The sequence below is a fragment of the Eurytemora carolleeae genome, unplaced genomic scaffold, assembly GCF_000591075.1.
Source record: "Eurytemora carolleeae unplaced genomic scaffold, Eaff_2.0 scaffold35, whole genome shotgun sequence".
NCBI lineage: Eukaryota > Metazoa > Arthropoda > Copepoda > Calanoida > Temoridae > Eurytemora > Eurytemora carolleeae.
The window spans coordinates 446,446-508,167 of NW_019396166.1; the positions used below are offsets into that span (position 1 = coordinate 446,446).

The 61,722-nt window shown below is 31.9% G+C and overlaps 1 protein-coding gene across 1 annotated transcript; it reads right to left on the reverse strand.

Annotated features, from left to right (window-relative positions):
- Positions 1-14,125: 14,125 nt before the first annotated feature.
- LOC111696969 (uncharacterized protein C05D11.1) lies at positions 14,126-47,516 on the reverse strand. The gene is made up of 42 exons (XM_023466794.1): positions 47,321-47,516; positions 47,037-47,088; positions 45,060-45,124; positions 44,199-44,934; positions 43,881-43,916; positions 43,629-43,704; positions 43,173-43,269; positions 43,044-43,092; positions 41,594-41,670; positions 41,367-41,428; positions 40,807-40,878; positions 40,438-40,485; positions 39,797-39,877; positions 36,832-36,874; positions 36,333-36,375; positions 34,689-34,767; positions 33,753-33,828; positions 31,430-31,530; positions 30,381-30,433; positions 29,499-29,575; positions 28,605-28,701; positions 28,403-28,458; positions 27,995-28,082; positions 27,316-27,426; positions 26,789-26,903; positions 26,289-26,387; positions 25,333-25,357; positions 25,080-25,143; positions 24,052-24,185; positions 23,811-23,866; positions 23,513-23,596; positions 21,729-21,799; positions 21,006-21,068; positions 20,868-20,930; positions 20,636-20,777; positions 20,311-20,384; positions 19,451-19,538; positions 19,112-19,178; positions 18,319-18,412; positions 17,542-17,616; positions 15,537-15,597; positions 14,126-14,546 (listed from the first exon to the last, which is right to left on the reverse strand). The coding sequence occupies exons 1-42, from the start codon at positions 47,373-47,375 to the stop codon at positions 14,289-14,291; spliced, it is 3,963 nt and encodes a 1,320-aa protein (XP_023322562.1). The 5' UTR covers positions 47,376-47,516; the 3' UTR covers positions 14,126-14,288.
- Positions 47,517-61,722: the final 14,206 nt, after the last annotated feature.

Below are 61,722 nucleotides of genomic sequence, written 5' to 3' on the forward strand. Positions count from 1 at the left end.
TTAATCTATTTACTTGTCTCTGATATATTGTAGATCAGACCAATTATGTTAATCTATTTACTTGTCTCTGATATATTGTCGATCAGACCAATTATGTCAATCTATTAACTTGTCTCTGCTGCATTTTGTTTTTTTAAAGGAAAATAAAAAAAGTATTTTTGACATTTTTGCTCTGAAAATGGTTACCGGGGGAAATCTAGCATGCAACTCTTTAAATGTAGGGTCACTTGAAATTAAGTCAACAGACCCTTTAATTTTCATTTATCGAAAGAAAGTTATTTAAGTTTGTATTTCAAAATTCTGAAAATGAATTCTTGTTTTCTCTCCAAATCCCCGACGTTACTTTTAATGGGCCCGTTAAAACCTTTTGTTTAAGTAAAATTCCTCTTTCTAACTTTGTTTAAAAACCTTTCATTTTTCTTCTAAACTTCTGAACTTTAAATACCTTTACTTTAATTTACCCCTCTCTGCATACTCTGGAAATTACATGTTAGCTTATTTGTTAAATCTTCTAAAAAAACAAGATTAAAAAATATGGAGGCTTCTGATCAAGCATGTGTACTAAGGTGTCCACGAATTATAACTAATTAAAAAAAGGAGCACGTACTCGATGAGCGCAGTAATTAATCCAATTGCCCTAAACATACTATGAAATATTCTTGATAAACTAGGTCTAAAGTTTTTTAATTCTAGTAGATAATCACATCCAAAGTTTTAAAAACTACTGAAGAAAGTAAAAAAAAAACTTGAAGTTATAAGTTCCATTTATCCGTTGAAATTTAAAAAAAATATATTAAAAATAAATCAGTCAGGTCCAAAAAACCATCATAAATACTCTTTTTTTTTAGAAAAGTACACGTTTTGGAGTTTTTTTTAACTTAACTCATAATTTTGTTAAGCTCTGTAGGGCTTTTTCTAACTTTCTCTAACTTATATTTTAGAGTTTTAGAGATATTGAGCTAAAAATGGTCCTCCGTAGACACCTTTATGTGCACCAAGAACGTATACAGGGGGGGGGGGCAGGGAGGAACGCCCCACTACTGATTTCTTATTTGGAATTCGAAATCTTTTATTTGATCTCCCCTGACTGCTATAAATACAGGATAAATCTACAGTACAGATTAGGAACTGAAGACGATTATTTTACCTATATCAGTTTAAAATATAAATTCACTTTATTTGCAAATTCTCAGTTGTTGGAAAGATCCCCCTGTATTCCCCATTCTTCTGTATATTTGTAATGTTGGCAGTTTGCAATCGTAACCATTTAGTTTCAATTTAACATACCCCCCCCCCTCAAAGGAAACTGTACTTAGGCTCGGGGGAAACTGTAGTAAGGCTAGGAAGAAAGTGTAAGGCTCGGAGGAAATGTAGTAAGGCTCGGAGGAAACTGTAGTAAGGCTCGGAGGAAACTAAAGTAAGGCCCAGAAGAAACTGTAGTAAGGCTAGGAAGAAAGTGTAAGGCTTGGAGGAAATGTAGTAAGGCTCGGAGGAAACTGTAGTAAGGCTCGGAGGAAACTAAAGTAAGGCCCAGAAGAAACTGTAGTAAGGCTCGGAAGAAACTTTAGTAAGACTCGGAGGAAACTATAGTAAGGCTCGGAGGAAACTATAGTTAGACTCGGAGGAAACTGCAGTAAGGCTCGGAAGAAACTTTAGTAAGACTCGGAGGAAACTATAGTAAGGCTCGGAGGAAACTATAGTTAGGCTCGGAGGAAACTGTAGTAACGCTCGGAGGAAACTGTAATAAGGCTCGGAAGAAACTGTAGTAAGGCTCGGAAGAAAATTTAGTAAGGCTCGGAAGAAACTTTAGTAAGGCTCGGAGGAAACTGCAGTAAGCCTCGGAGGAAATGTAGTAAGGCTCGGAGGAAACTAAAGTAAGGCTCGGAGGATACTATAGTAAGGCTCGGAGGATACTAAAGTAAGGCTCGGAGGATACTATAGTAAGGCTCGGAGGATACCATAGTAAGGCTCGGAGGATACTATAGTAAGGCTCGGAGGATACTATAGTAAGGCTCGGAGGATACTATAGTAAGGCTCGGAGGATACTATAGTAAAGCTCGGAGGATACTATAGTAAGGCTCGGAGGAAAGGACGATTGTTTCTATTGTTTCTATTGGATATAAAAGGGAAATTGACATTGCATTTAAAAAAGGTCTGTTTACGCAAACTGTAAATGTAATTTCAAGTGACCCTCATCTTCAAGAAAAGTATAGATATGCCCAATTCACAACGGTACCCTTAAAGCTTTGTCTGATCAAGCATGAATTAGATATCAATTTTTGTTTGTGGTTTGCGCTTATCTCTTGCAGAAAAACATCTTATAATTATCAGAATGAAATACGTTAAATCTAATAAACGACAATATCTTCCTCATTGTTGATCAGGTTTTAAGGGTACCGTTGTGAATTCAACATTTCCATCTTTGCATGGAGTATCACTTGAAACTAAGATGAAATTATAAAAAAAAAAACATTAATTCAGAAACATGTGATAATGTGTTAAAATAATTTTAGAGTCACTCGTTTGTAAAACTTTCATTTTTTAACTACACGCCTTATTGTTAGAACAGGGAATGCTTACTCTCTCGTAGTAAACAATATGGAGTTACTCTATTAACTAATGTATAATTCTTTAGTTTAGATTAGGATTAGGTCCCTACAGCGTAATAACAAGTTCTGCACTGTTATATATGTCGTAGTTAATCTATATATGAATTTGGGTTGTCTGTTTGTTTGTTTGTATCCAATAAACGTCAAAACGGCTGAACCGATCGGGCCCAAATTTTTTGTGGGACATCTAGGGACCCCAGGGAAGGTTTATAAATGATTGAAATTTTAAATATTTGTCTCCATCAAAATTCGATCTTCATTAAATTTTTTAAAATTTTGAAAATCCACGAAATTTTTTGTGAAAATCCGCGAATTATTTTTGTTTTGTTTTACGATGTACACAAAGAGAACATGTTCACAATTAATTTAGAAGATGGGCGCGAAGCGCCCTCTACGGCTAGTATAACATATTCAACAAATCGCAATATAGATATGACGGAGTTTTATATATATCTATGTATACATAGAATGGGTTAATCGCAATACATTATTTACATATTTGCTAATGGCACATTTAGGTTTATGAACAACAACATAATTTACTATGGGCCTCTATATATATTTGCATTGCCATATTTGAAACAATTTGAGATATTTACAAGCAATATTTGTGCAAAATGTTAACCTTATACTTTTTTAATAAACAGCTATAGATTTAAATGCATGATCATTGCAGCCATGAAAATATAAATAAATTATTTGATGCTGGTTTTAATAAGATATATTAGAGAATAATAGAAATAATAATATTAATAATAAGATATCATGAAAGGAGGATATTATTAAATTATTCCTAGATTCTAGACCTCATGTCAGCGAATACAGAGAACCATTTCAGCATGTGATTTATAAATTAATTTAGCATTTATTTTATGATAAGATAGAGGGTGTGTATATATTAAATTTTAAAATAGTATTCCCCCCCTTCCTCCCTTTTTGGGAAATGAAACCCTGGAACATATTATGTATATTAATACAATCAATATTTCCCCTCAATATCCAGCTTATTTCTGACCAGTTATATTATAATGGAAGGGCAGGGCTTCATAATAATAATAAACATGATTGTGCATGCTATATACTTTGCTTACTGTGTGTCTGTTGACATGTTTGTATCCAATAAACGTCAAAAATGTTGAAACAATCAGGCCCAAATTTTGTGTGACACATTACCTCACCCCAGGGATGGTTTATGAGTGCTTAAAATTACAAAAGTTGTGTTCAAAAGTTTTTGATTTTTGTTAAATTTTTTAAAGGCACAAAAAAATATGGTGAAATCAGCGTTTTATATTGTTCAAAGAGAAAAAAAACTAAATAAAAAGGGTATAGACTATAGAAGCTGTATAGTAGAGCCCATATCGTCTCTTTCTTGTCAAGGAAGAAATCCTCCAACAAGATTAGATAAAAACGCAAGTAAGTTTTTTCAGAGGCAAGGAATTAATTGAGAGAACTTCTCATCCTTCTCCTACATAAACTTTCATTTCATATGTGATGTTAATAAAATATATACTTTTGAATGACGATAATTTTCGGCCCAAAAAAATGTACATCTGTTTTTGTTTGTAGGGTTTGGAGAGGTTTTAGAGAATGGGATACTTCTTAAAATTCCCTCTCAAGGGAATATTAAATGCAGAACCATGAAGCCAGCAAAAGAAGATTTACAATAGATGTTTAGAAGTACTGTGGATTTATTTTCTATACCGACATATTGATAATATTTGATATTTTCTTTTTTTAGATATTTAACTTATTTGTGTTTTTATTACGATTTTATCTATGAACGAACAAATCTGGAATTTTATCTCTAACAAAATTGACATTATTTTGTTCATACTCTAATTTGATTTTTATTTGATGTTTTTTGAAGAAACGTTTTTGAAAAATGTATGTTTTAGTTTTTGATATTCTCTGATATAAATTTTGTCATTTCATCTTTAGTTATGGTTAACGTCGATTAATTTTCATGTTTTTAACAGTTAAAAATCCTTTTTTTGTTATAATCCTTTATCTGGTGTCATTTTCTCTTGAATTTGAAAGGTTTTAAAGAAATGAATTCCAATCTTTAAATTGGATTTAAGCCAGAGGATTTCTATAGAACCTAGTTTACACTTTTATATTCAAGTCATTTAGCAGAAGATAGAGGACTCTTATAGGGAGTTACAGGGTCTTAATAGAGGGATCAACAAAATATAATGGAATAAGAAGATCTTGAGTAAATTGTGCGGTTCATTAAGATATTCACTTTCCATTTAATCTTTTTAAATGGAAGGAAGCTCTGAAAAGCGTTTCGTCACACCTCAGGGTTATACACAAAAGCGATGGTATATGTGAGCACTTTTAATTTGAAGATTAATGCATGATCCTTCAATTATCTTGATCTCTGCAGGGTTTGACCATCACGAAATATCGAGGAAGGAGGAAGTAAACTAATCCGTAGATTTGCTTTATGCTTAATTCCGAGATTTACAACAAAAAAGTTTTGGCTTGAGGTTGTTTTATTAATCTGTTTTTTATTGTTGCTGAGCATTCCTTAAGCTCTGTGAAAATTTCAAAATAATAGCTGTTTAACATTTGGCAGATTTTCCTGTTTAAATTGTTTTATTTTATTTTAAATCTTTTAATTCTGGCTGGCCATAAAGCTTATTGGACTTTTATTGGACACAAGCAAGCCAAATATATTTGTATTAAAAATAAAATTGTCCCCAAAACACTGTTGTAATTTTAATGTTTTAATAATACAAGATTTCCTTAAGAGTAGTTATAGAAAGATAAATATCTCCTAAGAAGATTAAACAAACTTCTTTTTACTCTTTATTATACACAATCCTACCCTTCTCCTTAGACACTCATTTCCTCTTTAACAAACAGTAGAGATGTGTGTTAAAGTACCCTATATTTGCAGAATAGCATGTCCGATTACAACTGAGCCCTTCAAACTCTTAAAAAATGATAATTTTCAATCAGAATCTAAAATTAAGCGACATGCGTACTTTCATATATTTTCCGACAGAAAAAATGACGATATCTTTCTTGTAGTTAATCCAATAAAGGGCTAGGGTACCGTTGTGAATCGGCCATGTGACGCTTTTAAACATATGTCACTTTAGAGTACGTCTGCACTCCTACCAACTCTTTTAAACACACTTTTATTATGTCTTAAATATTTTATACTCCTAAATTTTCCTCAGAATTCACATGAATTTTTGACAACCTTTCCGTTTTCCTTTAATATATATTTTCTTTGAACCTATCTGATCAGTATGTCGGCGCCCAAATTCCCCCTCTTCCAAATGGGTTTCCCCCAACTTTACTCATGGTTCCCCCACATTCCCCATCCATCTACACATCATTCCCCCCATCTCCATATTCCCCACTAGTTTCCCCATAATGCCAGCCATGGAATATACACACATATACAAATATATTTATATTGCGGAGATGCAATAATTTATTTTATAGGAAATTTTTTTTTAACCTTTATAATCAGTCGAAAGATCAGTTTTAGAGTACTTTTTTTAAAGTAGCTTTGCTAAAACTCTTTTATGTTTTCTCTTAATTACAACTATTGACTCTTATAACTCCTTTATTTATATAATCTAGCTGAAGTTATTGGCGTTGCCCGTGTAATTTAATAAAATGTCCATCACTGAAACGTCGAAGGCATTGCAACACGTTTAATCTGAGGAATTTCCTATGTTAGCCATGGTGAGGCATAGGAATTGAGTTTTTGCCACAAACTCTGATTTTCTAATTTCAATATTATTGCAATCCAATTTCGAAGACCTTTAATATTTCAAACTATGAATTCTGTTAGATCAAATAATGTAAGTTTAAAATATCAAAGGTTTTCATCTTAAGTTTGCAAAGATATAGGTTTTACAAAAACTGAATTTGTGGCAAAGACTCAACTCCTTTGACATGTTTTACCTTTCTTTCGTCGTTGTACATTGTACAATGTACATATAATTAGATCCAGGCTACTATAAAACATTTCACCAATTATTAAGACTGGGTCGAATAAGCTTTCGTTGTGTACCGCAGTAATCTGTAAACTACTCCTCACCAACTCATTTATGCTTTTTTAAAGTCGATTTCAAAAACAATCGAAAAAACTATCGTTTTAAATTTTTTCTAAAAACGATCGTTTCGTTTTAAGAAAAAAACGTTCGTTTTTGTAAACGAACCATTCATGTTGAACTTTCCTAAAACAAAAAACGATAGATTTTTAAAAATGATAGGTTTTTTTTCGCTAATATATCTAGTTTAGTTTTATGACAATTAATTTCAATTTTTTTAGGAAGATAATTTTTGAGAATGTTGTCTTAAATTTTTTTTTTATCGAGACAAATAACCTGAATGTTTTCTGACCTTGAATTTTCCGAAATTCTCCGATCTTTCTGAGGTCGTTAACGTTCTTAACGAAGGGTCATCGTTAATGTTCGTTAACAAAGGGTCGTTTTAAAAACGACCATTTTTAAGAATACAATATTTTTAGATAATGATCGTTTTCAAAAACGATCGTTTCTTTTTTCGTTTTTTCTTTGTCGTTTTTAAAACGAAACGATCGTTTTTCAAAATAGTGGAAACGATCCATTCCTATAACACATACACACACTCACATATATCGCTCTTGATATTCCCTTTTTATAAATAAATATATAGAATTGATTTTATCCCTGGGTATCCCGTATCCCCCTCCTGTGCTCAGTATCAATATAATTATATTAAATATTATATCTGGACTGAACCATGAGGATGAAAAAGGATTAGGGGGGAGTAATTTTTTTCATGACAAATATTTACTTCTCCAACCACCCTTCCTCCTCTCCGAAATGTGTCACAAATTGTGAATGTGTATTGTATAAACATAGGAAGACGATGTTACCCTATTTACCCTGACGTCTGGTTTCCGGGCCTTTCTCTATTTTCTAATTGTGATACAAATCTATAACATTTGATACAATTTTGGAAAGACCTTGGGCTCTACTTAAATAATCCGCCAAAAAAAATGGCAAATTTTAACAAGTTCAAATATTCATTGCGAAATCTAGATATCAAGCAAAAAATGTGCAAAGCAAAATTGCTCAAATTGCAACAAATTTAAAAATTTTGAAAAGCCCTTGACCCAGCAAATTCAAATGTACAAAAACATTTGCAATATTTTTAAATATGTGTATTCAAGAAAAACTGAAAATGTGCAAATTCTTTTTATTAAGGTGTCTTTGCAAAAATCTGTGCAAAATTTGTATGCAACAATTGTGCAATCTGGTTGCTTTTTTATGGCTTTCCAAAGTGCTATAAAATATTGAAATATAATGACTGAAAGTAGGCCTAAATATAGATTTAGTCTGGTATAGGTAAAATAAGGCATAAAGGCAATATGCCTGAGGACTAAATCAGTAGGTATAAAACCCCAGCTTTTAGCCTATAATTAAATTATTGTTTTTTAACATTTTTTTTAGAAAGTTTTAGACGTCATATTCTCAATGTGTAAAAGGACTGCATACGTAATTTAAAGTAAGCCCAATTTTCCAGAAAAATTACTTCAATACGAAAGCGCACGTAATTCTTGATAACTTTGTTTGCAAGCTGTTCTATATTTTTAAGTTTTAAAATTTAGGTAGACGCTGAACTCAACCTTCGAGTGTGCGATTTTACTTTTGTACATGACCACTTTTTCAACAAGTTTCAATTAAATTAGTATTTATTTAGGGATAGGTTAGGTAAAGACACTTTCTGGGGCGAGCGCTGAGGCTAGGACAGGCTAGGGGACCGAGCGCTGCAGTCACGGGTTAGGTTAAGTTATGACACTTTCTTTTATTTAGGGTAGGTTAAGACACTTTTTAGGCTGAGCGCTGCGGTTATGACAGGCTAGGGGGCCGAGCGCTGCGGCCACGGGTAAGGTTAAGTTATGACACTTTCTGGGCCGAGCGCTGCGGCTATAGATTCAATCTCGATCTACAAATGTCATCCCCCCTTAATCATGTTTTAAATTATGCGCGGCAGTGAAGTCTTCCCCACCTCGCACACTCAAAGGTTGGAGTTCAGCGTCTGCCTAAAATTTACTTTCTAGAAGTGGTAGAAAATATTTGCATTTTATTTTGTGTGTTTTAGAGGTAAACACGCGGATTTCGACGCTGCCGATATGATCAGTCCAATTTTTAAAGGGTACAGTTGTAAATGGAACTTTCCCCTTTTTGTACAAAGGTTCATTTGAAATTACGCTTGCAGTCCTTTTCAGGTGCTGGACGGGTCAAAAGGCAAAATTACGTAGGAAAAATATAAGACTTAAATTTTAAATTGCAACTGTGTTTTCTAAACGGACAATTGAATAGTCAAAGTGAAAACTAAAGTTTTCAATATTAGGATGTGAAGAAAGAAAGGAGGCCAACCACATCATTTCGAAATCCGAACCACGTTCACCTCATTTTCTCATCTGAACCACATCAGAAAAGGAAATAAAATAGTGCAGATAAAGTATAACTCAGAAACTGCTTTACTGTGGAATCTTAATCAAAACTTTCTTAGAGAGATCATCATTGGTATCATGGGTGTTCCTTTCCTAGGGAGTACATCTAATTCACCTTGAACCTACCAGAAGGGCTAGGAGGTCTTTTAGAAGATTGGAAAAATGATAACCTGCATTCTGCATTAAAAACATGTATCAATAAATTTATTTAAAAAAAAATAAGGGGGAAAAACATAAAAAAATTGTTAAAAAATATAAGAAGAAGAAAAACAATTTAAGGATATAAAGGAAAACCTTTGGTAACTTAAAGACCATGAAACGATGTAAAAATTTCATTTTCAGTCTTTGGCAAAAATTATTCCCATTATCTAAAGGTATGAAGCCTCGATGAAAAAATCTTTTGTTGAAAGCTAAGCAATCCATCCTTATTATAATAACTATATATTATATTATGTTATAACTAGTATGGATGGTCCCATGAGATGTAATCAATAGTCTAGTGTTTCTTTTGTTATTCTTCCTTTAGTCTCATGATCAATTATCATAGATATAAGGAGGGAGAGAGGTCCATAGAGAGATCACTACAGGACTGGGGGGAGGTAATGGGTGCTCCAATAAAAATGAAAATCGAGAGACAACTTGAAAACCGTTCTTCATTTCCGATATTTGATAAATGACAGAAATGTTTCATAAAAAGAAAGCTCTCCAAAATGTGGTCTGCATTCTTCATATTTTTTAAGTTGACGGAGATTGCAAACATTTTAATGAAATAAAAGGGAATCTGGGCCGATTTCTCGTTTGAAGGTTTGAAAATTGTAGACCACATTTTGGAATTCCCAAGACCTATAGTTGCAGATAGATGTTATTTGTTTTAACTGAGCTGAAAACTTTAGAATGGGATATCCTTAATCCCGATCGGTTAATTAATCTGGAGATTAATAACATGAGGAGAACAAGCCATATTTAATCTGGAGATTAAGAAAAAGAGTGGATCAAGCATTAATCCTGATATCCACCATTCAAAAGTTCCCAGCTCTGGGCTACTATTAAATTGTTTTCACAATACTGCATGGGGCAAAGTCATCACTTCATTCCCATGTTTATTGGGACACCCTGTGTATAGAGTACACTATAGGACTGGGGGGAGGTATAACGTTTGTATCAAAGACTCTCTAATATACTAAGAATCTTTGGTTTGTAAAAAAGTTTATTTGTCCAGAGCTGGGAACTTTAGAATGGATAACCTTTAATCCCAACTACTTAATCCGAATATCCACTGCGGAAACTTTTAATTTTAGTTCTTAATCTACTCTTTTTCTCTCTCTTTGGATATCCATACATTATTTTCTCCAATGAGAGTGCAGGAGTATAGTTCGTAAATTGTATTTACCAATGACAGTGTATTGAGAGGAATCAGTTTTAGGTTTCCTTTCAATAAGACCCAGACAACAAGTTTTGTCGATGGGTAGACTTGTGAATATAATGAACAAGTTTTCTTTATAGATGTTTATTTTCAATCTTCTCATTTACACGGTACACTCGTCTAAAGCACATAACTGAAATATACAAAATAGTTAAGATATGTAACTTGATAAATATGCATACACTTATGTGTCTTTGTCTATGTATAATTGTTTCTGAGTTTGTTTCTAGTGTGTCTTTTCCTGTGTCTAAGTGAGTCTGTGTCTAAGTGTGCCTGTGTCTAAGTGAGTCTGTGTCTAAGTGTGTAGCTGTGTTTGTGTAAAAAGGTGTCAGTGTCTGTGTAGGGGTGTTTCTGTGTTTGTGTCTAAGTGTGTTTGTGTCTAAGTGTGTGTGTGTCTAAGTGTGTCTGTGTCTAAGTGTGTCTGTGTATAAGTGTGTCTGTGTATGCCGGTGTCTGTGTGTTTATCAGAACCATTAATATCCCCTGGATCCTATTTAATATTCCCTTGATGTTTACTGGGTGAGTGTGAGATCATGAGAAAGATTTAAACAAACTCATTTCAAACCTTGTTCATCCCATTTCCCTCCCTCTTCCTAATTTATCCTCTCTTCCCCCTCCCTAATATACCCTTCCCCTCCATTACTTATCTTCCTCTTCACAATCCCCTCCTAAACCTCTCCCTAATATCAAAGTGAATTCACTTTGCCCTGGCCTAATATACTCTACATCAAACCTAATATAGAGGTTGTTAATAAAAAAACGTAAGTTGGTAAAACTCCAAATTAACCAACAAAACCAAAGAGAACAAGGCCAAAACCCCAATGAATGTTAAGAACAGGATCCTAAAAGACTAAATGAGGACATGTAAAACCCACTTTGAGAAGGAAATTAACTGAAATAGTAATTAAGCCAGTGATGAAATGTTTCATTTCAACAAGAGAAAAAATCTGCAAACGAAATGATCGTTTTTGAAAACGATTGTTTTTGAAAATTATGAAACTAAATTTCGACAGTTTAAAAAAAAAAAAAGTTTTTTTTCAAAAAGATAGTTTCGAGAACGAACATCTATATAATAAAACAAGACATTCGTATATATATTAAGTATATAGTATAATTTTCTACTATTTTTTCAAAATTTTTGTAAATTTTTTTTTCCATGGGCAACGCTGGGCCCTTCAGCTAGTTTTAAAATAAAAGCGAAAGCTTTTAAAAATAGGCAAATTTTTATTTTTTATTTTTAAATAAAATTTTGAATTGCAAGTTAGTTAGTTAGTAAAATCCCAAATAAAACTAAAACTCAAATGCAGATTGGTTCGACTATTTTCATAAGTCAAGTAGGAGTGGTTAGAAGGCTTCACAATACAAAATTATCCCTAATCCCGCCAAAAATAGTCACTAAAAAGAAATTAAGTTAAAACTTTTTTGTCCGTTTTAGATAGTTTTCAATTTTGTCTACGAATACCGCACCTGCAACTGAAGTAAACTTTTTAGTTTCTTTGCCAAATCATTAAATAAGCCATTCATAATGATAATAATAATAATAATAATAATAATAATATGTAAACCCTTATATTTGCAACAAAATGTTAAATTGAGCTAAAGTTGCAAATTGTCAAGAAAAGTGCAAAACTTTTCGCACACTTTCAAGTTAATAACTTTACCCATTCAAGTTTATTATTAAAATTGCAAGGTTGAAATTGTAGCTTCTGTCGTTAAAGAGGCTGCTTCAATATACTTTTAAAACCTCTGACTTAAAGGGAGTGTTCGCAAAAAATGAAATAGGTATAGGCACACGGCAAAAAATAATCGTTTTAGATCGCTTCTAATCTTACTTTTAGTTTTAAGTGCATTGTGCAGAGCGTCCCATATCACATTAGATTATCTGCAAGCTTTAACGCCAAAATAAAACCATAACCTCGAAAAAACTATTATTTTCCGCAAGAAAATTTTTATATTAGCCTTTTCCAATTTATTAAAATGATTCATTCTTCTTAAATTTTCTGATTAGACACGAAAATCGTAATTTAGACCGATTGACGATCTAATATGATGTGGGACACCCTGTATATAACAAATTACGATTATTTTCGCCATAAGCATATATTTTTCGCGAACACTCCCTTTAAATTGTAATTTGCAACTAAACTCTTTCTAAAACATGCCATTAGCTTGGAACTCAATCTTTTGTGCAGATCAATTAAAAATGTATTGTAAAATTATACCATGAATGGATAACTGAATTGAAAAGATTAAGCATAGGTCCTCAAATTAAAAGTGTCCATCGTGGATTTCGAGATTAAGCAATCGGGATTTTGAGTATTGAGTTTCCTGCTCCAAACATTTTTAAAGATATTAGTCACAACAATTGCAAATTGTGAAGTTCTTATCGATATTTCGGAAGTAAAAGGAAGAAGACATATAACTTTCATTCCACGGCTTTTGGTTTCTGACATATCTTTTTTCTTTCCCATTTTCAATCAGTGACTTTTACGCATCAGATTTAGGTGTTCCATGGTGTATGTTTCTTGTGATAGAGGTCTCTAACCTAGCGGTTGCTTCAGGTTTGATCTTACAGTTTCTGGAATAGGAAGACGACTTTTAGACTCAAGTTATGACTTCAAATAGTCCAATAAGGATGAGACACAGTAATTGTGCTGTGTAAACAGACCCATTTCACATAATTGGTGATTTAATAAGTGTCTAATAAAACTGTTTTCAAAGTTTCCTTGTGGATAGTTTAAAATTGGTTGAATTTTTTTACTTTCTCAAGACGACGATGAAGTAAATCAGAAGGAAGCAAGAAAGGCATTTTTTGTTTGAAACTAGAAATATATCGATTATCTCTCTGATTGGATATTTTACCAGAAATACGTTTAATCCATTTTGGGAACCTTTCAAGTATAATCGGATTAAGAAAAACTGAATAAATATATTTAACTAAAATCAATACAGTCGGAATGTAAACTAGATTATACACAAAAATGCAAAATAAAAAAATTCACTTTTACAAAATCAATTTCCTTTTGAGAAATTTATTTCTTAACATTTTTCGTAAGGATCACAACTTTTTCCTTCATTAATCAAATTATTATAACTAACGATTTAGATTTATGAAGTGCTTCTTAATATATACTATTTTATCATGATTTTCTCGAAAAAAGCTGGTATGTTTATTTTTAAATTCATAAAACAAAATTCTGTCTCCACTAGATTTAAAGCCAATCTAATGAAGTGTTTCAATATTTTGATACGATATGTATTTTCTTTATATGATTAAATACTTTAAATATTACTAAATACAAAATATAACAAGTTTAAATATCATTACAATTAGATACACCTACAACTTTCAAGCATACTGATTTTTTAATATAAAAAATACATTTAATCTAATTACATTGTTTTTTAAAACTGAAAAGATGCAGAGATTTGTATAAAGAACATTTTTCGTAGACCAAGTAAAAGTAAAACACTAAACAAATTTTACTTTCAATTTAATCTGATTCATGAATTGTTCCAAAACTTTAAATGAACAAAGTGAAAGTAAACCGCCGAAAAATCCAATTTTTTTGTTTTTTATTTTTACCCCAGGGTTTGATTAAACATTGATAAAACTATTCTCCAAGTCATCAATAACCTGAAGATCAATACCAGGGTTTAATTAAGCACTGATAAAACTATTCTCCAAGTCATCAATAACCTGAAGATCAATATCAGGGTTTGATTAAGCACTGATAAAACTATTCTCTAAGTCATCAATAACCTGAAGATCAATATCAGGGTTTGATTAAGCACTGATAAAACTATTCTCCAAGTCATCAATAACCTGAAGATCAATATCAAACTGTTGAAACTGTTCTACCAGTGTAGGAAGAACAGCTGGATTACACACAACAACAGATTGTGTTCTACTACTGTCCAAGAATATTGGAAGGATATCAGCTGCCAGCTGCCGGATAACCATGTCCCCTGTCTTCTCAGCAAGCTCAAGCACAAAGTTCCGATTATACATTGCGTCTGTTCTTCGGATATACGCTTTTACACTCTAAACAAATATTCATAAAGATTTAAAAATACCGCTCTTTTACAGGTCCCCCCCTCCCCTCCCCCCGATTTAAGTTAAAGTTCGTTAATTAGATCGACCCCAACCACCACTTTATACGCATACTTCTAAACAGTTTGTTTTTAATCTTTGTGACAGAAACAATCTCAAGGAATCATAATTGTCTTAAAGCATTTTAAAAAAAGTTAATATTTGCAAATTATCTTTTTTCCATCTCATAATCTGAGTTCGTTTCACTTATTTTCATTTGACAGTCCACATTTTTTTTCTTAAACAATCTTTTTTGTTTGTTTCTTTTCTTGTGGTTTTCAACAATCTTTTTTTATCAAATTTTAATGGTTATTATATGTTTAGAACTGACAAGGGCCAACCCAGACCGAAATATATTTTAATAAATGGGGAACTAGTATCTACTTTTTTACTCTACAGAGGTTTTGTCACCGAATTTTAAAGATACACTATGGTTTGTTACTTAGACTGCAATTAGACGGCTTTAGATTACGTGATGATTTTAAATAGTCTAATGAACATGAGAAATCGCAATTATTCGGAGTAAACCTTCTTTTTTATGTATGATTCTTAAATAATAAACACAAAAATCCTATTTCTGGAATTTCCAAAATTTAGTCTGTATTTTTGTGTGCTGTCAAACGGAGATATCAATTTGGTTTAGATTGCAATTGTATTTAATAAAACCAAAATTGTCGAAATCTGAACAAAACTCTTCAAATCTCCGGTAATATTGACAGCACAAAAAAGGCAGACAACATTTTGGAAATCCCAGGACTAGGGGGTATAATGTGAATATTAACTCTAGAATTTTACTTCTAAAATTTGGTTGCCTTGAATTATTTTACAGATAAAAGACGAATTTCAAGGACACCCTGTATCTCTGTATTTCAAGGACACCCTGTATCTCTGTATTTCAAGAACACCCTGTATCTCTGTAAATTAGGAAAACTCTAAATTTACCTCACTAATCATATTTTCAACAGTTTCCTCCTTCTCACTCCAGGAATATATCATTGATCCTCTAAACATACTTTTTATATAAATTATTGAATTCACAAACATTTTCGGACTCTGTTAACCCTATTCCTGCTGTGGGGTGGGGGGTAAATTTGACCCCCATGTAGTTTTTTTTCCTACATACTGAAAGCCCTCCCTTTAGGCCTAAAACCGGGCTTTAATACTATAACTGCCTGAGTCCTCAGGCACACTGCCTGAATGACTGCTTTTTCCTATAACAAACTAAATCTTTGTTTTGACCCACTTCCACTTGTCAGATTTTGATAAAATTTTACTTTTTGGAAAGTCTTTGACATAAGGAAACGAATTGCACAAGTTTTGCGAAAAAAAAATTGCTATTTTTTTGCAAACAACCTGTCAAAGGAAATTTGCACATTTTTAGTTTATCTTGATTAAAAATCAGGTTATTTAAATTTTTGCAAAATTTTTTGCATATTTTAAATGGCATGGTCAAGGGCTTTCCAAAACGTATAATTTTTTCATTTTTTGGACAAATTTTTTTTGCAAACATTTTTACTATATAACTGGATTTTGCGATAAAAATTTGATTTTTGCAAATTTGCAATTTTTTTTGCAGATTCTAAAAGTAGAGCACAAGAGCAGAATATTATACAGGCACAGGAAAACCCTAGACAAATTGTTTTCTTCACTAAACTAAGGAAAATAATGATTTTTTTTGGGGTAAAAGATCAGAAAGGATACAACCAACTTTTTAAATTTCTAATTTCTTTGAAAACCCCCTAGTTTTATAACTTTTCCCGCAGATACAAATATCCATGTAAACAAATATCCAGCAGCACAAATATTCATGTAAACATTGAAAGCTCTTAATTTTGATAATTATTTAATAAGTAAAACTAAAATACATGATTTCCCCCCCTCTCCTATTGCCTTGTGCCTAATGATTGGCCTTGTTTTGAGGAGATCTGTTTTTAAACATTTAAAGTTTTTAGACTTTTAAGAGGGTTCATGCAAGTATATATTTCAAAATTGCGCGCTAGACAAGTTTGCTTTTACTACATTTTGTAAAATTTTATATCTGATCAAAGATATTCACCAACTAAACAGTCAATTCTCTTGCGCAACAGTTTCGTGTTTTTGCACGAAATGACTTTTTTTTTGCACGAAATTTTGCATCATTTTCGTATCAATACGAAAACAGTTTTGCACGAAATTGCGCATTCATTCGAAGTAAATAATTTTTTTTTGCACGAAATTTCGCATGAATACGAAATTTTAGTCATATTTCATGATATTGCGCATGAATACAGGTCATTTTTGCAATACCCATGAATCAGAAAAATTTAAATTTTTGTAGAGCAGTATTGTGCATGAAAGTAATATTTGTTGCATGTCATATAGTGCATAAATATATGAAAGATTTCAATATTTAGACAGTATGGCGTGAATTAGTTTCAGTAAAAAACAACTTCCATTTAACCCTGCTCGTCTCCAAGTTCAGTTTGGACTGATGATAAGTGAATGTGATTATGATTAATTAATTCGTGACTAAGTTACTACTTGAGAATGATTTCCGGTAAACGGTGTAATAGTCGGTACGGTCTGGTGACCTAAAACCTAAGCATTAGGACTCATTCCGTCAGCATGTGTGAGCACCGAGCAGGCTGGAGTAAAGTTGACTCTGATTGGTTTTGAATTAATTCATCATTTCCTGGAATTGTTTCTTAAAATTTAACGAAATAACGAAATAGCAGGAATTAATGAAATACGTAAATACCAAGATTTTCTTCAGAATAGCTTTTGCGCAAAAACATCGAAATTTTGTGCAATTTTTACTTGAAACGTAAGCAAATCTTTGCGCAATTTTTGCACGATTTTCGTGCAAAAACTTTCGACTGGAGACCCGATCACCAACACGATTGTTTTCGTTTTTCGTTTTGAGAAATCGTGCTGGCTAATATCTAAAACCCAGTTGTTAAATATTGACCTGGCTGAATCTAGAAGGGTTGGATCCCAAATCTCTGGTTTAGACCCGTAGTCCTTCAGGATATCTCGAACAGCACTAGGAACAATTGAAATCAAATTGTGTTAAACATTTTAATTTCCATCATGCAAATACAATTACAGGGTGACCCAAAATTAGGTTTAATAAAGATATACTTACTAAAAACCTGAGTCTCTTTAAATCTGGTCCCCCTCCCTCAAATTGGTCATAATTAAAGAAATAGCTATCAGTAGTTAAATACAGTATGAAAGTTGAACATCTTCAACTATAGATTTACCTATTTCAAATACTTTAAGCTTTCAACTGAATCCGACAAAGCTAGTTGAGATATCAATACTTGGTAAAAATAAAATGAAGATACAGTGAACCCATAAAATTGTGGAATTGGAAGACGACCTTTAGAATGATTTCAAATAGTTTAATACACATGAAGCATAGCAATTCTGTACGGTACATAGAACCGATTTCACTAAATAAAGGGATTTTAAAACAACCGGAGACATTATTTTCTTTATTTAAAAATATCGTAAAATTGAGATTCCGTTTCCAGTAATTATTGCGATTTTTAGTAGAGATAAAAATATACATAAAGAAAGATAGATATAATGATTGAAGACTTTTTTGTGTAAAATGTGAAGTTAAAAACTGAAATATATTATTAGAAAAATAAATAGATGGATAGATAGATATAACCTTATTTATTCATGTATGGATATGACGATGTAAAAAGATGGAAAAATATATTTAATCTGAATAAACCTGTAAGCATCAACCATCCTTGATGTTCGACTAAAGCTCAAAGTAATTCTCCCCTCGGTAACTGATAAGCTCATGGATACGCCGTAGGTCAGCCCTGAAATCAGTGACAGTTTATAATGTCGTCTTCATTGGTTTCAATATTCATCATCATTAGTTTAAGAATTGGTTTGTAATCAATCGTTGAAAATTTATTTGTATTTTTGTGAGTCGTGTGACAACCAATGGATAGTAAAATGATTGTCTTCTTTATTTTTCTTTCTTTTGTTTTGAAAAAATAATTTTTTTTTTTTTGATAAATGTTGCTTCTAATTTGCTAGCTAATGTGGTTGAGAAGTGGTTGAGAAGTGGTTAAGAAGTGGTTCAGATGCAGTTGAGAAGTGCTTGAGAAGTGGTTGAGATGTGGTTGAGAAGTGCTTGAGTAGTGGGTGAGAAGTGGTTGAGAAGTGGTTAAGCAGTGATTGAGAAGTGGTTGAGAAGCGGTTGAAAAGTGGTTGAGATGTGGTTGAGATTTGGTTTAGAAGTGCTTGAGAAGTGGCTGAGAAGTGCTTGAGAAGTGGTTGAGATGTGGTTGAGATGTGGTTGAGAAGTGGTTGAGAAGTGGTTGAGAAATGGTGGAGAAGAGGTTGAGAAGTGGTTGAGAGGTGGTTGAGAAGTGGTTGAGAAGTGGTTGGAAGTGGTTGAGAAATGATTCAGACGTGGTTGAGAAGTGGTTGATGCAAAAATTTCAAGTTATCCATGTTGTTTGACAGAAATATGAAATAACCTTTTAAATCTTTTAAATATTATTTTTTACCTGACCCCCGCACTAGATCATACATTCGGTCTGACAAATATTGTAACATTACTCTTATTGCAGGCACCTAGATATAAACAAACATTAGAACAGAGTCACTATCTTAACTAGACATAGGATAAGGTCAAATTTATATTCTAAAGGTTTAACATTTGTAAAAACAAAAACATTGACTCACAACTTTTACGGTTTGGGCATGAAATGTTCAGGTTAAAAATGATTTGACTTTTCTGTAAACCTTATCTTTGTGACCACGTCGGGAAAGTTTAAGGGCGCTAGGGTCGTTCAGGAAATCTCGAACCAAAAAAATATTATGCGAGCATTTTGTTTCATATTTACCTCAGGATGATTCCAGTCCGTGTTGTTATAATCTATAGATTGTTTCATATAACAGGATTCTGTTCCAGCAACTCCCAATACAACATGTCTGAAATATAAATTGTTATAATCTATAGATTGTTTCATGTAACAGGATTATGTACCAGCAACTACGAATATAACATGTCTAAAACATAAAATATTATAATCATAGATTGTTTCATATAACATGATTCTGTACCAGCAACTCCAAATACAACATGCCTGAAATATAAAATGTTATAATCTAAAGGTTGTTTCATATGACAGGATTCTGTACCAGCAACTCCAAATATAACATGTCTAAAATATAAAATATTATAATTTATAGATTGTTTCAAATAACATGATTCTGTACCAGCCACTCCAAATACAACATGTCTAAAAAATAAAATGTCATTTTTCTTTTCTTAAAGATTGGGTCTACCATAAATACAGGGTGTCTCTCGATATATTACAGTTAAGAGGAAATTTGAAGATCGTTTTTGGTCTTTTGTATTTATTCGTCAAATTATTATGAATATTTTGTTCATATTTCAAAAGTTTAAATACAGAATATTTATTAAGACTTTTTAGATATTTTTTTGTCTCCTTTTTTTATTTCCAAACAAGCTTGAGAACCCAGCTTTGCCGGGAAACTAAGATTTTCTTATAAAAGGCGATTTACTCAATTTTAAACCAGTCTAAGAAGATTGCCGTTGTTCAATCAAAACTTGAGGCAAATCGGTGGGTTTTGATCGGACGTCCAAATAAACAGAAATTTCTACTTTATATTTAAAGATACAATTAGTAATTTTTAATTCTAATATTTTTTGAGACACTTAATATGTTAATATTTCTACCTGGGATTTTTATCTTTCAGTTTTCTATATTCATGTTCAGATTTCAACTCAAATCTTTCATCCAAGTTTTCAACCTAAAAAATGTAACTTTTAGTTTTCTTGAATAATATTCAAATTTATTGCAGTAATTTGAAACAGAAGCTGATCTTAAACAATAGCTGCTCTTAAGCAAAGCTGATCCTAAACTACCTAACTGATTTGGAACAACAGCTCATCTTTATCACCAGCTGATCTTAAACAACAGCTGATCTTAAGTAACAGCTGATATTTGGCGCTGACCTTAAACAACAGCTGTTCTTGAACAACGTCAACAGCTGAATATTACCTTCTCTGTAGTAGTGTTGAATAGTTTGTTAAGCACAGGTAGCTTCTGACCGTAGAGATTGACCAGCTCATCAATATCAGCTCCAATGTAAAGAAAGGACGTAGCTGGGGTCGCAAGCTTACCAACGATAGCGTAGAGATCACTAGAAAAAAGATAAAGTCATGTTTTCAACGACAAAAAATATTAGTTTTTTTTAAAAAGTGTTTATTTTCTAGATTTTAAGCCGTATTACCTTATCACCTTATCTGGATTCTCTTTCAGTTCCTCTGTTATATTTTCCAAAAATAACTTTTGTCTAAAATGAAAAATATTTAAATATATCTCTTAAAGTTCTCTATATATATTTATTTATTATTATTAATTTACTTACTGAATAAAATTGCTGAGGTAGATTGTGTTGTTTTTGTTAAAATACAGATTATCAAAAAGCGTTCTATAGAAATTCTCATATAAAAAAGAATAATTTATTAAAGGAACTGTAAGCGTAATTTCAAGTGACCCTACATGCCAAGTTCTTGAAACCTTTATTTGATAAATAATGTGGAAGATAATGATATTGTGGTTTTTCTAGGCTTAAAATTGTTTAATTACTTAGTAAATTTTTTTGAGCTGCTATTTCAATAACTTCAAAGTTTTTTATCTATATTTAAATTTGGCGCTTGTCTTAGTGTTTGGGTGTCTGTTTGTTTGTATCCAATAAACGTCAAAACGGCTGAACCGATCGGGCCCAAATTTTGTGTGGGACATCACGTGACCACAGGGAAGGTTTATGAATGATAAAAATAAAAAAAAGTGTTTAAAGGTTTTTAATTTTGTAAAAAAATATTTTAAAATCCGCAAAATTTTCTTCTTTTTTATTTTAAAATGTAAACAAAAAGAACATGTTCACACTTTAAAAAGAAGATGGTCGCGAAGCGCCTTAAAAGCCTAGTGATGAAAAATTGCAAACTTTAAAAATTCATTACAATAAAACTGTGTGCAAGAATTTATCTAAATAAGATTAAAAAAATTATTGATTTATTCGTATATCAGATAAAAAATTATCAAATTGAAAGTTATCAGAAAAATATAAAAGTTTTACATGAGACTTTTCCTTATTATATCAGTAGAGGATTGTTTGACTGATGGAATATTGTTTAAAATATTGGAAACTGTCGAGCTTAACTAAATAATATATATATATAATATATGCATGTTTACCTACAAAGGAGGAGAGCGTAAAGACGACCTAATATTCTTATAATATAACAATATCTTTAGTCTGTAATATAGTCTTTTAATGTCTTATTGAATGATTTGTCAAAAAAATATGTTCGTAGGAAATTGTGAATAAAAAGACGGTATAAATGCTGTACAGAGTCTAAAACTAAAGAACGAAAAGTTTTGACTTAAAGTTTAAGTTCATGGTTAAATGCCACTTCTGACTTAATTTAAACCCGAACTTTAACCGTGAGGTTAAATATTTAAACCTGTGGTTAAATATTTAACTCGCCGAAATCGACGAGTTAAAATTAAACACATGGTTAAAATCTTGAAATCCCGCAATCCCTATTAATCTATCATCATGCAGCGATAAGCGGCGCGCATTCAACTAATAACGATATATTTAAAAGTAAAACCCTTGATTTAATAAATTTCACGTTTTAAATTAATTAATGTTTGCACCAAAACCCAAAATACAGTTGTAACTGGAAATATGTTTTGTTTTCGGTTACGTAAATATTAAAAAGTTAACTAAAACAGCTGATTAGCGATGGTTATGTAATATTCTCCGTAAATCCTTTTCTCTGATTGGGTGAAATTTTTCCCGGGAAATTCAAATTTAAAATTGAGAAAGTTTAATATTTAAGTAGCTAAACATTATTTTACAGAAATTTTAACCTCGAACTTAAAATTCGCGCATTCTTTAGTTTTAGACTCTGTTGTCTCTAATGTCTGATCCTTTGTGGGTAATACTGTATTTCAAGTGTAGAGTTAACCACAAAGCATTTGCCAATTAAACCTAAGAAATATTACTATCTACAGGTTTTATTTGGTTTTTATTTGGATTAAAGCTTTTAAGTAATCTAGAAAATGATTTGGCAAAATAAGAATCAAGCTTAACTTTCTAATAGCGGCGAAACAAGATATTTCTACATCTAAGTTAGATATGAGGATGCATATACTCTCCAGTCCAGCGCTATATCTCTAGACAATGTCAGATCCGAATGGAGAAAGTTTTGAGTTACAGTGATAGCCAGAAAACTGTGGAATAGGAAGACTACATCATAACAACACTTGAGATTTGGTGTTGTTACAAAGCCAAAAGTTTACTTGTAATTTATTGAAACACTTTTAAAGTTAAATTGGTATGTTTAAACGATGTTAGGTCCTTTCCGAAAGAATTTTTCCCAAGTAGAAACTTCCCAAGGGCATTTTCCTAAGTGACAACTTCCAAAATATGCAATTTCCCAAGCGTCAACTTCCAAAGAACGTCCCAGCCGCAGCTTACGGCCCCCAGTATGTTCTAGCCGCGGTGCTAGGCCCCCTAGCCCATCCTAACCGCAGCGCTCGGCCCCCCATTGTAGCCTGCAGTGCCTCAGAGGGCCTAACCTAACCTTTGGGAAATTGCCGCTTGGGAAATTGTACAGTTGGGAAGTTGCCACTTGGGAAATTGTCACTTGGGAAGTCGGCCTTGGGAAAGTACCTTACACCGCTTAAACTGCACAATTACTGTGTCTCATGTTTATTAGACTATTTAAAGTCATAACCTAAGTCTATAAGTCGTCCTCCTATTCCAGAGTTTTCTGGTTCTCACTGCACTCTGACGCGGACGAGAATATTCCGCTCTCATCTGACTGGTGCCACGATAAGTTCGTAAATTTCAAAATATTGTACCTTTTGTTCAGTAATATATGGATAATTAAGAGCATCACTGAAGTACTCCATGGTATCGTTGAAAGACCCAATTTCTGACTGTCCCTAAAGTTAATATTCCCAATGAAGTTTGGCATTGTACATTCTTATTGTGTACATTCAAGGGAAGGTAAACATTAAAAAAGTAGAAGAAAAGTTTCAATTATAAAAAAATAAAAATTTACCAGTCTTTAGCAGGAAAATCGAGCTAGTTTTTTTTCTAATTCAGCAAATTTTGAAATTTTGAAATTAAAAAAAATATTAAAAAAAATTAAATAACCTCTATAATTATTGCATCACCATAGGCTCCAGGAGAAAACGTAGATCCATCAAATCCTAAAATTTATTATTTAAATATAGGAATTGACTTTAAGCCAATTCAAGCGTTCTTTCATTTTACGAGTTGTAGAGGTTTAGGAGTACTAAGGTTAATTGAAAACAAATGTTAAAAAAAAACTATTTTAAATTTTATTTCCATATGTTTGAAAAGGGAAAAATTATTTGATTGTATAAAAATATACCCAGACTGTTCTGAAGGCTGAGCAAAGCTTTTGTTCTTCTTTTAACAACAGATTCTATTGGTTCGACATCACCATTCTTTATTATAGGAGATAGTAGCCACGTATCCAGCAACAAAGGTAGCAACAGCTTCTCCCTTAATATACACTTGGTCATTATAGTCATAGTTGAGGTAATGGTGGTTTTTATGGTGAATGGTCATTATAAAGGTCATGGTGAACGATTATGGTGAATAGTGAATGGTAATGGCGAATGATTATGGTGAATGGTGAATGGTAATGGTGAATGGTAAATGGAGAATGATTATGGTGAATGGTGAATGGTAATGGTGAATTGTAATGGTGAATGGTAATGGTGAATGGTAATGGTGAATGGTAATGGTGAATGGTAATGGTGAATGGTCATGGTGAATGTTTATGGTGAATGGTCATGATACAGATAATGGTGAGTGTTCATGATAATGGTCATGATAAATGGTCATGGAGGATGGTAATGGTGAATGGTTTAGGTGGACAGTCATTGTAAATGGTCATGGTCAATGGTCAAGAAGAATGGTCATGATAAATGGGCATGGTGAATGGTCATGGTGAACGGTCATGGTAAATGGTCATGATCATGGTAAGTGGTCATTATCATGGTATATGGTCATGATCATGGGAATTGGTCATGATCATGGTAAATGACCATGATCAATGATCATGGCAAATGGTTATGGTCATGGCAATGGTCATGATCATATATTATAAATGGCTATGTTTTGATCATTTTCATGGTAAAGTGCTGTGTCTTGGTCATGGTCATAATGGTTTCGTCACAGAAATGGTCAATGATCTATTGCAATGCAATTGTCTTGCCAATGCTTTGTGGTCATAATTAGTTTACGAAATGGCCATGAAATTTAAACATTACCGTAGTCAAACAACCGGTCCTGATCATGTTTATGTCATGGCCATCATAATGGATATGACATTTTTGTATTGTATTTTTATGAAACACGAGGGTCACATAAATATAATTAACTAAATATTACCTTTTAGACAAGGATGATGTTTCCATAAAAATAAAAATTTTCACAAAAGCAGAATTAGCATTGTCTATAAAAATAATACTCATCATATGTTTACCCCATGAAAAATTCTTATAAAATGTAAATAAATGTTATTACTTTTTGGTGAGAAAAGGGTTTTGTGAATATACAAGGAGGGCAACTTAAAATCAGTTTAGTGTCCCCGTAATAGAATTATTTATCTAACACATGTTATAATTAAGATAAGATATTATTCCTAAATGTATCTTGTATGGTATATCCTAATAATGCGCATAATCAATTTTAAAGATTTTATTTCGTGCTGTGCAGTGATCTAGTGTAAAAAGGCTATGGGTTGGGCGAGGTGGCTTTATAAAAATACACTGAAACTAGAAATGTCCAATGGATGTTATTTATGGCATCAGCTTTGCAAATTTATTTTCAGAACTTCAAACGTTAGAAACTTTATAAACTCACAGAAATACATCCACAAAATAATAAAATATTTTAATTTTTAAAATAAGTTCAAAGAATAGGAGAAGGAGGGGAGAACAAAAAATGCCTTTTTAGTTATAATATTAAAATCATGGGTCAATTATAATTATTTACTACTACCTTACAGGGAAGTTAAGGGAATTTTACTTTACCAAGGGTTCCCGAGACCAATTTTGCCTATAACAGAGCGCAGCGAGGGATGTTTTGTAGACATAATAGTTCGTGTGAACCCGTGATTAAGTAAAATTTAGAATTTCATGAAAAAGTAGTTTTACACAATTTTATCGTCTTTTGAGCTGGAAATGCGCAATTTTTTTACTGAAAACTTTGCAGAGCGGCTGTTTACTTACACAAGTGTCCCAAGGGACGTTAAGTATCTTAACCTCCCTTTGTTTGGGGAATCAAAAGGCGGTAAAATTTATAATGGATCAATTTGATTTATTATAGATCAATTTAATTTATTATGGATCAATTTAATTTATTATAGATCAATTTAATTTATTATGGATCAATTTAATTTACTATGGATCAATTTAATTTATTATGGATCAATTTAATTTATTATGGATCAATTTTAATTTATTATGGATCAATTTAATTTATTATGGATCAATTTAATTTCTTATGGATCAATTTAATTTCTTATGGATCAATTTTAATTTCTTATGGATCAATTTTAATTTATTATGGAACAATTTAATTTCTTATGCAACATTCCTTAAAATCAACGAGATCATTGGGTATTGTTCTGTTAAAGCTGGAGATAGGACGGAACTTGATGGAGTTGACATCTCCAAGAGGGATGCTGCTCAAAACCTGAAACAGATCAAGATATTTTAAGGTCGGGACTTGAAAGGGAATGTTGGCGTAATTCTAAAGGAACTAAAAGCGTAATTTAATGTTCGATTCACATCGGTACCCTTAAACCTTTATCTGATCAATAACGTGTAAGCTATTGGAGTTTTTATAGGCTATCATTAGAACCACCACCCCTCAATCAAGGTAAGTTTAGTGTTTACCCCAGTGCTTGGTAGGGTTTGAGATGTAATTACCTCAGTGCTTGGTAGGGTTTTAGAAGTAAATACCTCAGTGCTTGGTAGGGTTTGAGATGTAATTACCTCAGTGCTTGGTAGGGTTTGAGAAGCAATTACCTCATTGCTTGGTAGGGTTTGAGAAGTAATTACCTCAGTGCTTGGTAGGGTTTGAGAAGAAATTACCTCAGTGCTTGGTAGGGTTTGAGAAGCAATTGCTGCATCGATAATTTCCTTCTTTCTTCGTAATCCGTCTTCTCCCAACCTTGCCTTCTGCCTTTCCAGTCTAACTTCCTCTTCACTATATATATTTATATATACCAGATACCAGATACCAGATACCAGATACAAGATACAAGATACCAGATATCAGATACCAGATACCAGATACCAGATACCAGATACCCGATACCAGATACCAGATACCAGATACAAGATACTAGATACCAGATACCAGATACCAGATACCAGATACCAGATACCAGATATAAGATACCAGATACCTTTTACTAGATACCAAATACTAGATACCTGATACCAGATAACAGATAACAGATACCAGATATCAAATACCAGATATACGATACCAGATACCATTTACTAGATATCAACTACTAGATACCAGATACCAGATACAAGATACAAGTGCAATGTTTCGAAAAAAGCTAGTCATTTTTTGTAAAAAAAATACAGTTTTTAAGTTGTTGTTTTACCTAACTAGGGCCTCCTGTTTCTTCTTGCTAGGTATTCCCTTTATATAAAGTTTAGGAGTATCAATAAATATCTCTTTGACCAGATCCACCCAAAATGCTGCATCCTTACTCCTAGATAATAATTATCGTATTATTATTTATCTTTGTTTCTATTGGTTTTGTCTGATTAGATTTGTTTGTACCACCCGAAAAATCGTCTGACTCAATTAGTTTGAAATGAAATTTTTTTTTTTTTTAATCCCGCCCTAAAGTAGATTTTTTGGGATGATACTTGGTCAATAAAATAGTCAAAACTATTATGGGTATGATGTCCTAAATTTCAAAGTAAAAATAATGCATACAAGTGTCATATACTGAATTGTTACAAAGACTCAATTCCTTTTTATGTATTTTAGGAATTTTTTAGGATAATAAGAAATTAAGATTGCTTTAGATTCAAAAATGTCCAAGAGAGAAAACAGAAAAATGCAATATTTGTCAGATTTATAAATACTAGGCAAAAATGGTGGCATAAAGAAAGCTAAATTATTGCCATAAAAACCGCGTAATAGAAAAACCAAAAAGTCAAATTTTTGAAAAATAAAATATTTTAAAAATAATTTTGGATTAAGCGTTTGTTCATAATAATAATAAAATGCCATACTTTTGATGAATATATTTAAAATATATATATATTAACCTGTAATATTTATTTAGGTTTGAAGATAATACAAACTCCTTCAAGTGTTCAGGTTTCTCTCCATACAACATATCCAGGACACTGGCATCTAGAAACCAATAGAATCATTAGATTAATTTTTAACAATTACTTAAACGTTTTTGGCCTTTAAATGGATACTTTGTCATTTGTCCCTAAATAATTTGTCCTACAGTCATCTGTCATACGAATCATTTGTCCTTTACATCATGTGTTCTGCACATCATTTGTCCTACGCATTATTTGTCCTTCACATCATGTGTTCTGCACATAATTTGTCCTACGCATTATTTGTCCTTCACATCATGTGTTCTGCACATAATTTGTCCTAGACTCCATTTCTTCTACACATTATTTGTCCTACACTCTATTTCTATAACTTCTTAGTACCTGGCACAAAAAGATGAGGACTGTTCTCAGTCTCCTTCAGATGGTTCAAGATTTCCCTACAATAGAAAAACATGAAATAAATTGTTCAAATTTGATATTTTTTAGACAGTTTCTTTTTTGAGAAACGTACGAATTAGTTTTAAAAAAGATTTTATAACCAAATCAATATTTTCGTAAAAAGATGTATTTTTGTTGTACCAACCTGTCAATATAATCTTGAATTCTCTCAAGATCAAAGGCCTCTGGTCCATCTTCAACTATTTTGTTGAATACAGCCTCCATCCTCGGTATAACTTCATCTAAATCATTATTGAAAATTTAATTTCTGTAAAAATCATATCTAATATCAAAAATATAGATTGCTATTATAGGAATTTATTTTAGCCACAAACTATAATTTTATAATCCCTATATCTTTGCAACATGGTGGTGTAAAATTTTTATTATTTTTAACTTAAATTATTTGATCTAACAGCATTCATAGTTTGGAATATTTAAGGTCTACGACATTGGGTTGCAAAGATATTGGGATTAGAAAATAAGAGTTTGTGACAAAGACTCAATTCTTTTGAACTATCCCATTTCCATTTAAGTAAGTGTATAAAAATTTTTTGTTACGCAGCTAAAAGAAACTGATAACTTGCATCAAGCTCTTATTTCTCAATCTCTTTTTACAGCATAAATAATGAATATGTAAAAATAAGACAATTAAAAAATGAGATGAGTAAAAAGTTCTTTTGTTTTAAACAAAATGCTCCATAATAAGGCTTAGATTTTGTTTCCATTATTTTCTCACCTAATTTTTCAATTTTTACAATTTTCTCACCTAATCTTTCAATTTATACAATTTTCCCACCTAATCTTTCAATTTTTACAATTTTCTCACCTAATCTTTCAATTTTTACAATTTACTCACCTAATCTCTCAATTTTTACAATTTTCTCATCTAATCTTTCAATTTTTACAATTTTCTCACTCAATCTTTAAATTTTTACAATTTTCTTACCTAATCTTTCAATTTTTACAATTTTCTCACCTAATCTTTCAATTTTTACAATTTACTCACCTAATCTGTCAATTTTTACAATTTTCTCACCTAATCTTTCAATTGGAACGTTCTCGAATTCCACGAGAATTGCTGGTTCTTTTACTTCCAACATACTTGCACTCACACTGTTTAACAAGAATTTTTTCTTGTCTTAAAATTTCATTTAATCAATAAGATAAAATCTAAGAGAATTATGAAGAGAACTAAACTTAGATTTAAAGAAAATAAAAAGGATTTTAAATTCTATGTTTCTTTATATAATGATTAAATGAAAATGCCTATTACAGGACTGTAAGCCTAAGTTCAAGTGACCGTCCTTTAAAAGAGCAGTGCCCAATTTACAACGGTACCCTTGCAACCTTAAAAAGTCTTTATCAATTTTCTCCTTATAGACGCAACAGATAGAAGTAAGATTAGTAGCGATCAAAAGCGCTTTTTTATCGCATTAAGCCTATACCCCCTTTCATTTTTCGCGAACACTCCCTTTAATCTGGTTAGAAATGTGGAAGATAACATCGATTTTCTGAATCAAAAAGTTTTTATTTTTGTGAATTTATCCATTGTTTCACATGAGTAAGAAATGCGCTGTCACTTTCTCAGAGAACTCAGAAATGAAAATTTGAAAAAATCTATTCTGTACTGAATAATACAAAGCCTTGTGTAAATTGGGAATTTGCAAAGAGGGTTACTTGAAATTACGCTTACAGTTCCTTTAAGCTATATATCTAAGCTCCCAAGATGGAGTATTAGTTTTACTAATATATTGTTAATAATATAATAAGCTGAAAACTTTAGAATGGTGGATATCGGGATTAATGCTTAATCCACTCTTTTTCTTAATCTCGAGATTAAATATTGCTTGTTCTCCTCTCATTTTTGAAGAGTTTGATATTATGGATAAAAAATGAATTATAAAAAATCTTGTATTTCCTTGTAGCTAAGGAGTCTTGGGATTCAACTAAATCTGCCTCTAGTGGACTCACCTTTACAAAAAAAATTTCAGTAAAAAAAAGATTTTTGTAATTAAATAAGTATAAACTTTATATAAATCAGATGATTTGAAAAACATTTTAAAATGTGTTAGAGTACGTCGTTAAAGTCTAAAACCTTGAAAACCTTGAAAGTATAAAACACGTACTTCAAGACGCTATCCATGAATAGTAGAAAGGAAAAGATTCAGGGGTGGAAACGGGGGGGGGTGGCAGGACATTCGCACCCCCCTGAGATTTCAGAATAGCATCTTAATAGCACTTAAGGGAAAGAAAACCTAGTGAAAAACAGGAAAAATAACTATCTTATTTTTTTTTTTTCCTGCGGCACGTCTTTTTGTTCCTAAATCTGGATTTTTTTGTTCCGAAATAAATCAAACACCCCCCTCACTTCAATCCTGTATCCGCCCCTGACAAGATTGAACAAACTTCAAAACTGTCCATGAATAGAAGAAAAGAAAGGAGAAAATTTTTAATAACGCTGTCCATGAAAAATGGGAAGGAAAGTATTAAACGTTTTAAAACGTACTTTTCAAAACGCTGCCAATAAATAATTGAAAAGAAAGGATCAAATGTTTAAAGCCTACTTCAAAATACTGCCAATGAAGAACTAAAAGGAAAGGATTAATGTTTAAAACCTACTTCAAAACGCTGGCAATGAATAACTGAAAAGAAAGGATCTAATATTTAAAACCTACTTTAAAAGCTGCCAATAAATAACTGAAAAGAAAAGATCTAATATTTAAAACCTATTTTAAAACGCTGCCAATGAATAACTGAAAAGAAAAGATCGAATGTTTAAAACCTACTTCAAAACGCTGCCAATGAATAACTGAAAAGAAAGGATCGAATGTTTAAAACCTACTTCAAAACGCTGCCAATAAATAACTAAAAGGAAAGGATTAATGTTAAAAAAACGTACTTCAAAACGATGTCCATCCAGAGTAGAAAGAAAGGGAAGATCACAAATGTTAATCTAGTTTTGTTTACCTGAGTGTTTGTAAGATATTTCATGATAAGTTTGTATGCTTGAAGCCGGCGAACATTCTCAGAAATTTTTTCAGGCAGTCGCCAAGCAACAGCGATGTTGCCTAGATTTGAAAATATGATTAAATATAAGGTTGATGCAGTTTTAAGTGAAAATACATCTAAAAAGGGGGCGTGTTAAAATCACAACGGCGTCAGTAACAAAAGTGTTTAACCCAAAGAGAATAGAATATATATTAGAATGGAATTTAAACAATCCCTCGGTATGAATTTTGTCAGTCCCTTTCAGCCTGAAAGGGAGTTCAAAGTGTACAAATCATGTAAATGTTCACAAATTATATGCAGTAGAGTACATTAATAAAGTATGTTCCCTAGACTATCAATTTCAATTTCGAATTTTTTAAAGCTGTTAAATAAACTATAGAAAATGAATTTGGTGAAAAACATCATTTGATTTATAGTTATATCGGAAAATCATCGTTTGTAAAGTGAAAGGTATAGAGTCTATGTGAAATGATCATTGGTCAATTATGAAACCAGCCTATTTCATGATTTGTTTTTTTTTAATATTAATTTTAGATTTTCTATAAAATGATGTTCCAGGGCCAAAAAGGTTATATAGCGCAACTATGTGAAGTACACCTGCAGTATGGAAACAGTACAACAAAATGGCCGTTTTACACTTTTTTCTAATAAATTCCACTCTAATATATATTCTATTCTCCTTGGTCTAACCCTATTCTAGCTGACTTTTTTATTTTTCTGGATTAAATTGGATCTTATAAACCTACTTTGAATGCATTATTTTGCCTATACCAAATTAAATCTATATTTAAGCCTACGACCAGCCATTGTATGTTAATATTTTACAGCTTTTTAGAAAGCCTTCAACAAAAAGAAGAAGATTGGAAAATGTTTGCGGAGACATTTTGCAAATATTTTTGCGCTGACGCCTTTAACCCTATTCCCGCTGGGGGGGGGGAAATAACATCGCCCCCCTGTAGTTTTTTCTACATAACTCAAAAAGTATTGGTCTGAGGCTGTTGAAATTTTCTGACTTTTCTTACATACCCAAAGCCCTCCCTTTAGGCCTAAAACCGGGCTTTAATACTAACTGCCTGAGTCCTCAGGCACACTGCCTGAATGACTGCTTTTGCCTGTAGCAAACTAAATCTTTGTTTTGACCCACTTTCACTTGTCAGATTTTGATAAAATTTAGCTTTTTGGAAAGCCTATGACATAAGGAAACGGATTGCACAAGTTTTGCGAGAAAAAAATTGCAAATTTTTTGCAAAAAACCTGTCAAAGGAAATTTGAACATTTTTAGTTTTTCTTGATTAAAAATCAGGTTATTTAAAATTTTGCAAAAATTTTTGCATATTTGAAATGGCATGGTCAAGGTTTTCAAAAATGTGTAATTTGTCATTTTTTGGACAAATTTTTTTTTGCAAACATTTTTACTATAAAACTGGATTTTGGGATAAAAAATTCAATTTTCGCAAATTTGCATTTTTTTTGCAGATTCTAAAAGTAGAGCACAAGAGCTTTCTAATGATGTATCATTTGTCATATTTGGACATAAAACATGGGATTTAGAGGGGGGGGGGTCAAATTGACCCCCCCCCCAGCGTATCCTGGTTTTCAAGTACCCCAGCGGGGATAGGGTTAAAGGGAACTTGAACATTTTTAACTTTCCTTGAATAAACATTCAGATTTGAAAATGTTTTTACATATTTGAATTCGCTGGGTCAAGGGCTTTTATAAATGTATAGTTCGCGCACTTTTTGTTTTTGAAAATTTTAGCTAAATAACTTAATTTTGTAAAAAATATTTGAAATTTATTAGAATAGAACCTGAGGGTTTTCCAAAAAATGTATCAAATGTTATAGATAATAGGGAATAATTTGGGGTAAAGTAGACGTCAGTCTGAATAGGGTTAATTTTGCCAAATTCATTAAAAGAAAAATGTTAGTTAATATTTTAAATAATTTTAAAAACAGAAACCTGTCTCATTTTACCGATGTAAATCGAACATGCCACTCAAATGGAGGGTAACTTAAATTTACGCTTAATTAACGTTTTATTTACAAGTTTATGTATTCAAAGGACAACATATTAATGTTTGAATTAAAATTAAGGAAAGCCATTTCAGAGAATAATAATTAATAATGCAAACAAATTTACCATCAAATAAATGACATTAAAAAATTTTCATTTTCCTAGAATTATAAAGTATAAGTAAAAGGTCAAACACAAACACATGGACACTATCCCGGCATTTTGAGATGATAAAATAATATTAAAATGTTAGAATAAAAGTGTTTACCAATAGTTTCATCCTCTGATGGAATTTCAACAGAAAGCCCGTTTCCCAGATCTTCAATTAACGGAGCCAAGGGTTTCTATGGACAGATGCAGATCAATATCATGATCATAAAGCACATGCGGAGAATCAAGATCATGATCATGAACATTATCAAGATTATTTTCACGTACAAGATCATGATTATCAATATACATCCAAGATAATGATGAAGATCAAGAAGAAGAGGACATTGAAGTTTATGATCACTGACAAGATCATAATCCTCAATTCAAAATGATCTCAATCATGAGAATGAGCAACATTAAGATTACCATCACTAACAAAATCATGATTACCAATATGCATCCATTTTAATGATCACGATGAAGATCATGAAAACCATCAATCATTAAGACCATGATTACTTACGCACACGATCATGATTATTGATATACAACAACGATCATGATCATAAATGCATTCAATCGATATTAATCACATTCATGATCATGAATAACATTATGAATAAGATTATGATCATTAACAAGATCATGATTATCAGTGCACCTAAGATAATGATTAAGATCATGATCATGAACATCAAGATTATGATCAGTAATAAAATCATGATTACCAATGCAACAATGATCATTATAATGCTTTGGATCAGAAATATAAAAAATATTTAACACGATAAAAGATCTTGTATAGTTGTATATGATCAAGATCATATAAAGATCAAGCTCATGATGAAGATTAGGAGAAAGATCAGTTTTATCATGAACACAATATAAAAATTAATATAACACGAACACAATCAAGATCACTGAAAATATCAATAAACTTCTAAGATATCATGGTCCACAAAGATATAAAGATTATTTAAAATATCAAGATTCTCAACAAAACCAAGATCATGATCAATAACTTTACTAACATCGATGAATGCTTGCTTACCTGCCATGGTCTGATGTATTCCACATTTCCAATTTCTTCTTTCTTCCTAAGAACCTTCTCCTCTGTACTTCTTAGTGTACTGCAAAGATCAACATTTTTTAGTACGCCATATTGGATATTTATTGCCACATGGCGTTGGGACATTTCATAGAAAGACATTTCATAGATAACAAAATCATAGATATAGGACATTTTATATACAGGACATTTCATAAAAAAAATTCATACATAGGACATTTCATAGAAAAAAAATCATGGATTGCACATTTTATAGAAAACGAAATTTATTGATAGAACATTTCATAGATATGATTTTTCATAGAAAGAGAAAATGTCCTATTCCTTTCAAATTTCCTGACCATGAAATGTCCTGACCATGAAATGCCCTATTTATGAAATGTCTTTCTATGAAATGTCACATGCACCAAATTTTTCCTTTTCAAAGCATAAAATTAAATCATTGATGCAGAAAAAAATAAATATTTTGTTCAAATAATAACTAGGTTAGCTGAATAGATGAATGCAGATTAAAATGACATTATACATTATAATTAGTATTTAGACATCATGCAACGTACTATCTGAAGCAAGTTTTAAAAAGCCTGTTTTTCATTTATACTTTTGATCAGATAACCTACAACGGGTTTCAATACAAGGAGTTAGCTTGGATTTCAAATTTGGGAATTCCCAGATCCCAAGATTCCTGGGAATTCCCTGATCCCAAAAATTCCTGGAAAGGAATTGAGTTTTTGTCAGAAACTCAAATTTTCTAATCTTTATATCTTTTAAACCTGCTGGTGTAAACCTTTGGTACTTCAAACTCAGATTTTTTGATCCAGCATAATTCACAGTTTGAAATAGTTCTACTAGGGGTCTACGACATTGGGTTGCAAAGATATAAGAATTACAAAATCAGAATTTGTTGAAAAGACTCAAATTCTTTCTGCGGATTTCCTAAAGGTAAGGTTAAAAATAAGAAATCTTAAAACCTTTTTTTTTCTAATCCTAATTTAAGGCGTCAATTTTTGCCAGATTTTTTTTCACCCCACTGGACTTTAGGTTTTTTAATTTATTTTAATTTTTACCGTCCCTCTAACTTTAACTTTAGTTGAAAAGAAAATCAAAGGAAGGAAAGGAGGAGAGGGAAAGACTATATAATTCTGTACTATCCTCTTCTACGGTTGAAAACCCAAAACAATAAACACGCACACAAACAGACATTTTTCCGTACACGCACACAACAGACATTTTTCCGCACACGCACACAAACAGACATTTTTCCGCACACGCACACAAATTTGTCTTTCTACATTTGGACAAACCAACTGGTTACATCAAACTCTAATTTTTAGTTGCCATAATCTTCGACATTAGGATGCAAAGATATAAGGATCAATGAGTGATCAATTTCATTTGCTTATCTTTACTACCATTATAATAGCGTGAAACGGAAATGAAATATCTTTTTAAAATTTGTTCAAATATAGAAATGGCTAAAAGCCCCCCAACTTCCCCCCAACCTTAAAGGTTATCGTGAATGGCATTTTTTAGATCTATGGAAAGGTTAATTAGTATTACGCTGACAACTTGTAATTCCAGTTAAACCATAATTATGATCTAATAAATTCAAAATGTTTTGATTTCCTAAATAGCTGATCCGGGTCAATTCTTCCAGTTATTGTCAGAACTGATAATTCATTAATTATTAATTAAATTTTAATATTTCCCTTTTTTATTATTAAATAATATTTATTTATGATTTGATAATTCATATTTCATACTTAACTTTATTATTTTAAATTATTTATTTATGATTTGATCATTAATTACGTTTAATATTTACTTAAATATTTACATTCATGATTTGATAATTATTATTTAATATTTATCTATTATTAAGCAATTCATAAACTGTTATAAGGATCGCCAAATAACGCCGTTGTAGATAGAGATCCTGTGTCTTTATAAATTATGCAATTATAAAATTCAATCCCCCCCCCCCCCTCCCCCCCAACCCCCTGTTCAACTGTTTATACAAAAATTTCCTTTAATTTGATACTAAGTATCATAAATACCCTAGGATGTTTTTAATTAAATTTAAAATAATATTTTTAAAGGTTTTATTTTTTTTTTAATGATTTTCCTAGATTCTCAGGACGATAGTACTGCTTGTGATATGCTCGAACCTAAAAACAATTAATATTTAAAGGACTGTCACGGTTTATCAAGTGAGCCCTGTTTTACAACAATAACCTTTAAACATGATAAATATATCATCGATAACATTCTTAACAAACATTTTTTACATATTTTTACATATTTCAGTTAAGAAAAGTTGAAAGTTAAAAAAAATTGACAATGCGGTCCCTCTATATTACTGAACGGTCCCTTTATTTTACTGAATTAAATATTGTTTTATCGATATTTAACCCAGGACAATAATAGGTGAAAAATTTTATACTTTAGTTTGTCTACGAGATTTTAATAAAGTAGGAAAACATGTATGATTTTGATTTATTCTTCATAAACCTCAAGTTAGTTGTATTAATTGAATCCCTTCGTTCCACTGAAGCTTATAAATTAACGTAATTAATTGACCCATCACGTATCGTCGCTCTTTTACAAAAGTTTTTTTTCTTCAAACATGTTCAAAAACTTGGCAGTGCTTTGCTTTAAATAACGAATTTATATTTCATCTTGAAGAATAATCCCATATACACAATTACAACTTTACAAGCCACGGTAAACAAAAGTAAATTCCACGTAAGATTAAAATCTTATATGTTTTTAATTATAACTCTTCTCAGTAAAGAGCTGTTGAGAAGCACAACCATGTTTTGAATTTCTAATATGGAATCGAATAAAGAAATTGAGTCTGATTTTCTAAACTCTATATCTTTGCAACTCAATGACATGCCTAGCCCAGGGCACCACGGCACCCTTGGTTTCGACGAAACACCCGCTCCTACCCGACTTGGTTTGCCAAAGCATTCGGACTGCGCCAGAGGCACGGAACCAAACCTTTAATGATCCTTCAGCAGGTTCACCTACGGAAACCTTGTTACGACTTTTACTTCCTCTAAGGTGATAGACCATAGAGATTTAAAATCCTGTTTAGATCAAAGTTTGACATATCAAAGGTCTACACCAATTGATTATAAAGATAGAGGGATTCGCAAATTTGAGTTTGTTCCATTGTATATCGTCAATGTCGCATATATTTGAACTTCTCCTTCAAGCACCCCTGACCCTTTAGTAAAAGGAAATTCAATCTAAAGTCTGACCGCGTCCACCTTGTTGCACCGGCTAGTCCTATTAGGTGTCTGCTTTGTTAACCCAATTTTTGGGCGACACAGTACAAACTGGGACCGCGCGGAAAGGTTGACCCGGCTCGGAAATTCAAATGTACTACGGCTGCCCGTGCCTTGTGTCTAGTTTACAAGGGACTGTATCCGTAATTCCAACGGTATCCTGGAAATCTTAATTCGATCAAAAATGTCGTTTTTCAGACTCAAATAGTGTTTGTTTCTGTGAGTTTCTCCATTTCTTCTTGTAAGCAAGAAATATTTAAGTCCCTTTCGCAGAGAAACCGTAAATGAAAATAAACATTTTAAAGTAACAAAAAAATTGATATCTAATTAATACTTGATCAGACAAAGCTATCAAGGGTACCGTTGTAAATCGTGCATTGTCATCTTTACATTTAAGGTTACTTGAAATTGCGCTTACAGCCCTTCAATATTTTAAATCTATAAAGACTAGGCTTTTAGAGCACTTCGCGCCCATCTTCTATTTTAATTGTAAACATTTCTCTTTGTATACATTACATATGGACAAATAGACATATATAGACCCATTAAACATTTTGTCTTGGAAAATATATATTTAAACATCTAAAATGTTGTTGACTTTAAAAGTCATTATAGTAAAATAAAGAGATCTAAACATGGATATTTCTAACATTCATAAAAAAAAAACGAAAGTTTTGAAATATTTGCCCATGGCTGAGTAAAATTGGTTGGTTAAAAATGAACAAAGAAAACTATTGACGAACATCAGTTGGAACATATTTGTAGAACTTCATGATGGTGGTGCTGATCATCAGGAACTGGAACAACAGGTTTCGCTCACTCCAGGCTTTGGATAAGGAGGGGGAGAGATCATGGTCTTGTCAGTTTCGAATATGAGGGAATGCGTCTCAATGTTCGCCTGACAATTTTGGAACTCTTGGAACAGGGGAGAGATCGCGGTCTTATCAGTTTCTAATATGAGGGAATGCGTCTCAATGTTCGCCTGATAATTTTGGAACTCTTGGAAAAATATTGAGCTGGATGTAAGCATCGTCTGTTGATGGCTAGGTATCTGCATCATCACCATGAAGGAGCCAGGGTTGCTCCCTGAGACAGAGTTGTGATCATCTCTAGTGTTTCAATCTGACTGCCGAGCTGGGATGTGAAGAGGGGTGAGGAGGGAACATCGAGATATTAGTAATAGAGGGGGCATCTGGAATTTTAGACTTCTTGTTGTACAGCCACTGTACACAATGACCCGATCAGAAATTCTACCTGGGGGGGATCATAATTCGTAGATCAGTTTTGAAAGTTATTGTTTGAAAGTGAAAGCAAAGAAAACAAGTCCATATGATTTTTGTATAAAAATGAGACATGACAAATAGAGAAAAAAATATTGTTTACACAATTTTTGACACTACAATATCTCATTGTTGAAAAATATTAAAATTAACTGTCCACTCAATACCGTACAAATAGATGTACTTAGGATTAAACCCACTGTACTCTATGATACGAACTCAGTCATAAGGAAACATTTTTCGACAAATTTCACTGTACAGTATAAACCTAGCCAGGCAAAATTAGGAGAGTTATGCCCGCCCCCTGGGAGGGAACGAAGAAGCGAGGGTGACATGTGGGTGCTTCATGGCCGGAAATAGATACACACGTCTTGAGAAAAGTCTACGACATCTGAGTCGGTAAAATCGTCTTCCTTATATTTCGAATTTGCAGTTAACAAATGTATATTTTAACTGAAAAAGTTGAAAATACTATATAGACAGTCAAACAGACAGACAAACAAAGTATATATATTACCTTGGTTATATTGGTTGAGTTTCTAAGATTCTGTAAGTATCCACCAGTCTCAGACTCGTACCCAGACCCAGGGTAGAGGGCCTTGTAGAAGAAAAAAAATAAATTCAAAATTTTAGCGTTAGATGTCTCTCTGTTTGATAATTAAAAGTTGTCTGCTTTCTATGCATGTAAAATTTGAGTTAGGTATCTTTACATCTTTATCTGTACATCTTTGCAACCTTAAATTTAAATTTATGATTTAACTGAATGGCATAACATACCATAGTTTAGGATCCAAAGATAAAAAGATTTAATAAAGATTGAGGCGAAATGTTTAATTAGAATATTTAATCACAAAGGAATTGAGTCTTTGCAACAAAGTTTGATTTTCTAATCCCTATATCTTTGGATTCCAATGTCGTAGACCTTTGATTTTTCAAACTATGAGTTCTGTTAGATCAAATAATCTAAGTTTGAAACGTCAATTATTTACGATATTGGGTTTAAAAGATATAGGGATTAGAAAATCAGAGTTTGTGGCAAAGAATCAACTCCTTTAATTACAAACAAACCTTAGTTTTGGACAAATTTCAGATTGTGAATCTTTTTGTATATAAATATTTATATTTTAATATAAATTTGTATTAGTTTGAAAAGTTTACCTCTGCTAAAGCGAAGTACATTATATTCGAACTAGAATGTTCAACTCCCTAAATTTAAACACTGTGTAAAAGAAAGAATTACGATTTTTAGAACAAAAAAGGTTTGAAGTTTGAATTGAATATATCATGTTAAAAATATAGAAAGTTTTTATAATTTGTACAAAGAAATAATGATTAATTTGAATCTTTTTAAGGACAGTAGAACTAAAATTGCGTAAAATTGTAAAGAAACAATCAAGTCAATAAAAATAAACTTTATCACAATCATTTAAGTCTAAAAATTTGGTTAATCAGACAAATAAAAATTACGATTTTTTTCTGAAACTTTGGTTTAAAGAACAAATTTTAATGATTTTAATATAAACTAACCTGCATCTCACTATACACTACTCCAGCATCTAAACCTTCTCCGTTTATATGATGAACCTCAGTCAAATAGTCCTGAAATATAGTCCCTAAATTAGTCAAATAGTCCTGAAATAGTCCTGAAATTAGTCAAGTAGTCCTGAAATTAGTCAAATAGTTCTGAAATAGTCATATAGTCCTAAAATAAGTCAAATAGCCCTGATTTTTTTCAAATAGTCCTGAAATTAGTCAAATAGACATTTAATTTGTCAAATAGACCTGAAATTAGTCAAATTGTCCTGAAATTAGACAAATAGTCCTGAAATTAGTCAAATAGTCCTGAGATTTTTAAAAAATAGTCCTGGAATTAGTTAAAAAGTCCTAAAATAGTCAAATAGCCCTAAATTTTTTCAAATAGTCCTAAAATTAATCAAATAGTCCTGAAATTAATCAAATAGTCCTGAAATTAGTCAAATAGTTCTGAAATTAATCAAATAGTCTTGAAATTAATCAAATAGTTCTAAAAATAATCTAAGAACTCTGACAGATATCCTAAAACTTAGAAAAGCAGTTGAAAAAGTTACCTCATCCCTGAGAAGTGGATAAAGAATATGGTCCATATAAACTGGCAAAATATGTAAAAATCCTAGTTCAAAATCATTTTCAGAGAAAAAAAATCGATATTTTTCTTTACAATTTATTTTCAGAGAAAAATCGGCCATTTTGATTTAGTCAAGACAAGATTCGGGGCTTTATTTGTTTAGTGCATCCTTTTGAATTTTATAGATTTTGAAACTTAAAAATGATTTTCCTGAAGACCCAGCAGTATATACAGTGTAACATGTATGATCTGTATCGGTCCAAGCATTTGTTCTGTCAGCCAAACATCTAGAAATATATAATTATCACAGCCAGACATCTAGAAATATTCAATTATCACAGCCAGACATCTAGAAATATACAATTAATCACAGATAAACATCTAGAAATATACAATTAATAACAGCCAAACATCTAGAAATATACAATAATCACAGCCAAACATCTAGAAATATACAATTAATCACAGCCAAACATCTACAAATATACAATTATTACCGCCAAACATCTAGAAATATATACAATTAATCACAGCCAAACATCTACAAATATACAATTATCACAGCCAAACATCTAGAAATATACAATTAATGATAGCTAAACATCTAAACCTATACAATTAATCACAGCTAAACATCTAGAAATATACAATTAATCACAGCCAAACATCTAGAAATATACAATTAATCACAGATAAACATCTAGAAATATACAATTTATCACAGCCAAACATCTAGAAATATACAATTTATCACAGCCAAACATCTACAAATATACAATTATCACAGCCAAACATCTAGAAATATACAATTAATCACAGATAAACATCTAGAAATATACAATTAATCACAGATAAACATCTAGAAATATACAATTAATCACAGCTAAACATAGCTAAAAATATACAATTAATGTGATATTAAAAATTAAATCCGATTCGTTAAGCACAGGAATGATCGTTAGCATCAAACTCTTATTTATATCTTTTTAACATGATGGTTTAAACCACGCACGTCTGTCCCTTTACTAAAAGTAAATTCAACCTATATGAAGCATAAGTCTGACCGCGTAAGCCTTGTTGCACCAGCTAGTCCTGTCCATAGAGCTAGGTACAGTACAACCTGGGACCGGAAAGGCTGACCCGGCTCGGAAATTCAAATGTACTACGGCTGCCCGTGAAACCTTTCTATATCAAATATATTCTAATAGAACTCCTAGTTTCAAATACAAAAGGTCTATCCCATCAGATAAAAAAGTAAAGTAAAAAAAGTAAAAAAATTATTTATTTATGAAATATAACAAAAACATACAAAATAAAGTGTTTCAGGAGAAAATATTTAAAAACCTCTAAAAGTAGAGGTTGTGGGAATATTTCCCATTAATTCTTAAAAGATATAAAAATAGAAATAAAAGGAAAAGGAAAGGAAAGGATAAGGATTACAAAGATATATGGTCAGAAAATTGAAGTTTTATGAGAGAAATCATTTCCTCTCAAGCATATAAGTGTTATAAAAAGGCACAAAGGATTGTTATGCTTTCCTTTCATCTGATTTTAAAATCTGAATGTATAAACCCTGCTCCATGATTCTATCAAGTTCAGTTTAGACCTTTTTGTTAAATGGGTTAAAATACTTTTTTATTAGTTTTATTTGATTTGTTACCTGTTGGCTAAAAGATCCAAAACCTCTTTATAGGGATATTCCTCACTTCCTAAAATTTGATAAACAAATATAAAAAAAAGAAATAGATTCTATTTTGATTTTGACATTTGCTTGATTGATTGAACCCACCAAGGAAGACGAGATGTTCAAGAGTGTGCGGTAATCCATCATGATCGTGCGCTTCAGTCGCCAGACAGAAATATCCATTGACAATAGGAGACTCCGACTGAAAACATGAAACTGATGTAAAGATAACAGATTACAACTGAATATGTTAAAGAAGAAAGTTTGGCGTAAACATGTGGAAAGGTGTTTTTTCTTCATTTTCATCTGCAATTGGAAATATATTTTTTTTTCAATTTTCTTAAAGGGACTGTAAGCGTAAATTCAAGTGACCCTTTATGCAAAGTTTGCAACACCCGATTTACAACGGTACCCTCGAAATTTGTGTTTGATCAAGTATTAATAAACACAGATATCAGAGTTAAGGTTTCAAATGTATCGTTAAAAGTCCAGCATTGAATATTTTCCTGGAAGGTCACTTTAAATTACGCTTACAGCCCTTTTACTTTGTATTTCTCTCACCTCTACAAGAACAACGGTGAGTCCAGTCATTTCAGAAATAAACTTGACAACCATAGTTGAAGAACTGATATTGAATCTGGTGAAAAAAAAACAACAACAATAGAATACGAGTAAACAGGGATTTTTTGTTTGAAAATGTCATCGTAATTTTATATTTAGACAACTCAAAAAATCTATGTATGACTGTAAACTTTTCAACCAAAGTGCCCAAAATTGATTCAAACAATATTTTTCATATTCTTATTTTTTTACCTTGATTTCTCTTTCCAGTGTGAGTTGTCTTGAATCCTATGAGACCAAACAATTAGCCGGCAAAAAAACTAGTTTGTAAACTAATGATGAAGTTATTTAAAGGACAATAAAAAAGGGGGGTATTGCCAACTGCCCACACCTTTGGCTTTAACAGGGATTAGGAAGTTTTTAGTAAGATTTGGGTTCTACTGGGGACCATTGATGGGATTCTGATTCATTAACTTGGATTAAAAGTTAAGAGATAAAATTGTAAATTGTAAAAGTAGAGTAACTTAAGTTTACAAAGCATGTCTCATTAAAGGGCTATTTTTCATGTTCCTTGGTTGGTCTGAAGTTTTATTCTTATTCTTATTCTTTTTCTGTGCTGAAGTTATTTCAACATGGCTTTCATCTTTTGGAGCTTCATCTACCACTGATTCATCTTCATTCTCAACATTTAAGTCTGCATCCTCGACATTTAATTTTTCATTGTCAACATTTACGTCTTTATTGTCAACGTTTATGCCTCCATTGTCTTCCTTGTCAAAATCATCATTTTTGTTCTTTTCGCTTTCAAGCATTTCTTTTTCTTCTGTTATATTTTTATTTTTCTCTTTTTTGTCTTCTTTCTCCTCACTGATATCTTCTCCTTCATCTTCAGTATTTTCTTCACTGCTCTCATTTAATACTTTCCCATCCTCCAGAGGTTTAGAACCATTTAAGTTTTTAAACAGATTGGTATTTACTCTTTGAAAAATAAACCCATCTACCCGTTTTGTTCCCGAGTTAGTTGATGATTCTGAACCAATTGGTGTTCTTGTTGGTAGGAGAAAGGAAGTTTTTTCTGTTGTGCGAGCAGGAAATTTCAAAGCTCCAGGTTTTGTGGATGACGTAAAGGATTCAATAGCTTCCTCTGTAGTTGCTGTGGTGGCTGCATCCATTACTGATGTTCTTTGTGGAAATGAAGTTGGACGAAATGAACTAGTTGTTGATGATGGTGATAATGGTGATGATGATGATGATGGTGATGATGGTGATGATGGTGATGATGATGATGAAGGTTGTGATGCTTCTTCTGAAGATACTTTTGTTAATGAAGAACTTTAAAATAATTGTTTTTATTTGGGTTCAAAAAATCTTACAGATTGTATGAAGATTTAAAAAATATAAATTTATAAATTTTGAAAAAATGGGCCTTACCAAATGTCTGTGCAGGCATTATAATATGAACATTTTCTTCAGGTACCATTGACACTTTAACATTACTGCAGATTCAAATATTAGAATTCTTTTCAATCTGATTCTTTTGTTAATCCGGGGAGGTATACGTTAAAACAGTTTTATTCTAGTTAATTTAAGATTGAAATTGATCCAAAGACTAAAATAATTCTGCTGGAAATATATACAAGAACGTATACAACGGGGGGGGGGGGGGGGGGAAAAGGGCAGTGCCCCACCCTAGACTTCTGAAATTGGTTTATTTCTCCTTTCCTGGAAATTTACTTTTACCCAAACTTTTCAAGGCCTGCTCATGAAAAAAATTATTACTCCTACTTTAATGGTTACGGTGTATGGAAGGATCTTTAATGGTTAGAGTGCAAGGGAGGATTTTTAAAAAGTTCTAAAACAATGTCGGTAAAAATTTTAAAAACAATTATTATTACTTTTCACAAATATTAACATATTAACATAATTATATCCATTTTTCGAGGCCTTTTTCAAATATATAAATCTTAGCCCTGTAGTTTAATTAATAAAAATGTAATTAACCATTTCTGAATTTTTTTAAACACCGACCCGCCGTTTGACCATTCTCCACCCTACCCTATGAATCAACAAAAAAATGTTTTAGCTAAATTTTTTCACAACTATGATGTTGAAAAAGTGAAGAAGTTTTAGCGTTCTAATGTAAGCCATTTTTAAGTTATTCAAAATAAACCTTAGGGGGAGGATGAATCCCCCTCCCGACCGTGATAGGGTTAACGAGAGGTTCTCCCCGCTAGTAACAGCGCGATGAACTGTTGACCTGAAAGGGAGTGTTTGCAAATAATGAAAGGAGGTATAAGTTTACGTCCAAAAACATTCGATGGTGATCGCTTCTAATATTTCTTCTATCTGTTGCGTCTATAAGGAGAAAATTGTTAAAAAGACTCATACCGAAGAACGTAGCGTCCATACAAATTTAAAAAGTTGCAATACTCGACTCGGATCATACAAAATTAAATTTAATTCCAAACAAATCCTTTAGGTATCACAACCTATAATCATCATTTTTTTTCAACGTTTGCTATATAGTTGATATTTCATTATATTTCTTAATTTTTATTTTTTATGATCCGAGAGTTACTTTTGAAAACATTCATTTCTATTATCATCTTTTCCAGGAATGTTAAAAAATCTAGCACCAGCCGCGAAAACAAGTTGGAAGCGAAATATTAGCCCCCAAAAAAATCAAAAATATTTTAAAATATCAACTATATGGGAATGCTTCGAAAAAAATTGATGATTATAGGTTGTGATACCTAAATGATTTATTTTGAATTAAATTGAATTTTTTACGATCCGAGTCGAATATTGAAACTTTCTGAATTTGTATGGACGCTACGTTCTTCGGTATGAGTCGTTTTTAACAATTTTCTCCTTACAGACGCAACAAAGAGAAGAAAGATTAGTAGCAATCACCATCGAATATTTTTTGACATAAGCCTATACCCCCTTTCATTTTTCGTGAACACTCCCTTTAAACATTCACACATTCCTTCAACTTCATTAATTCATTCATTCATTTATCTTATTGGACAGCAGACAACCAATTTGTGTTAAACTATTCAAACCATGATGTACCTACATCGGAAAAATCTCAGTGGGTGGGTGACTAGGAAAAAGTATTAAAAGAAGGAGAGGTGAGGGGGGGGCCCGGAGGGGATAAAATAGTTAGAAATGAGGGTTACCCTGGGGGGGTCGAATTGGCAGGGTTGTTTATTGGTTTAACTAAATAAATGTTTACTCAGGAAACACGAATCATCATTATAACAACTATCATCTATGACAACATTTTGAATTGGTAAATTGGAGGATTTACCATGGACGCCATTTTGAATTGGTAACTTGAAGGATTTACCATGGACGCCATTTTGAATTGGTAACTTGAAAGATTTTTTGGAATTTAAGTATTTCCTTGATTTTGTGGTTTGCGGAAGGATTATAAAAGGTGGTGGAGGCAATTCTTCTAAAAAATAATTTAAAAATTATTCAAATATCTACAAAAGATTGATTGATAAACGAACACATATATGTCAAGGATGAAAACAATAACGAGAAAGAAGTATAAAAGTGAATAAACTAAAAAAATCAAATAAAAATTAAATTTGGAAATTTATTACATTTTTTTTACTGTTCTGTGAAAAATACCAAAAATGCATGGTATTAAATTTTTCAATGGTTTAAAAATTTAAATCTACCTGGATTCTCCCCAAGAGACATGGAAAAAACGCAAATAAAAACAAGAATCCACATTTTCAGACTTCTCTGCTCTCTTGTGCGCCTATGCGCACCTTAATCCTTTGATGCGCCTTTGCACTAAAGACTCTCTGGGTGATGGGGTACTTTAAACCACTGGTAACAAACTTAGTTAAAATCTGAAAAAAATCACTAAATTTTACATTAAAAAAGTGAAGTAGATCAAAATCATTTCTTTATATATATATATGTATGATCAAATTTTACACTGCGTCATTTTAATCTTAAACTAGACTGATTCAGATGAATTTATTATTTTGTTTATCCTTTTGTAAAGTGTACTGCCTGTCTGCAAACCTTGCAAAAATAAAATAGGTTGAAAAAACATTTTACTGAAATCTCAAAATGTTAAAGCTTGAAATGTTCACCAAATTTAATTGTTTAAATTACATTAATATTTTTCCCACATCCTTTTGTAAATCTATTTGATGTGTGATATTCATGATTATTCTGGAACTGAATATAAACTGAAAACAAATCAAATTCAAAACATTGAAAAAACTTTAGAACTATAGATGAGTCAAACATATTTTCTGTCACCAACAATATCAAAATATGGAGAATATTTTAACCCTATTCCTGCTGGGGGGGGGGTTGACCCCCCCGTAGTTTTTTTACATAACTCAAAAAGTATTGGTCTGAGGCTGTTGAAATTTTCTGACTTTTCCTACATACCCAAAGCCCTCCTTTGGGCCTAAAACCGGGCTTTAATATTAACTGCCTGAGTCCTCAGGCACACTGCCTGAATGACTGCTTTTTCCTGTAACAAACTAAATCTTTGTTTTGACCCACTTCCACTTGTCAGATTTTGATAAAATTTATTTTTTTGGAAAGCCTTTGACATAAGGAAACGAAGTGCATAAGTTTTGCGAAAAAAAATTGCAAATTTTTTGCAAACAACCTGTCAAAGGAAATTTGCACATTTTTTGATTTTTTTTTGTTAGCAATTTTCTTTAAGTGAAAAAGCAGCAACCTCTGGTGGGCGGTTGGCTTAATTTCATTTTTGATCACCCTTAGTCTACGGGCTTTTCAAAGTAATGTTTTATTGCAAACTAACGTTTTGATTTTTATTATGAAAGATGTATTTTAAGTTTGTGGTTCATTGGTCCAGAACATGCATTTTTGCTTCCTTTTTAACAAATTTATCCAAATAACAAAAACAATGATTTTTTCATCAAATCATACATTTTTTTATATTTTAGCTGCATTGCTTTGTTTGCATAGTGTTATACAGTGTATACACAATGTCTAGTTTCTCCCACCCATTACACCAACGTTTAAAAAATGAACACCTTTTTTATATACATATTATTTTCATATCATTGTCTAAATCTAATTTTCATCTTTAGCATGTATTCAATTCTTCTGTGCAAAATTCGAATTCAAACTGTTTTTAATTTAAAATTTTCTAGATGCAAATTCTAAAGTTTCTCAGTTCAAGGTAGTTTTAACCCTAGCATGTTTTGCGTTCACAAATAATATTTTATTTGATAACATACTCTTCATATATTTTTTGACAAATTAACTATTCCTTAATTTTTCAAATTTAGATTTAACCTTTTTAGGGTAAACATGAAAGAATGTGGTGATAAAAAACTGCATCCTTTAATATTACCCCCTCTTCTCCACCCCCCCCCCACTTGTCTGTCTTGTCTGTCTTGTCTGTCTTGTCTGTCTTGTCTGTCTTGTCTGTCTTGTCTGTCTTGTCTGTCTTGTATGTCTTGTCTGTCTTGTGTCTTGTCTGTCTTGTCTGTCTCGTACTGCAACATAAATGCAATTTGCATTTATGCAGGATAGGACTTTAAAGCCATTTATTACACGAAGATTGAAGAAGAGCTAAGGTATGGTCAGTTTTCTAACCAAGGAATAAAACTTTAAGGACAAGGGTCCGTAGAGTATGTACTTGAGATTAGGAATGTTGATTACACACGTGATCTAAGACCATCTTTATAAGAGAGGAAGGGGGAGGGGTTCATAAAATTAAAGAGTTGGTGATAGCGGAAATCATGAAAGAAAAAGGCCATAAAGCAAGTAATAGTATTATAAAGCGAAATGGGCTAGCAGAATGATTGTCTTCTTCGTTCAGTCTTTAAATCAGAAATTTCGCTGAGGATGGGATTTTTAAATTTTCAAATTCATGTTTAAAAAAATATTGAGGACGGCTTTGTATGGTAAGCACTGTACATAATAACAGTGTATACATGATATTAATGTAAGGATTGGGGTGTGCAGTATTAGTTTAAAATATGTAAGGAGGATAGGGGTTGGGTAGATATTTTACTATTCATTTTGGGTGGAAGAAACTTTTGGTAAATTTTAGCTAATAGTGAATTTTTTATTTAAAATTTACGGTCCAAGTTTTGAAGCCCCCAATACTTTCTCTTTGTATTAACTTCAAAGTTTTATTTAATATATTAAAATCAGAATACAGTTTACATGTTTTAAATGTTTAAGGAAAATATCTGATAAAATTGCTAATTAATAAAAAAAAATAAAAATGGTTTGTTCAATTTCACTCTTCAGTCTTCAATCTTGATTTATATTTTCAAATATAGTTTTGTTGACAGAACATGAAACTGTTGAGTATGTATTTGTAAGTTGCCTGTTTTATCTATACTTTGCACATTTTTCACTATATCTGATAAAATATAGTTTAAACATGTTTAAGCGTACTGTGACGCAGTTTTCACTCTAAATCTGGCGTAATTTATAAAATTATATTCCTTTCAAACCTGTACAGAGATGAAAAAGATTTTAATTAATTTAAACATTTGATTTAATTTTATATGTAGAAGGTTACCCACAAAGGATGAAGCTTCAGAGACGACTATACGAAACTTCTGTCTTGCTTCGTCAAATATTAACTTAGGATTGTCATATTTAAAGAGTTTAAAGTCGTCTTTACAGTCTCATCTTTTGTGTGTAACCATATATGTCGAAATTAGGAAATTAATGAATAAACTCAAATTGCAAAATCATGTTTATTTAGGTCCTTTTGTTGACAATAAACACAAATTATATCTCTTAATAAATATTCAGAAAAACCTCCCAAAAATACCGTTAAATAGTACACTAGCCCGGATTAAATAGTGAGTTTTTTTAAATTAAAAAAAAACAATTTTTGTTGCCACTGACATTAATCGAAACGAATAGAGTGTATTATTATAAAAATAAAATCGATTTCGAAATGTTTGTAAAGCTGAGTAATAAAAACCATTCTTTAATAAAAAGGATTTTTTACTTTTACTTTTTAAATTGAAATTAAAGTGAAAAAAGAATAATGATGAAGGAATATTAAGTATGATTATAAATGGTTGTCACTGTATAAATTGGTATGGCCTAAACCCTGCCTCAAGGCAGTATATGTATGCTGCCTGACTGCTGACCACAGGAAAACTAAGCGCTTTAACGCTTTACAGAGATGGGTATAGAACATAACTAGATAGGTAGATAGATAGATAGATAGATAGATAGATAGATAGAAAGATAGATAGATAGATAGACAGACAGACACCCAGACAGACAGACAGACAGATAGGTAGATAGATAGATAGATAGATAGATAGATAGATAGATAGATAGATAGATAGATAGATAGATAGATAGATAGGCATTGCATAAACACAACATTTTCTTTTATCATCTTTTTTTATTTAAAAGGAATAATTTATAAATGAATTGAGCCTTTGTCACAAACTCAAATTTTCTAATCCATATATCTTTGCAACTTGATGGTGTAATCCTATGATATTTTAAACTTAGAATATTTTATTTTTCAGAATTCACTGATTGAATTATTAAAGTTCTACGCCCTTGGGTTGCTCCGATATAGGGATTAGAAAATCTTTTTTAAAGATCTAGATATTTATTATCTCCGTATCGAGATTATTTAAATCGTACAAAATATTTTACATGGATTAAATAAGACAATTTTACATCAAACTCGTTTACATATATTTTGAGAGAATTATATAGGAGTTAATTTACGGATACATTTTTAAATAAAAATTTGGTATCAAGGCTACTTAGACTATGCAAACATACAAATTGAGAATTATACCAACAAAGTAGTGGATTATTAAATACGTAAAATAGGTTGTTGAAGAGAAAAGTTTATGTGGATTGAATAAAAATATTTTACATCAAAATCGTTTACATATACTTTGAGAGAGTTATGTAGAAATCAGTTTGAGAATACATTTTTAAGGAAAAATTGGTATCAAGGCTGTATAGACTATGTAAAAACACACAAATTGAGAGCTCTACCAACGAAGTACATTGACGGTTCTTCGTTGATATGTCTGCATATTATTTTAACTATATGTAGTCTTGAAGCTACATATCCGAGGTAAAGGAAAGCTAGAAGGTAAAATTCAGAAACTATGTAATTAAGAAACATACTAGCGTAGAACATTGATGGTTCCTTGCTAATATGAAATAGGTTATTTAAGAGACATTAAGTCCCTTCAGCCACTTAGTGTTCCTCGTTTCGTTTAGGCTGCATGAACACGGTAAAAGAGAAAACATTATACTTGAGGACTAGACTCACGCGGAACATTGATGGTTCCACGCTACTGTCTAGGATGTTGAAGAGAGATTATGGTTTATTTTCTTCATGTTCCTCATATCTTTTAGACTCTATAGCGATTATGTTGCTCGTTTATGTTGAGGCAACAACTTAGAAGGAACGTCGTAGAGTCGTTGTCCCAATATCTTGAGACATCTTGGTTTCTCGGCGGTGAAGTTTGTCTCCGTTCTCAGCCGGTTCGGGAGGCGTTTCTGTTCTGTCAGACTGAATTAGTAAAAAAGAACATTAGTTTATTTAAAAAGAAAATTCTGAGAGAGAAGAAGAATTCAGATCTTAGCTCAAGTCCTCTTTATTTAGTGATCAATTTCAAAACATAGTTATTAATTTAAAACAAAAATCATTTGTAAAAATTTATTTGCAAAAAAAGCTCAGGTTGGATAGATAAGATTAGAAAATCAGAGTTTGCGTTAAAACAAGTTGACACTTTTCCCCACTCCTGTATGCCGAGTCCATTAGCGTCTGATCCAATCAGGGCTCAATTATGTGATTGTTGTCTATTCTGAACCAATAGAAATAGTTTGGCGTTGGTAACATCTATCTCATTATCCTATCAGATCGTTATGAATCCTTCAATCGGTGCTATCACTAAATGAGAATAATTTACTTCTACTGAAACTATAAGTGTTCCAAGGACCAAAAAAAATTTTTTTTGCCTCTCGATTCAAAACAGCCGTTTTATCGTTATGCACTGTCATATATTTAGTTCTAATCATACAAGATATTGCAGTACAAGATACTAATGGGTTCAACCACAGATGAGCTATTTGACAGGCATGGTTAGCGGGCAGTTAGGCTAGAGGGGGAAGATGGGGGGGGGGGTCATCTATACACTTTGCAGTCCACCACAAATATTTTGTTCGATTTATACTTGTATATATCGGTATATATTGTGTATATCGGTATATATTGTATATATCGGTATATATTGTGTATATAGGTATATATTGTATATATCGGTATATATTGTGTATATAGGTATATATTGTATATATCGGTATATATTGTATATATCGGTATATATTGTATATATCGGTATATATTCTATATATCGGTATATATTGTATATATCGGTATATATTATATATATCGGTATATATTGTATATATCGGTATATATTGTATATACCGAGAATCTTTTCCCCCCTATCACGTCAATCTAAGGTAAATTAAACGTTTGATTAACATCTTTTATAATTTAGTCATAATTCCTGAAGAAGCTACGAGGTCACAAATTGTGCCAAATAATCAGACTGGAGAAGCTACGAGGTCACAAATTGTACCAAAATCAGACTGGAGAAGCTACAAGGTCACAAATTGTGCCAAAAAAATCAGACTGTAAAAGCTACGATGTCACAAATTGTGCCAAAAAAATCAGACTGGAAAAACTACGGGGTCACAAATTGTGCCAAAAAAATCAGACTGGAAAAACTACGAGGTCACAAATTGTGCCAAAAAATCAGACTGGAAAAACTTCGAGGTCACAAATTGTGCCAAAAAAATCAGACTGGAAAAGCTACGAGGTCACAAATTCTGCCAAAGAATCAGACTGGAAAAGCTACGAGGTCACAAATTGTGCCAAAAAAAATCAGACTGGAAAAGCTACGAGGTCACAAATTGTGCCAAAAAAAATCAGACTGGAAAAGCTAAAAGGTCAAAAATTGTGCCAATAATGACGCAAAAATTGTGCCAATAATGACGCATGAATTTTAATGTTTCCTACTGTCTTCAATTTGCAATTTCAAACATATATCAATTTCGTTTATTAGTAAAAAATCGTAAAACCATAAATATAAGGAGGAGGTTAAAATCAGTTTGGATTTATAAAGATTGAAATAGAAATTATTTCCAAAATTCCACTAATAAGAGATTGCAACATTTCTTCAAAATGTTAAACATGATAAAAGTACTTTTTTTCGGGAAAATGAAATGACTTAATATTTATTGACTGTTAACAGCTGAAATATGTAATAGGTCTAATACTCAACAAAAATCTTGTCCTTTCATGGAGTTATATAATAGTTTAGTTTTGTCTTAAAATAAACATAAATAAATAAGCATTGTGCAAACTTATACATGTTTTCAGTTTTACTAAAACTAGGCTTTGAGGGCACTTCGTGCCCATTTCCTTTTTAAATTGTAAACATTTAATCTTTGTATGCATTGTAAAACAAAACAAAAAATTCGCGGATTTATAACAAATTTTTAGGATTTTAAAAATTTAAGAAAAATCGAATTTCGTTGGAGGCTAATTTTTTAATTTTTGATCATCCATAAATATTCCCTGGGGTAATGTAAGTTCCACACAAAATTTGGGCCCGATTGGTGTAGTCGTTTTGGCGTTTATAGGATACAAACATGTCGACAAACAGTTAGTCGAGCAAAGGTATGGGTGTTCATATTCGTTCATTCAATATTTCTTTTATTGGACAAGTTCGAAATGAAAATGTGACACTTCAACTCAACATGTAATACATAATTTAGATCGTCGTGGGGGGGGGGATAGCAATCTTTCCTGCGTTCCCAGGGGGGTAAATAGTACATATTCCTATCTAAGTTTTATCCCTCTCAGATATAATACACATTTTACACACACCCTTACATAATTTGACGCTTTTCACTTCAAACTAAAGTAAATTGCTGGTAAGATTGAAACCCTGCAAGCTTTTAAACATAACTTCTCTTATTGAAGAGTTATTGAGAAGAGCATACTTGTACATAAAATCCAAACCTCGAGGTCACAAAGTCGTAGCAGTAAGGTTGCATAGTTTTAACCTTCTCCTTCTAGTTTAAACTGTTTCTTCTTCCAAACAGTAAATCATTAATGTGCCTCATAAACATCATGTTTAATAATAAAGGTATGATTAATGTGAAATACTTGATTTTGTTAAAGGTAATGTCAACGTGAATAACCCCGTATTAAAAGAAGAACGTGCTTGATTCACAACAATACCTTTTAAGCCTTCGTCTCAGCGAGGGAGGGAGACCCTGGACGCCAAGACACAAGCCTCCAATATTTGCTAGGCTGTCCGAGCAATACATCAAAATGTGCCTGTATAAAACAGGAGGTTTTTTAAATTTGTGTTTTAAATTTAAATTAAAGATTTTTTACAAATTATTCAACATAGCGGCATGAGAGGTTTCTCAAATATGATAAGTTTTTATCAATTAGCATAATTAGCAAAAGTGCCTAATTATGACTAATAAAGTGGTATTTTAAACTTTAAACATTTTTAACACGAAAAGGAAAATATTTAGAGAAAAAAATTGAATTTCATTTATTTCATCTTTTATGCAATACCCTTTTTTGAAGATCAAATTAAATCTAGAAAATTTGTATCATTTATTTAAATCTGATCATTTTTCAAAAAAAGCTATCGATTAAATCAAAAATTGTATAACAAAACAAGCTAAGTTTACTCCAGAAATATTTCTCCAAATATCTTCCTTTCTGCGTAAGAAATGTTTAAAGTTTTAGTATAAATCTTATAAACTACTTGATGAGTCCATATATGTTTCTAATCAGAGCCGGCGATTTAAAAAATTCAAGAAAATACGACTCGGGTCTAAGCTGTTGTTGAGCCTTATTTACAGCTCGGGCTTTCGAATTTAAGTTGCATCTATTTTTCAACAGAATTTAGTTCATAAAACCGGTTTAATGTTGTATTTGGCGGATTTTCATAGTTGGAATTAGTGCATTCCGAGTTTTGATGAGAATAAGACCCAACATTGAGCCTTATATTCTACACTAAAACCAACCAAGGTCGGTTTTATTTTCATTGGGCCTAACTCCTTAAGTCGAGCCTAAGATCTCGCAGCTGTCAATCACGTGACACAAGCTGTCGTCATAGTTGGGTCGAAGATTGGGTCTTAAAGTCGGGTTTAAGGAATTACGGCTCGCGCCGAAGTTTTTAAATCGCGGGCTCTGGACAATCAATGAACAACTCTAATCTTTAGTAAAATTCTCATGACACTACGTCAAAAAAAATTGTTAAAATTTTCATTACACATTAAAACCAAGATTTTAAAAAAGCTGTGCTGTAGAGTGGAGGCTCATTTACTGCAAAGCAGAGGCACGGTCTGCATAGTGGAGGCTTGGTCTGCATAGTTGGGCTCGATCTGCCTAGCAAATCTAGGAGGCTCGTGTCTGCATAGTGGAGGCTCATGGCGTCCGGGGGTTCCTTCCCTATCTCAGCAAATATATCACAAACTGTATCCTTGTTTTTGAACATTGATAATTTTTAATCAAGATTTTTCCGTAAAAATTACTTCCAGATCTATACAGCAGGAGACAAGGGACGGTACAGTTAAAGTTTAATACATTTAAATTAAAAAGGGGGTCATTTAAATTTAGGTCTTTGTCTTTCAGGACAGAAATTCTGGCGGAAAATAAAGTTGTAAACTTGATTCCAAGTCGTGAAATCGTAAAATAAAACTATAAATCCGGATTTGAAAAATGAATGATAATACTTCTGGGAGTATGGAATAGAAAGGAGATATAACTGACGTGGTTCGCCTTACCATATGATTTGACATGCTTTGGAAACGGGTACTCCATTTGTATAAGAAATATTCAGAATAGGTTATTGTATACGCAGTAAATGTACATCAGACAAATATATCTTATTCAAATGGAGTAACCGCCTACAAAGCATGTATAATCATATGACAGGGCGAACCACGTCAGTTATATCTTCTAATCCTTACACCCTGTAATACTTGCAATTAACCTTGTTCGTCAAATTTCCCTTAGAAAGTTTTCCTGAAAATCTAGTTAAGATGGNGGGGCACGGAATTATTTCTTCCAAAAGTCGGGTTTTTCCAGAATCATGTACTCAGAACACCTTTAACCTGGAAATGGAAACATGAAGATTTTTCCTAAAGTTTAAATATAGAAACAATTTTTAAAATCTTTTAGATTTTATTTTTAAATTTAAATGCTACTCCTATAATTTTTTTGTTCTTTTAAACATGTTTTGTTGTGCATTTTTAAACAAATATAGATTCGAATATAGAGATATTTCTTTGTTTATACTATCAAAACAATTACACTGGGATTTGTGAACTAAGGAGAAGATTACACTTATGTGACAGTACTGGAATCACTTTGTGACCTTTTAGCTCCTCTAGTTTTAATCTTATGCACAAGTATGACAAAAGCAAATTTATTTGGTGACAAAAAATAAATTTAGAAAAAACATGTTCAATTTTTCAAAGTGTGTAAGGCCAAATGTATATAATGGTTAACGTGCATTACACGTGTATTATTTGATCACCCTATATATTCTAAAATCTACATGAATTACATATTCTATATAATCACCCTATGTATTCTAAAATCTACATGGATTACATATTCTATATAATCACCCTGTGTACTCTAAAATCTATTTGGATTACATATTTTTTAATCACCCTGTATATTCTAAAATCTATTTGGATTACATATTCTATATAATCACCCTGTATATTCTAAAATCTATTTGGATTACATATTTTAATTAATCACCCTGTATATTCTAAAATCTATTTGGATTGCATATTCTATATAATCACCCTGTATATTCTAAACTCTATTTGGATTACATATTTTATAAAATCACCCAGTATATTCTAAAATCCCTTTGGATTACGTATTCTATATAATCACCCTGTAATTCTAAAATCTGTTTGGATTACATATTCAATATGATCACCCTATATCTAAAATCTATTTGGATTACATATTCTATATAATCACCCTGTATATTCTGAAATCTATTTGGATTACATATTCTATATAATCACCCTGTACTCTAAAATCTGTTTGGATTACATATTCAATCACCCTATATTCTAAAATCTATTTGGATTACATATTCTATATAATCACCCTGTATATTCTGAAATCTATTTGGATTACATATTCTATATAATCACCCTGCATATTCTAAAATCTATATGGATTAAATATTCTATATGATCACCCTGTATATATTCTAAAATCTATTTGGATTACATATTCTATAGGATCACCTTGTATATATTCTAAAATCTATTTGGATTACATATTCTATATAATCACCCAGTATATTCTAAAATCTACATGGATTACATTTCTATATAATCATTCTGTATATTCTGAAATCAATTTAGATTACGAGTTCTTTATAATCACCTTATATATTTTGAAATCTATTTAGATTACGAGTACTATATAATCACATTGTATATTCTGAAATCTATTTAGATTATGCGTTCTATATAATCACCCTGTACATTCTAAAATCTACATGAATTACATATTCTGTATAATCATCCTGTATATTCTAAAATCTACATGGATTAAATATTCTATATGATCACCCGGTATATATATTCGAAAATCTATTTGGATTACATATTCTATATAATCACCCAGTATATTCTAAAATCTACATGGATTACATATTCTATATAATCACCCTGTATATTCTGAAATCTATTTGAATTCAGTGTACTATATAATCACCCTGTATATTTTGAAATCTATTTGAATTCAGTGTACTATAGACTTGCTCTCGTCATTCCCTCCCAACCCAATTTTCTCTTTGCACATTCACTCTATACAGCTTTACAAGGATGAATATACAATAGGACACCGGCCATAGATAACATACGACAAAGACTTGTTTTGAGACCCACTTTTGGTTTCTTAAGAGCTATTGAAAAAAATGTCCTTATTTGCAAACAAAAAAGTTTGATTTTAAAATGAAAACTATAGGATTTACGGAGTCGCTAAGTCGAACCACTAATTTTGCAAAAATATCTCGATTGGATAAGGATTATCATTAAAACTGTTATAGTTTGGTAAAGGTTGAACAGAGGTTCTCAAAGCTATGTAGAGGTTAACAACAATTGGACAACAAATTAAATGCAAGTGAATTTCTGGGGCGTTCATAATCTAAATTCATTTTATACGGCTTTATCTGAAAAATATAAAATATTTCCCATACTAGTAAACTTACTTAATTTAGGATAAAGTAGGGACCATATTCCCGTTGTTCCAAGGAGTTTTCAAATCAAAATTTAAAGAATTTTAGTCTAAGAGTTTATGAATGACTTAAGACATAAAAAAAATGTAACAATTAAAATAAGATTATGAAGAGCGTTAGTTCTCGTATTTAGCAAGGGTAACAAATGTTTTTAAAAAAGTATCCGAAAATGTTTAAAGAAACTAAAAAACAAAAATCTAATTTTCTAATCCTCAAATCGTTCCAAATTCCATCCGGCCTGATTTTAACATTTCAAACTATGAATTTTAAAAGATTAAGAAGGCAAAGTTTGAATCAAAGGATTGTATAGGGATCAGAAAATAATTTGTTGAAACAAACTCAAATTTTGTAATCTGATAGTTTGATGTGAACCTTTGATATTTTACAGAAAGATTATTTTGATCTAACAAAACTAATATCTTGAAATATTAAGGGTCTCTGGCCTTGGGTTGCAAAGATATAGGGATTAGAAATTCAGAGTTTGTGGCAACAAAAACTCAATTCCTTTGAGTTGGAGGCAAGTGATTAGTTCATTTGAACATATCTTTGAGTTGGAGGCAAGTGATTAGTTCATTTGAAAATATCTTTGAGTTGGAGGCAAGTGATTAGTTCATTTGAACCTATCTTTGAGTTGGAGGCAAGTGATTAGTTCATTTGAACCTATCTTGCCAATTTTCCCAATGACAAACAACGGTATGTTTGGTTCTCATAAGAAATCTCCTTCATCTGGAAAATATTTAGTCTATGTCCAGGATTAGGGAATGCAAGATTTAATCTAAATATGACAAAGTGAAACTGACCAAATACGGACTGTACGAACATATTTCACGAGGGGTTACATTTATCTGATTCAACTAAGATGATTTATGTTACGTATCTACCAAGAATGTCATCAGCGTTTTTTTAACTAAACCATGGCAAAAACAGTAGAATTTTTTTAACAAGAGCTATTGTAACTAATGTGAGCTCAATAGCTCGGAATAGGAATAGTTCCATTGATGCAGTTTTCATAAAACCCAGAGCTAAACTTAGATTGGATAGTTCCAGTGATGTAACCCCATCAGTCCTCATTCGGATTGCAAGTATTCCGGCCTACAAACAGGCCAATAGTTCTTTTGTATATATCTATAGGTCGGACAGAAAATGGGGCGGATGATAAGTGGCTAACGTGGAGAATTATTTGTGCTTAGAAAATGCCAACCCAGAAAACATACTTTGAACATACTTTGAACGCATGGAAAACCGAAGCCACTGATGCCTCAGATCCTGATTTAAATTCAAGCCAATAGGCACGAGCCACAGCTTAGAAGGAGAATATAGGATCAGCCTGGGCTAAAACCTAAATAGAGTCAGTATTCATGAAGAGTCCATGAAGACGGAAGATTAACTTGTAGTACAAGGCGAATGTGTCCAGAGTTCGTCAGAGAGCTCCGGCTTTCCATGATTCATTTTTATTTCTTAATTTTTTACTTGTAAATATATTTTTTCTTATGCTCTGTAGATTTACTCACATCAATTTTAAGGCTTTAGGTTTCCTTCATTTCATACCACTTTTATATGGTAACATGGTGACATGCTTCAATTTTCAAGTATGCCTTTTAAAAAACCAAACATCCCTAACTGATCTGTTTCAGTTTACAATAGTTTGTGATTGTATTTTGACTTAACCCTTGTCGAGACATGAAAATAACCTAAGTAGAGCCAAGCCAGCAAACTGTTCTCTGAATTTGAGACAAGTTCATTCTAATCTGCTAATTCTGAGAAGCATTTTTTTACAAGTCCAGTTTATTGTGGAAAAGTTATGTGTTAAAAGAGGAAAAATCATATTTAATAGTGTGTTTCCTTAAATTAGGCTTTATTTTAATATATGTACTTACAAGGACATAAGTTGGGGATCTGGAAAAGTTGTTAGTAAGGACATTCATGACAGCACTAACTTTTAAGATACAGACAGTGAATAATCATATTTTTTTAGTATGGAAGAAACAGACGCAGAACGTCTGGAACAGGCCCCTGCTGCCACCCCCCCCCCCTGGCTGGGTCCCTATCTCAAGCAATGGATGTTGGAACACACCAAACTTACATAGAAAATAGAATCGGTGGAAACGGGTATAAGCTCGAAACGACCCTGAACCAAGAGGAAGTATTAATGTCAGACAATACTCGCAAGGCCTTATTGCCCAAGTTCAGGCAGAATCTCTAATTAATGCTTCAAAACAAAGTGAAATCTGCATCATGGAGGTGCATGGATGGTGCAAAGCAAAGTTCTCCAATCAGAAAACCCGAAGCAGGAAACGAGGCGGACCCAGCATACTGCAGGAGTGTTCACGGTCTTCAACTCACAGGGCACTTCAATCCTGGACGGAGCAGTTAACATTGGACGAACAGGTAATACCAGTTTTATAAATTGTAAGCTTTTCATTGACACAGGGGCACTTGTTCTTCGTGAGTATTGCCATTTCAGAAGAATTTTTTGTAGTCAGATGGGGGGAAACACAGAAAATTACAAGCTTTGAGGTCAGCAAAGAGGGCGTCAACAAATACGACAATGATTATGTTAGGTCGGAGTAGAACTTAAGTAAGTATTTTGTAGGATTAATATTACTTTTTCAGGAGAAGCCATTGTTCTTAGAAATTAACAACAGTTTAAGATCATTATTGACCCCTATCTCTGCTAAACTTGTTCACACTCCCTCCCACCAGAGTCAAGATTTAATTGCAAATGTTTTTGGTATTATTTAAAGAAT

Bases quoted from the DNA above. Each gene is read 5' to 3' on its own strand.
- LOC111696969 (XM_023466794.1), bottom strand. From the start codon at position 47,375: ATGTGGATTCTTGTTTTTATTTGCGTTTTTTCCATGTCTCTTGGGGAG. The intron at 43,705-43,880 runs GTAAAAAAATAA...TTTTTTCACCAG, and splicing joins CACTGGAAAGAGAAATCAAG to ATTCAATATCAGTTCTTCAA. The intron at 26,388-26,788 runs GTAATTTCTTCT...GATCTGTTTCAG, and splicing joins AAACCCTACCAAGCACTGAG to GTTTTGAGCAGCATCCCTCT.